We start from the raw sequence: 72,089 nt of genomic DNA, 5'->3' as shown, positions 1-72,089 counted from the left end.
ATTCAGAAGCGCTCACAAAAAGCGAGCGCTCGCTCTGAATCATGGCGGGTTCTGTTTTTTTTAGTTGCGGCCTTCTGGCCGCTCGCATAGCTGTGGGTGACCACCCACAGCTATTGCGATTGGCCAGGATGATGGTCGCGATGGTCAAGACCATCGCGACTATCGGGCTTGCAACGAGACCCCTGTGGTAGGGTCTCGTGGCCGCAAGCCCCAGAGAGCTTCTGAGAGCTGGTGATGTCAGTGGGGCCGCCCACAAACGGCAAGCGTTCGCTTGGGAACGCCTCCGTTTGTGAAGCCACCCCCCGGCCACGCCTACAAAACGGTGCGTGCTCTTGATCAATCAAAAGTTGATGGATAGCTCGCCCCTTTTTGTGGGCCGGGGGGTGGTTATCAAAATGGAGGCGTTCCTTAAGGAACGCCTACCGTTTTGTGGGCGGCCGGTGGTCGCGATGGTGATCCCAACCTTAGGGTCTGGTCGCAAGGCCCGATGGTGATCACCATCGCGACCATCACCCTGGTCGCTAGCTAAGCTGTGGGTGGTAACCCATAGCTTAGCTTGCGACCAGGAGGCCACACCAAAAAACAAGAAGCCCCCACCCTCATTCAGAGAGAGCAATCGCTTCTTGCGACCGCCTCTGAATGAGGTCCACAGTCTTACTGGGTTTGGCTACAGGAATGTGATAGAGGTACCACATTATTACTATAGGGATGTTTTATTAATGCTACATATGAACAAATTCCCAACAAGTTCACTTTTTAGATATTTAGAGGCATCTGTTCTGTGACAACATTTCTACCAGTTTATTTACTGAAGAAACTGACATGAACAGCATACCGCAGGCTTCTTGCTTCCACCCTACAATTCTCAAACTTGGCCTACCCATGTCTAAATTTCTCAGGATTAAAGGATTACCGCCGATCCTTTAAAAGTGGTTGCAGAAATCAAAGAAATGGGCAAACAAATTAATTTGTGGAGGATAATGTATATCTCTTATCAAGTCTGCTATGGAATAAGTTCTTTCAATTTCTTGTGAGATGTTACTCTATCCTCCATCTGAAACCAAATCACAATCTAAACTCCTGTGGTCTCAAGTTTCAATCAAAAGTCCTCTCTGATAAAAATTCCTGCGAAATCCTTGTGGCCAATTCTCTCCTCTGAGATCTCACCCCCAGCAATATACAGCTCTAGATCACTCATGAGTTTTCAACAAGGGCCCAATTCGAAATCAGTTTTGGCGCATTCCTTAAGAGACAAGGCAGAGGGTACTTTCCCATCTCTACTACCCAAGACCAACAAGAAGGGGTGCTTTGAATGCATGAAATGTCTAACTTGCCAATTGATGCTTATGGTGGACTCTTTCACTCATCCAAAACTTCCTTGACCCTTTAGAATCAATTTTGCTTTATCCTGCCAGTCACATATTGGGGTCTGGGTCATCGTGTCTGGCGGTGTCACCTTTCTGCCATCTGTGTTCCCACTTACCGCCTGTGGAATCCCCGAGACATGTGGTCACTCATCTATGAACGTGGCAGGCTTCCCAATCCCGGTGGTTCTCTTTGTTCTTCATCATTGGCACCGCCATCTTGGACATTATCACAATCTTGGACAGTATCACATGATCCACTCTGACAAACCAATCTCCAGTAATTCTATCCACATGATTCATCCAACCTATCAGTGCTAAGGATGCCCTAATTAAACCAGGAACTGCTGACAGCCCATTGCCAGTACAACGTCCCTCCCTGAAGATCAGTATCTTGGCTAGTGGTTCTGTTTTGTATTTCTGCATTCTGTTCCAGTGACCTGCTCAGTATTAGCTTCACAGTACTATGTACCTGTTGCAGTTACCTGCTCAGTGTTTGCTTCACAGCATTCTGTTCCAGTTACCTGCTGTATTTGTTTCACAGAATTATGCACCTGTTACAGCAGGGCCTGCGCAACCTGCTCAGCAGTTCCTGCACTGCAGGAAGGCACCAGGCTGGAGAGGCGCTCTCCCTGCAGCTGCTGCTGAGACACTTGTTACATGCTACCGGCTGTCACTGCACCTGTCACACATTGTGACAGGCAGCGGCAGCCTTCTACTGTTGAAAAAAGTGCATCTGAGCTCTTCACACAGTCCCATCCATGGGAGGGGGGGGGAAGGGTAGGGGGGCGAAGGCAGGGGGCTGATTAACTAAGATGATCAACCTGAACTGAAGCCGCCAGGGTGGACTGGCAACAGAGCTTCTGTTCCTCCTCTCTTTCTTCACTGCTTGCTCCCTGTCTAAAAGATCATCCGTCACCGTGGATAGCAAGCAGGGAGAGTCTGCAAAACATTTGCCACTTTACAAGTGTAATCAAACACTGTTGATTAGACTTGAATAGTGGCTAGTAGTTTGTACACTGTCCCTGCTTGCTCCCAGCATGACATCCTGAGTCCTCCCCAGTGCCTAAACCTAACCCTCCCCCCCTAGTGCCTAAACCTAACCTCCCCCTCCTTGCACCCTAACCCTCCCCCCTAGTGCCTAAACCTAACCTCCCCCTCCTTGCACCCTAACCCTCCCCCCTAGTGCCTTACTCTAACCCTCCCCCTACTGCCTAAACCTAACCTCCCCCTCCTCGCACCCTAAACCTAATTCCAGGTATACACTAGATGATATGTACAGAACGGGAACATCAGCCAGTGTGTACCCGATATCTCATGGACGATGCGTGCTCTCACGCTTCATCAGCGACATTGCCCATCAGACCTACATGCAGGTCTGACGGGGTATATAGCGTGAGCAGGGGCCATGTTGCTGAATGCAGTATGGCCCCTCGCCAGCACTGCCGGCATCAACATTTATTCTAAGTATTTTTATTTGGCAATCTAGACACCATGGGCAACAAACATGTAAATGGTAGGAAAGGCTGTGATGCGGTGGAAACAGGATTACATGACTGAAAGCGCGTGTCACATGATTTGCTTAAATTCTGTCCTAGGATGATGTTCCATTGACATTTGAGCCCTCTACAATTATTTGGATGCAGCTGGGGATCTGGTTTCTTATCAGTACTACTGTGGCATTATGTGTATAAGGGGCACTACTGTGTATCGTAATGTGAATAAGGGGCACTACTACTGTAGCATTATGTGTATAAGGGGCACTACTGTGTAGCATAATGTAAATAAGGGGCACCACTACTGTGGCATTATGTGTATAAGGGGCACTACTGTGTAGTGTAATGTGAATAAGGGGCACTACTACTGTAGCATTATGTGTATAAGGGGCACTACTACTGTGGCATTATGTGTATAAGGGGCACTACTGTGTAGCGTAATGTGAATAAGGGGCACTACTACTGTGGTATTATGTGTATAAGGGGCACTACTGTGTAGCGTAATGTGAATTAAGGGCACTACTACTGTAGCATTATGTGTATTAGGGGCACTACTACTGTAGCATTATGTGTATAAGGGGCACTACTACTGTGGCATTATGTGTATAAGGGGCACTACTGTGTAGCGCAACATGAATAAGGGGCACTACTATTTGTCATAATGTGAATAAGGGGCACTACTTGGTGTAATGTGAATAAGATTGTGCTGCATGTGGCGTAATGTAATTTGGGCGCATGTGGCGTAATGAATGCGTTGTCAAGCTCCTTGTGAGACCACAGCTTTTCGGGGTGCATTGTACCTTTATAGAATATGACTGGGAGGGTGCAAATTTATAGTTTGCAGGGGGGCGCCGAACACCCTAGCACCGGCCCCGCACCGTTCCATTTACCTGTAGTTTTTGCTTCACAGAATTTTGCATCTATTCCAGCTACCTGCTAAGCATTTGCTTCACAGTATTCTGCACCTGTTCCAGTTACCTGCAGTATTAGCTTCACAACATTCTGCACCTGTTACCTGCTCAGTATTTTCTTCACAACATTCTGCACCTGTCCCAGTTATCTGCACCAGTACTGCACCCCACCATTTAGTTCTAAAATTCCTGCAACCTGTATCTATTGTATTATTATAGCAGCTTGTTCAAGACTCTCCAGCAGCCAGCTTTAATTGTACTCCTGCCACCAAGTTCTAAAGTTCCTGAAGTCTATTGTTCTAAAGCGCCCAGTATCTCTAACAGCCTTCCGGTACATGGCTCCAGTGTGTTATTACAGATTGTTCAAGATTTACCAATATACTACTACTACTACTACTACTACTACTACTACTACTGTTACCATCGGCTATCTTGATAGCCTGCACCTAGGGCCTGATTCAGACCCACTCGCGAGCGGCTGTCCGCTCGCAAGTGGGTCGATGGTCTGCACTGCGCATGCGCACGACGGAGGGAGCTCCGTCGTGCGCATGCACGAGACGCGATGAGCGAAGGACTTTCCTTCGCTCGTTGTGTCTGATCAAAGGGGGCGTGCTGTCGATGTTGATTGACAGCACGCCCCCTTTGGTGGGCGTCCCGGGGGCGTGCCTCCCAGACGGGGGCGCTCCCAAGGGAACGCCTACCGTCAGAAGCCGGCCCCACTGACATCACTAGTGATGTCAGTGGGAGTGATTTTGGCTCTGATAGAGCCAAAATCACTCCGGGCCTTGCGGTTGAGAAACTCAACCGCAGGCTTCGGCTCGCAGTGGCGATGGTCGCGATGGTCAAGACCATCGCGACCATCATCCTGCACGCTCGTATATGCTGTGGGTGGTGCCCACAGCAATACGAGCGTCCAGGAGGACGCTCCATAATTATGGAGGTGGGCCCTGATTCAGAGCGAGCGCTCTGGTCAGAGCGTCCGGCTCTGAATCAGGGCCTTAGTCTCAAAATCTGTTCCTTATCATTCTGTTGCATCAGTCTCTGCTACTACCAGTGGTCAGCATGAGGAATAGGGATGTAGTCTGGAAGCCGACGGTCTAAATGCCGACCACTGGCTTACAGACTCTCTAATCCCGGTGTGGTACTAATGACAGGCATTGAAAAGTCGACGCCTGTCATTAAGTATACGCCGGGAGACCGACGCCCGGCATACCAAATGAAGGTAAGACAGGCACCAGCCGTGGACAGCCGCGGGGGAGGGGGAGAGTTGGGTTTAGGGTTCCCGGGGGGGACTCAGGGCTAGGCACCCCCCGGAAGGGTTAGGTTTAGGCTAGGGGAGGGAGGGTTAGGGTTAGGCACCCCCGGGGGGAGGTTAGAGTTAGGCATCCCCCGGGGACTTAGGTTCAGGAACCTAGAGGGGGGATTGGGGTTAGGCACTTAGGGGGGAGGTTAGGGTTAGGCACCTCTAAGGGAGGGTTAGGGTTAGGGGGTAGAATAGGTTAGCAACACTTACCAAAGGGACGATCGGGATCTTCACCCTTGCCGGGCTGCAGCTGCCGGGATTTGAACCGCTGGCCATGCCTATCACACCCGAGGAATAGTATAGTCAGCTTCATTTACTCTCCAGCACATACAGCTAGCTCCAGGACCCGAATCAACAAACTCCCGGTGAAGTGACACTGCCAAAGTACATGTATACATTATCATCTGCCCCTGTGACCTCTTTTTCTTGAAAAAAATCAGAACACAGTGGGCCTGATTCAGAGCCGGACGCTCTGACCAGAGCGCTCGCTCTGAATCAGGGCCCTCCTCCATGAAAATGGAGCGGCCTCCTGGCCGCTCGCATAGCTGTGGGTGACCACCCACAGCATATGCGAGTGGCCATGATGATGGTCGCGATCATCGCGACCATCGGACTTGCGACGGAGACCCTGCGGTAGGGTCTCCCTGCCACAAGCCCTGGAGTGATTTTGGCTCTATCAGAGCCAAAATACTCCCACTGACATCACTAGTGATGTCAGTGGGGCCGGCTTGAGACGGTAGGCGTTCCCATGGGAACACCTCTGTCTGGCAGCCACGCCCCCGGCACGCCCACCAAAGGGGGCATGCTGTCAATCAACATCGACAGCACGCCCCCTTTGGTGCGAGACCCGGAGCGATGGGAAGCCCGTTGCTCCCCCGGTCTCGCGCATGCGCACGACGGAGCTCCCTCCGTCGTGCGCATGCGCAGTGGGGACCATTGACCCACTTGCGAGCGTACTGCCGCTTGCAAGTGGGTCTGAATGACCCCCAGTGTCAGGGAGAGAAGGGCACTGCATTGCTCTGCCATTAAGAACGCATGGTAGGTCGGCATGAGTGACCAACTAGTGGCTGATAATTTTGCCGATGAAAAGCACAACCTAAAAACATTAAGACATACTGTATGGTTATTGACCATGTGCCTGATTCAGAGTTGGAAGCAGAACACATCGCTGCTGCGTCTTTGGACAAAGCAGCAATGTGTAAATAGGCTAATGCTGCAGGAGGTGTCTGTAGGAAAAAGACGCCTCCTGTAGGCATCTGCGATCCGAGTGCTATGTTTGATGACACAGCATCGGATCAACATTGCGACCATCAGCCACCTGAGTAACAGACTAGCCGCCTCCTGCCCACTTGTGAGGCAAGGAAATCTGCTTGCTCCGATGAAGATCCTGGTCTCGGCACTCCCAGGAACCGAGGGAGTTTCCTGCGACACAGGTTGGCACCACCACCTCCCCACCCCCTAATCGCTGCAGCATGTCAATCATGCTTTGGGGCACTGCGTGTGATCACACAGAACCCGTTCTGCACATGTGCAGAGTGGGTCCTGCGCATGCGCTCCACCATCAGAGATGTCTGTAAACTATTGGGTTTATGGACATCTCTGAATCAGTCCCCATGTTCCCATACCAGTGCATGGAGGAAACAGGTCTAACTTACTACTAAGATTTGAGACTAAAGCTGGGTACACATCTGAAAGATACACTATTTGTTGATGTCAGTACGTTGTAGGTCCACAACGTGCAGTGATTACTGCAGACACCCTTTTTGACAGACTGTCTACATGTTCCTGGACAACAGCAGGCGGTATGTTTTACCATTCTGCCTTAAGTACAGTGACCAACTGTGACCATGAAGGTTGCGTTGGCCTAGAATGCACCTGTCACTCCAATTCATCCCAGAATTCTCAAAGGGGTTAAGATCTGGACTCTGAGCTGGCCAGTCCATCTGGGTTACCGAATTTCCTGTATACCAGTCCAAGGTCGCCCTGGAAACATGACAGGTGACATTGTGGTCCTGATACAACATTTGTTGTTTCCGTAGAACTGCAAGTGCATGGGCCTCCCTACGAAGTGTTCTTGTCGAAACCACCACATTAGTGGCCATTTGGAACTCATATGCATGGGACCATTTTGCTTGCGTTGGGGTGTCCAATAACTTTTGTCTATATACTGTATATCTGCAGATTGACTGATCTGCAGATATACCTGCAAATAATGGTTGTTCAAACACACTGAACAAACATCACTGCCATCTGGCCGGGGGTCCCGCTGGCCAGGGGTCTTTTCGCATCCCCCTCCCTGGCGGCCTGTGCAGCAAGTGTGCGGGAGGTCATCTGACCGTCTGTACGCACAGCACGATGTGCCATTGTGTGTGCTGCAGTAAACTTGCTTATTTTAATGATACCTTTATAGCCAGTTGAATCATTGTTACATATCTATATTTAGTATTATGTATTATTTGGCTTACAATTATATTAATGGGTCACAAGCATCATCTCTACATTGTCTGAATACATCCTCATAGTATATCATACAAGTAAATAGGCTGAGCGCAGCACTATCTATATTATATTGTGCGACTAATAAGATAGGGTCAGCTATCTACGTGCAGAAGCCCACCATTAGAAGTAACATACTCTCAGTGCACAGGTCCCCTAACCATTCTTAGCCAATGCAAAATGTCTGTGAATAACATAATTCACAGACATATCATCTGTACACACTGGATGACGCACACATGATATATCAGTCGTTCATTTGAATGGACGATATGTCGGCCAGTCTGTACCCAGCATAAGTGGATTCACAATTGAGTACCATGAGCCCAAAAGAACTAAGTGAACAAATTAATTACTCAGGTTTCCTGTAATACTGTTCAACCGTTCACTACCTTCGCATTTTGAATGGTCTTTAGCCTCTACCTTCCCTACACGTACTTTTAATCTGGGGTGTGGTATATTTTGGTGACATTCATCATGTCGACACTGTTCAATTGTCGACATGATTAGAATGTCGACAAAATGTCCCTGGTGGTCTAGCGGTGACTCACCTGGTATGGTGTGTCTGGCGGCTCAAGCGATGTCTTCGGTCTGATGAAGACTTCCAGCGGATTCAGCCGCACTTGCGGCATTGAGTATGCCTAACCCTAACCATAACCTCCACCCAGGGGCCGGATTAAGGGGGGGGGGGACAGGGGTGGTCACCCCTGGGCCCCCACACACAGAGGGGCCCCCACTAGCAGCGGTGCGCTGTCTGCGCCCCCCACTAGTGTCCCCTCCGCTAGTGTAGTGTAGACCGCGCAGTGAGCGTGGCCACACTACACGGAGACATACACACAGCCGCTGGTGGCAGCTATGTGTATGTTACAGCAGCCGATGAGAGTCAGACAGCCTCTCATTGGCTGCTGCACAACAGAAGGGAGCCGGCTCCACCCCGCAGCTGGTGATGATGGGAGAGACGTCATGATCCTAACGTCTCTCCCAACTGTGCAACAGAAGAGCCGGGACTCGCTTCAGGAGCGGGGATTCAGGTAAGCTTTTTTTTGTGTGTGTGTGTGTGGGGGGCATGGTCACTGCATTGGGGGGGAGCGTTACAGATGTCCCTGTATAGGGGGGCAGCTACAAGGGTCCCTGTATAGGGGGGCAGCTACAATGGTCACTGTATAGGGGGGGCATTTCATGGGGACACTGTATAGTGGGGGTGTTTGCTACTGGGGGCAATGCATACGGGGCTACTACTGGGGCACAGTATAGGTGGGGACTACTACTGGGGGCAGAGCATGGGGGACTACTGGGGCACTGTATGGGGGGACTACAACTGGGGGCAGAGTATGGGGGGGAATTACTACTGGGTGCAGAGCATGGGGGGAATTAATACTGGGGGCAGAGCATGGGGGGGACTACTACTGGGGGCACTATATAAAGGACACTGCATAGGGGGGCCTACTACTGGGGGCACTGTATAGGGGTGGACTACTACTGTGGGCAATGCATAGGGGGAAACTACTACTGAGGTCACTGTATAGTGGGGACCACTACTGTGGGCATTATATAAGGGGCACTGCATAGGGAAGACCAATACTGGGGGCACTGTATAGGGGGCACTACTACAGGGGGCACTGCATAAGGGGGGACTACTACAGGGGGCACTGCATAAGGAGCACTGTATAGGGGGGACCATTACTGGAGACATTGCATAAGGGGCACTTCTACAGTGAGCATTGCATGAGGGGCATTAAGGTGAATAGAAAAAAAAAAATCCTAGGGTGACGAGAAACGGTGGTATATAGGGGCCCCCACAAGTTTGTTGCCCAGGGGCCCCCACAGACCTTAATCCAGCCCTGCCTCCACCCTAGTGCCTAACCCTAGCCTCATCTCCCGCAGCCTAAACCTCTGCTGCTGGTATGTGCAGAATGACGACGTTTCACATGTCTACATTCTGCACACGCCAAAATATTAAATGTCAACATATTAACAATATTGTCATTATGAATGTCAACATTGTAAATGTCGACATTTTGACGACATCCCTGTACCTCTTCTTGCGTGTCCTACTAAATAAAATTTTTGGTTTGCTTATACCCCATCATACCAGCTATTCAGGATTTGCCAACACTATTCAACCCATTTTCATTATAATAGATGCACAGTACTAACTCTCCTGTTTTACGCTTGTCAGACCATTTCTGCAGGATTTACTGGTTCTATAAAACCAAATTTTTTTTCAATTATTCTGGCAATCCTGTAACCCTATTCAGAATATTTATCATGGGTTACTCTAATATTACCTCCTTTATTGCAGGAGCATCTAGAGCCCTTGTGAATCATTCACTATGACTCTCTCCCGTGCACTACATTAACGCCCAGTGGTTGCCTAGCAAAGGCTCTCATTCCAACATTAGACTTCCTCAGCTGTAGACGTGCCTTCAGTCAGGGCAGTTTCTAGGGTTTGAGGCTCCCAGTGCGAGCAGTCAAAATGCGCCCCCCCCCTCGAAGCAGTAATATTGTGGAGTGGGCGTGGTCTCATCATAAGGGGGTGTGGTATCACAGTAAGGGAGTGTGATCTCGAAAGACCACAGAATGACAGCCACTGTGACTACTGAGTACTGGGTTGGCTAACCTGTCAGGGGCAAAGCGCTGAAAAATATATGTAGTTAAACAAAAGACAGACAGCATGCGTGCACCGTAGGCGCGCGCTCAAAAAATGGGGTGTGGCCTAGCTGTCACAAGCCCACGCCGCATTTCTGTGTGCATGCCTTTGGTGTGACATTTGCAGAAGTATGACCTTGCATCACACTCGTTTTTAGTCGCGTTGGGAGCGAACCCAGCACATTGAAAATACAAGCCAGATCCACATATAATACACTGCAACAAACCACTTCCACATAAAATATATTGGAAAAGCCACAAAGAGGCACATAAACTACGTTTTAAAACCACATCCACTTCAAATACATTATTAAATCCAGAACCACATAAAACACATTGAAAAAACAAGATTCACATAATACACACTTCATTCCAGCCCCCTCCCTTGCCATTCCATCTCGACAGGTCTTAGGCTTCCCCCCCCACTGGCTCTCAGGCAAAAGTGCCCATTATGCAGTGCCCCCTGTAGTTGTCCCCATATGCAGTGTCCCCTGTATTTATGCCCCTTATGCAGTGCCCACAGTGGTAGTGCAACTTATGCAGAGGCCACAGTAGTGATGCCCATTATACAGTGCACCCAGTAGTAGTGCCCCCAGGAGTGGTGCCCCCTATGCCATGCCACCATTAGTAGTGCCCCCTGTAGTCATGCCCCCATCAGTAATGCCCCCAATAGTAATGGTCCCTGCTGTAGTGCCCCAGTAGTAGTGTCCCCAGTTGTATTGCCCGAACTAGTAATGCCCCCTGTAATAGTGTCCCCAGTATTAATGCCCCTGTATTAGTCCCCCCAATAGTAATGCTCCCTTTGTACTAGTGCCCAAAGTAGTAAAGCCCCAAGTAGTAGTGCCCCCAGTAGTAGTGCCCCTGTGCCCTGAGTAATGCCCCCAGTAGTGGTACCTCCTAAGCAATGCCCCCAGTAGAAGTGCCCCCCGAGTAATGTCCCCAGTAGTAGTGCCCGGGTGCCCCCAGTAGTGGTGTCTCCCACCGCAGAAGTGCCCCCAGAGTAATGTCCCCTGGCTGCCTGCACATAAAAAAAAAACAGTAACACTTACCTTCAGCCCCGCTGCGGCATCCGCTCCGCTCGGCTGCTCCTCTGCACTATGGGAAATACGTCATGACGTCCTCCCATAGTGCACACTGGGGGAGCCGGGAGCCGTCTCTCCGGCTGCTCTGCTCTGCCGGGCACCCGCTGGTAACTGAATCTCAGCGGGTGCCCGGCAGTTAATATTCTGTTTGTGCTGCAGAGGTCGGAGGCGGCGCGCCCCGTGCGATTGCGCGGGTCGCCTGCCCCTAGAAACGGCCCTGCCTTCAGTGACATAGGGGGCCTATTTATTATTAAACATTTGTGGCATATTCCCCCAAAACAGCCGTTTTTGGGGAATACCCACAAATATTAAGAATCTCCCAGATGTACTATGGAGCGATCACAGCAGATTTCTCCAATATTTGCTGGGGCTTCTATGCGGGTAGCAAACCTGTTAGTTTTACCAAGCTCCGGAATGCTTTGTATTCCGGAGATTGGCCCCCGCTGGTAACGCCATTTGAAGATGGCATTAGCCGCTGTAGCTTATATGCTACACTTGGCACATGTGTGGTCAGTAGACTGCGCGTGTAATACAGTCACTTCACTCCGGGCAGGCTCATCAAGAGCCGTGCCAGGCCCTGGTAAAAAAGGGGCCGTGGACTAATCGTGGGAGGCGTGGTCACGCCCCCGTAGGTAAAAAAAAAAAGTTTTGCAGTGCCGCACGCAAAGCGCTGGTGAGGGGGGGGCACAATGAGCCCCGTCAGCCCGATGCAGCAGTCTCCAGCCTTGAGCAGTGTCCAGGGCAGCCCAGCACACAGCAGCGTGTGCTGGGCTGCTGTGTGATGTAAGAGGGGGGGAAGCGGTGCCAGCCCGGGGCCCCCGCCAGGCCCCTCCAGCAAGCCCGGGTAATTTGCACCTGCTCCCCCGCCCTCTCTGCGCCCCTGACTCCGGGCACATACAAGGGTCAGGCTCCTTTCGGATGCTTTGTCCCTGCATGTGCTATTTAACACATTTGGGCAGAATAATTACATTTTGCAATGCGATTTTGGGTGCTAAGATCGCATCAAGATTGATAAATGGGCCCCATAGACGCTCCCACAACATTGCTCGATGTCAGAACAATTTTTCTTCTTAACTACTGTATATAGCATACTTGCCGACTTCTAAAAGTTCATCCCCGGGAAAAGCCCGGGGAGGAGAAGCAGTTTGATGGCAGGGCCAAACGATCCGCGTCATTAAACCCCGCATATTTGAATAGGGGTGGGGCTAAATGACGCAATGATAAAAGAATCACGTCATTAGGCTCTGCCACCTACTCACGGACCTGCCGATTGCAAAGAGAATTTTCCTCATTCTGCTCACTTCACTAGGAACTGGGTAAAATGCGGGAGAAGAGTCTACTTTCCCGGGGGTGCGGGGGGTTATCTGAAAAACTGGGAGTTCCCAGGAGGGTAGGAAATTTACAGGAGCTACTATGCTGAGTTCCACGGAGTCCATTTGTTTGTTCTCTACTCTTTTAGACATCCCCTGTGCACAGCATTAGCACCACCTGGTTGCCTAGCAACAACACTCACATTTACACTAATGGACCTACTCTTGCTGCTGCTGTTATACTCTACATGCACAGATGTTCCCATACCACGGCTGTGATTTACAATGTTTCTCTGTTCATTCCATAGCTCTGGCCCTATTCTCCATAGGAGTTACAATGCTGTGAGGGCACTACATTGTTTCAATGGTACTATATATTTGCTATTTTATTCTTGATTTGATACTTGGCTTCTCTATGTTGGTCCATGCTATTCTGTTTATTTCCCCTTTCTCCGTTACATATTTTGGTGCTTCTTACTTACTTTCTTTAAATTTTATTTGGAGTTTATTATTGTTTTCCAGTGAGATCATTTTTATGTCACATTGAGGGGTGTGTTTGGTGCCAATTCCTTTATTAAAGTGCGTTATTTTTTCACTTTCTATTTTCCAAGCTTGGTATAGGACCTGCGTGTTTGAAACATTACTGTTGTGTGTAAATAACCTATGCATTTATGCAACATACTGTTAGAGTGCTGTTCCCCTTATCATGCATTTACTAGGTCTGCAGGCAGAAGTTCCAGAAGCAGGGGCATACTGCATGCCGGGGCTTGTAGTTTTGGGCCAGTGCATGCACGAGCCATACACAGTGCTGGTCTCTCTCTCGTCCCTCCTCCCCAGCACTACAGATCCTATTGATTAACTTCCCTGCAGCTTCTGATATCAGAAGAAGCATCAGAGAGTACAAGTATCCACAGCTAGTTTTATTAGCAGCACAAAAATAAACAAAAGTAAATTCTGGCTTGTCCGGCTCTAACTAAACAAAATTATTCCCTCTCTCAGTGTCAGGATCTGCGGTTAAGAAGATCTTATTGTTTGCAGCTTCCAGCCTGATGCATTGCATTAATTACTGCCAGTCTGTGAGCAATGTCAAGTGCACGCTAATTAATTCTCCTGTTTATGCACAGCACAGTTGTATCGTTAAGGGAGGCTTGCTCTGATTGGGGCCTGTTCCTGTTTAAACACAGCCAGTCCTTCATTCCATGCCGGTGATAAAGTTTCTTCGTACTTCCGGTTTCCAGTAACTTGCTTGTCAGTCGAGTTCAGAGTCAGTCTTGCTGTTTTTTTCCGTGTGTGCCGTTTGTTCCATTCAGGCGGCTCCACCTGTATTCTGTCCATGCGTGTTGCTTGTTCCATCTGGGCAGCACGGAGTGCTTCCTACCTCCGAAGTGCCTGTCACCATCCAGCGGCTTGTGTCAACCCAGCGGCGCTAGTTGCAGTTCTGCAGTTCAGGTGCGCCATCTAGCACACCGTCGCCAGTGTCATCCTGGCTACACTGGTAGCAGCTCTGCGTTCCATGTGCACAATCTAGCACACTGTCACCAGTGTCATCCCGGCGGTACTGGTAGCAGCTCTGCGTTCCAGGTGCGCAATCCAGCGCACCGTCGCCAGTGTCATCCCGGCGACACTGGTAGCAACTCAGCATTCCTGGTGCACTATTAAGCACACCGTCACCAGTGTCACCTTGGTGGCACTGGTAGCAGCCCCACATTCTCTGTTGCATACCTCTCCTGAGTCTCGTCATCCCAAAGCTGCAATGGGCCTGGGGTCCCAGGTCACTATCAGCCCTCAAGGCTGTTGCAACAGCCCAAAGGCTGCTTCACTCCATTAGTCCCTTGGCCATGACTATAAAGGGCACAATCAGCCCCCAAGGCTGCTCCAACAGCCCAAAGGCTGCATCACACCATAAGTCCCTTGGCCACATCTATAAAGGCCACAATCAGCCCCCAAGGCTGCTCCAATAGCCCAAAGTATGCGTCACACCATCAGTCCCTTGGCCATGACTATAAAGGGCACAATCAGCCCAAAGGCTGCTCCAACAGCCCACAGGCTGCATCACACCTCCTGCCCTCGGCACAACTAGTCAAAGCAAACCAGCCCCAAGGAGGCATCAACAGCCCAACGGCAGCAACCAAATCCTTAACCCTTGGCCACGACTAGTACTATACACTCCAGCCCTCAAGGCTGTCATCAGTAACTCTACATAACCTTGGTGATTCCCTCCAGGAATCATTACACTCAGAGTGGAGGAACCTAACGCTCCTCTCACAAAACAGAAGTGTTTAGCACAGCACTTACATTTAGTAATCACAGTATCTCTCAACAGGCCTCTGACCTGTTTCCCATGCAGTGAGAGCTTTACATAGACTGACACACACTTTATCAGCCTCTCACTGGTGGTCTGGCAAGAAAGGCTGCTGATCAGCTTCTGTCTGCCAGACAGAAGCTAAACACCTGGGTCATATATATTTCCCCTTGACAACCTTTCCAGGGTTTTTGTCACATATCCATTCCTCCTGTATCTACCTGTGGGGTGGAACACCTGTAAACCCTAAAAAAACATGGCACAAAGCATCTGCATTGGCCAGTTGGCTTTTGGGCCTATTCTCTACTGAAAACTTAAATCTTTGCAATACCAATAACCATTTATTTTCCCACTGGTCTCTTTATTCTCAGCCATCTAAATGTTCGCCTTAAAATGTAGTAGCTTAGTGTTTCTAATACCCACTGTATTGCCAATGCTTCTTTTTCAACAGTAACATAATTTCTCATTTGTATTCAATTTCCTTCTTAAATAATTAAGAGGATGATCTTCACCATCTTTGCTTTGAGACAACACAGCACCTGTCCCTATATCTGATGCATCTGTCTGTATGACAAATTAAGTTTTAAAGTCAGGTGTCATCAAAACTGGTTGGGTGCACAATGCTACCTTCAATGCCTGAAAGCCTTTTCTGCATCGGGATTCCACTTAACCATAACTTACTGTTTACCCTTGATAAGTGACAGCAATTGTGGCAAAATTGGGTATAAATCTTCTTTAATACCCTGTGATTCCTAAGAAAACTCTCACCTGCTTCTTATTTAGGGGTCGTGGCCAATTTTGTATTGCCTCACTTTTATTAAGTTGAGGCTTTATCAACCCATTGCCTATGGTGTATCCAAGATACTTCACCTCTTCCATCCCTAAGCAACACTTTTTTAAGTTGGCTGTCAATCCTGCATCATAGATGAAGTTCAACACTACTTGTACCCTGGGTATGTGAGACTGCTCATCAGAATTTAAATGACAAATGACTACATCATCGAGATAAGCAGTAGCATAATGTCTTTGAGGCATTCAAATTGAATCCATCATCCTCTGAAATGTGGCAGGTGCCCCATATAACCCAAAAGGCAAAAAACCTACGTTGGAACATACCACCTGTGCAGAAAAAGCTGTATGTTCTTTTACCTTGTCATCCAAAGGCACTTGTCAGTACCATTTGGTTGAGTCTAGTGTGGTTAAATAACATTCAGCCTTTCAATAAGTTCATTCACATGAGGCATTGGGTAGGCATCAAACTTAGACACACTATTTAATTTATGGAAATCATTGAAGAAGTTTAAGCTCCAATCGGGTTTTGGAGTGAGTACAATGGGACTTGACCACTCACTATGTGACTCATCAATTATATTTAAGTCCAACATGTTTTACATTGCTTTAGATACTGAGGACCTCATTCAGAGTCTCTCGCTAGATGCGATCACTCTCCCCCTGTGTATGCAAATTTGTCAAAGTGACGCCACGGGAAGTGATCGCTCGCCAAGGCATAAGCATGCCCACCATGTCTTAGCGAGTGGCCAGCGTACACCCAATCGCACAGGCAGAGCCGCCCACTAGCACACGTCATCTCCAAGAAGTGTATTAAAACATTGGTACATCGAGGACAAATGGAAGCGATCGTAGCACTTGTGATTGCCTTACCCTTCCACAAGCACTGCGAGGACTTCAGTGTAAAAAATAGGCATGTGACCTGTACTATGACGCTACGTGTTAATTATGCACGCCTCTAAAATGGTGATGAAACACTCTGGCATGCCTGCGTTCGCACCTCCATTCCCCCATTATTAGTGTCCTGCCCCTGTTACCACCCACAAATGGCCTCTCCTGTCACTCATTCACTGGGCTGTCTTTGCTGGGCGAGCGAGCGGCCTGCGATTGCACAGAGTAGTTCACGTATGCGCAGAACGAAGCATGCGCATGCATGTACGCAAACCATCGGGCCGCTTGCAAGAGACTCTGAATGAGGTCCTGAGTCCCACTGGGCTTCTAGTATTCTATAGTTTTCTATAGGACTTTAGGTTAACCTTAATCCCTAGTTCAGTGATTATGTCATGTTTATTGACTTGTTTTACCAGATACGTCAGAAAACAAATCTCTATTTCTTACGAGAAATTCTTTAGCCTCATGCTATTAAATAGTTGAGTGGTTTTTAGCTATTGCTACTCCAGTGAGCAAAGGTACTGCAGTTATCTGAGGAACTGGGGTGGCTGACAGAGCTACTCTATCTTTCCAAGGCTATATAAGATTTACATGGTAGATCTGTTCTGGGTAGTTTCCCAGGCTGGTACACCTTATAATTAACCTCACCCATTTTTAATGTGTTTTTAAATGGTCTTTGCCACTTGGCCAAGAATTTGCTTTCTCCCATGGCAGACTTTAATAGAGGTCCAACGAAATCCATAGCTATTCTTTCAAATGGGACCTCAATAACGTGCAATGGGACAAGCAGACATTTATGATGTGGCCTGGGAGCATGGTACTAACACTCAGGGCATAATACACAGTAATCAGATACATCTTTATGGTCCCCTGGACATAAAAACCACTGCAACATTTTCTCAGAGGTTTTATCTACACCTAGATATCCCACGTTAGGATCTGAGTGTCACAACCCTGGCTAGTTTTTACCTTTTGCCTTGAGACTTACCTCTGCCAGCTGCTCCATGGATCTGTGTGTGCAATTCACCTGGGAGATCTGCTCTAAATCATACTGGTTGTAACACTTCTGTGTGCATTTGGACTGTGCTCTCCTTTCCACAGTGATTATTCACCTGGGCCCTCCTCTGTCTGGGCACACTGCTAGCCTTGATTGGAGTCGCAGGTGTGGTTCTGACTCTCAGTACTGCAGAGATGATTGCTCCCTCTGCATGTTGTGCCTTCCACCACTCAGAGTGCTACTGCCAGACCACATGACTGGTGGTCTGGCAGTAGCACTCTGGGCCTGAACATCTGGACCTGAACATCTCATTACTTCCCATGGTGTACATATTGTGCTATATCTGTTTCTCTGTGTACTAGTGTATCCCAGGCTCCTGCTGGCAGCAACCCCTGGTGCATCTGGAAAACCTGCTGGTTCTCAGACCAGTCATCCTGCTAACAGCAGTACTTGGCAAATCTAGAAATCCTGCTTACAGCAATACCTGGCAAATCCAGAAATCCTGCTTACAGAAATACCTGGCATATCCAGAAATCCTGCTAACAGCAATACCTGGCATACCCAGAAATCCTGCTAATAGCAATACCTGGCAAATCCAGAAATCCTGCTAACAGCAATACCTGGCATACCCAGAAATCCTGCTAATAGCAATACCTGGCAAATCCAGAAATCCTGCTAACAGCAATACCTGGCATACCCAGAAATCCTGCTAACAGGAATACCTGGCATACCCAGAAAACCTGCGGGTTCCCAGACCAGTTCATCCAGCAGTCCTGCTAATAGCTATACCTGGCGCATTTGGAAATCTTACTGGTTCACACCAGTGTACCGGCCATCCTTACGTGGAGTCCAGTTTACCTGCTGATCCTATTCGGTGATAATCCAGTCATCCTCCATTATACCTGGAGTCCAATTACCCTCCGGTCCTAACCGGAGTTATAGTCATCCTCCATTATATCTGAAGTCCAGTTATCTACCCATTCTTTATACGGCTTCCCAGCTACACCAAGTAGCTCCCGTGCTACCACCATTCTCCATACGGCTTCTCAGCCACATCAAGTAGCTCCCACGCTACCATCATTCTCCAGAAGGAGACAGAAAAACCGGTGACTAGAGCAAAGCTTATGTGAAACACAGGTGCGTCAGGGCGGGTGCCCTGTGGACCCTATGGACCTCATAGAAATAGAGATAATGAGGGTAAGTTCCTACCATATCTCTTATTTTCTACTTCAGGTTCCATAGGAGGTCCACAGGTAACCATGGGGATTTCCCAAAGCAGTTATCTACGGGGGTGGGGTACGCTCATGTACATAAAGGAGAATCCGCCACCCGAGGGGAGCATCCTGAGTGGCAAACTAGATGCCTGAATAAGAAACCACGTGGCTATCCTACCAAGCTGTATGGCTTAAATGTAGCTTAACTGGCCATTCTCTCTTGTGCAAACTAAAAAAGAATAACCAAGGAGTCTGAATTTCAGAGAGAGCACTGATACAATTCCCATGAATCCTGGGGGTACATCCTAAAACAAATGAGTCTGTCACAATAATTTCTGCATTAAAGTGACAACCTTAGAAAGGAACCCAGGGCAAGTTTACAACACTGCCTTGTCCCTGCGGTCAGTAAACCATTTGAAATCCACTAATCCAGTGGTTCAAATGGAGACCCCTAAAGGGCCCTAGTGATCCTGGACACATGAGGTCTACCTCTGGCAGACCCCACCTGTCTGTCCACTTGGAGCTGAAACACTATTCACCTGAATGTATGTTCTGATGGCTGAAGAATGAATTCCACCCCAATTTCCTGGTGGATGATCCTATGTCAGATTGCAAGACACCTCTGACATTGCAACTAGACTTTGGGTTACTAGCTAAATAAGCCACTGTTGTGGTGTTTTCTGTCTATGACTTTACAAACCCTCCATGAAGTATCAGCCTCTTAAGTCTTTATACAAAGAATATGATTAGGAAACCATATTTATGGAAAGAAAGAGCATTCCCCAGAGGAACTACCTCTCTCACCCAGGCATGCATCATAGCCCAGGGTGAACTGAAAAGGTCAGCCTCCAACCCTGGGAACCCTCAGGATGAGGCCAGACCCATCAGGTGGAGGGCTTGTCATCAGGCTTAGGAGCTGGATGCCTGGTACTCCAAGGCTACCTACCAGGCCCGGCCACCCTTCTGGTATTAGATGGCCTGGGATAGGTCTGAGGCCTGGCTCTGTCCAAAGTCCGAAAGTTTCTAACAGACGGAGTCCAAGTCCATGAAGTGGTTGGAGCTGAAGGCAAACAAGCAATTCTGGCTGTAGCCAAGTTACTGACAATTTTGTCTAACTCAGAGCCAAACAAGAGCTTCCCATCATAAGGTAAACCCTCCAATCCCTTCTTGGATTCAGCATCTGTTGTACAAGAACAGAGCCACAGGGATCGTCGAGCTGCTATGGCTGCTGTAGAAACCCTGGCCTGTAGCATACTAATGTCTAAGGCTGCCTTATTTATATATTTAGTGAAATCTTGAAGATTCCCCACTAAATCCAGCTGTTCCCTTTACTAAGCGTGTAATATGCGAATCCACAATGGTGGAGTTTTCTAATTGGAGAAATAATTGTCAGCAAATGGGTAAGTTGAGGCCAGATACCTGTGCGCTTCCATGGCATCTTCCATGCATTCTCTAAGTGATTCACTAGTTGATCAGACAACGGGAATACATGTTCAACCATCTTTTCTTCCATAAAATATGCATGTCTAGATTTAGGTGCGGGAGGCTCATCGTCCTCACTAATCAGGACTGCTTTAACAGCCTGTATTAGCCCAGTAATATTTAAACTTGACTTGACCTCCACTTCCTGAGGAGCAGACTCAATGTCGGACTCATCAGGGAGTAGACCCTCAACTGATGTTACATCCTCATATAGATTGGCCTGTGAGGGCCACCTGACCCTTTTCCTAGTGCTAGGTGCGTTAACCTGCCGCACCTCATCGTACCTTGTAATACCACAGGAACTATATTAATCCACTGTGGGTGTAGTACCTGTGTGGGTACATATATCTGTGGCAAACGTGGGCTGGCAAAAGACGTTCTGCCATCTTTGTCAGTACCCCTGAAACATAGTCCCCTGGTAGCGGCTGTTTTGCGGCAAGAGTCGCAGAGGAAGCTGGAGGGGTATAACATTGAATACATAACTGTTCAGAAGCTATGTCTCCTATTCGAAAAACTGCTGTACATTTCTTGCAATGCAGTCTATTAGTTGTCTGTCCCCCTGAAACATAGGGCCTGATTCAGAGCCGAACGCTCTGACCAGAGCGCTCGCTCTGAATCAGTGCCCTCCTCCATGAAAATGGAGTGGCCTCCTGGCCGCTCGCATAGCTGTGGGTGACCACCCACAGCATATGCGAGCGTCCATGATGATGGTCGCGATGGTCTTGACCATCGCGACCATCGGGCTTGCGATGGAGACCCTGCGGTAGGGTCTCGCTGCCGCAAGCCCTGGAGTGATTTTGGCTCTATCAGAGCCAAAATCACTCCCACTGACATCACTAGTGATGTCAGTGGTGCCGGCTTCAGACGGTAGGCGTTCCCTCCGTCTGGCAGGCACGCCCCCAGCATGCTCACCAAAGGGGGCATGCTGTCAATCAACATCGACAGCACACCCCCTTTGGTGTGAGACCCGGAGCGATGGAGAGCCCGTCGCTCGCCGGGTCTCACGCATGCGCACGACGGTGCTCCCTCCATCATGCGCATGCGCAGTGGGGGAACATCGACCTGCTTGCGAGCGTCCTGCGCTCGCGAGCGGGTCTGAATGACCCCCATAGTTTCCTGGCTGCCACTGCTGTGCGTCAGAGGCCGCAGACAAAACCGGGGGTGCATAACAACGCAGACATACCTCCTCAGAGATTCTGTCTCCTGTCTTTAAAACAGCTGTACATTTCCTGCAGAGCAGTCTATTAGGAAGTCAAATTGATATATCACTCTCACTACCATACATAGAGAAGAGGCTACCACTCAATAGCTGTGATTGAAAAAGGGCCACACCCTTGTGATTTTAACCACACCCGCACAACACCAGTGCTTATGGCTCAAAATAGGACAAAGTACAGGGATAGCAGAAAAATCACTGACAGTTGAAAGGAGAAATTTCAGACAGAGCTAGCATACAGTCACAGGCAAATGCAGAATACATAACAATAGCTGCATTTAAATGGCACTTACTGGTCAACTATAAAGACTTCTTTTATGCGTCTAATAGGACAAAAGTGCTACATACACTAACCACAGGAGGAGAGGTATGTAAGGGGACCCGTGCTCCACACTGCCCTCTGAAATCTGCAACACGAGGAGAAGCACTCGTTGGGGGTGGGGCCGGAAGGGAGAAAGCTGTCACATTTTTAGGCAGACAACAATGGAAAGACTTTCTGTACAGTGGGGAGGAGCAGCCTGTAAGACAGGGAAAGCAAGCTCCCCTGGCCAGCGTATAACCCCCAGGATGCTGGAGTATAACTGCAAACTCCAGCCCGCTGTCCGAGCAGCTTAGTGTGGATGCATTTCTCAGTGTCTGGCAACACTTACTGTCAACCCCAAGGAGTCCCCAGTCCTGGAGGAAAAAGACTGCACATCGCCACGCACCACCGCGGCATGTGTCGCTTACCTGCATCCCCATTGTCCAGCCGCAGTCTAGGGAACCTCCAAGGTCTCTGCCAGCTAAAACTTCAGAGGCCTGCTGTGAAGCACGGATCAGTACTGGCGACCCAGCACCGGAGGGGTGAAGACGCAGTAGTGCGAACTTCCACTAGACTGACTGCACTACTGCCTATAAAGAACTTCAGGGCTGTTTGCACCAAACAGCCCCACTGCATGTTCAGTGACCGACTCTGGCTGGCCACCTAACAAAACTGAGGAGCTCCCAGCCTGGGGGCGGGGTATAGGGGAAGGCCCTGGTGCACTGGTGGGAGAAGAATTTAACTGCGTGGTGGCCAGGAGACCTTGCATCACCTATACCCCCAAGGTTACCTGTGGACCTCCTGTGGAACCCGAAGTAGAAAGTTGCAGTTTTTAAACTATTACCTCAAGATTGCGCCATTACAGAGATAGGAAGATTCAATTCATTGCGCAGCCTCAGTAGAAGCCTCCAGCAGGTGTACTTATTGTGGCTTCACCTGGGTGCACCAATATGGCTGCCTTTAGTGGGTGCTAGTGGTGGAGTGACCCGGCAATGGCAGCGGGGACACGTTGGCAGTGCGGACATCAGCGGCAGCGGTGCGGACATCAGCAGCAGTGGGGCGGGTGTCAGTGTCAGCACGAGTGTGAGCGGCAGCGGTGCGGGTGTCAGTGAGACCCAGCAGCGGTGGGGGAACTGATGGGGGTGTGTGTTCATTGGCAGCATTTTTGCATCCAAGAGGATCCAGTCCTTGCCTGCCATTCTGCAGAGTTTGGCCTCAGCGCCATTTTTAAAATTCAGAGATGGCCACCGCGAGCCAATCACAGCTCATGACGTCATCGCCCTTTCCCCTTGGCTGGCTTATATAAGCCAGCGCGAGGAGGTGGCATGGCAGTCCAACAGCCAGGAAGGAGCAAAGAAGAGCTCCTGAAGAAGGAAAATGCCAATAGTCCTAGTGGGCAGCGGCCATGAAAAAGAGCTGACACAGTTCCAGCATGTAGAGGAGGCTTGCTGGGACCTGTGGTTCACCTGCAAAGGAAAATAACATTACATTATACATAATCAACCCAGAACCCACCACCCAGGGTTGCCGGGGATAGCCCCGGGCTTTCAGCCTAGGCCTGAGGTGCCCTGGAGAGAGGGACCCCTTTTTTGGGGGATCACCATCTCCCCAGGGATCCCTGACCTGGGCTGACTAGCAGTCAGGGTTAATGATTTGGCTGGGGGGGCCTGGTGAAAGGGCTCCCCTGACTGTGGCATTAGCCCTCCCACTAGAAAACGTCAGGTGCTGGTTCTGGATAAGACCTTACTCATTTTTCCCCCCTGTATTTCCAGAACCAGGACTGGATCAGAGCCCAGTGCTGGTTGCGCAAAGTACGGTGGACCCCTACTTAATTTGTCTCTCACATTTTGGCAATCAGGGTTGGTTCTGACTAGCCCGATGCTGGTTGTGCTTAAGTACGGGGGACCCCTATGTCATTTGTTCCCTGTATAAGCACAACCAGGCCTGGCCATGAAAAGCCTGGGGCTGGTTTGTGCTTTAGAGGGATGGGGGGGGTCACTTCACACAATCAAACCCGCACGCCTCCAGCCCGCCCCTGCAGCCATCTCTCACTCTGCACCTCCCAAACCACCTCCTGTGTGCCGGCCACTCTTCCACTAGTGTATCATCTTGTTGTCCTTCTCCCCTGCAGGTGGCCCAGTTTGCTCATCCTGACCCTGACAGTTAATACATTTTTAAAAAGCAATGAAATTCCATAGACAAAAAACCTTATGGTTTCACATGTCCCATTAAGGCTTCTTAGACATGATCTGAAATTTCACAAAACCTATTGAATTTCTGACACTCAAGCTTCAAAATGCAATGAAATTAGGATCATTAAGGCTGACGCCTTAATGGACATGTTCCTTGCGTAATACAGATATGGTATGCCATGACACAATGTGGTTAACTGCAGATTCAGCACTCTCACAGAGTGAGATTGCTGTCACTCACAAAATGGAGGAACTGCTAATTCACAGAACTGTGTGCTCATTGGAATACACACATGCGGTCAATGCAACTGAGGTCTGAGCAGAACATAGAGCTACGCAGATGGGATAAGAGTATGGTGGATGGGGGAAGAAGACAGAGAGGTGTGGATGGGGCAGACAAAAAGGCATGGAGAGGGTAAGATTAAGCAATACAGATGGGGTAAGCCAAATTGATGCAGATTGGTGGAAAATAGTGGTGCACATTGGGGGGACAGACTAGCACAATGGGAGAACACACAACAGTAGGGATTGGGGAAGACATATTGGTGTGGATGGGTGGGAAGACAGAGTGGTGCAGGTGGGAGGAGAAAGACCGAGTGGCATGGTTGGGGGGGACAGAGTGGTGAAGATGGAGGAAGAGTGGCAGAGATGAGGGGAAGACAGAGTGACGTGGTTGGGGGCAAAGCAGTGGTGCAGATAGAAGGAAACACAGTGGCACGGATGCAGGAAGACAGGTGCAGTACACATGGGAAAAACATATTGGTGTGGATGAGGGCATGCAGATTAACACAGTTGGGAGACCACACAGCTATAGGGATTGGGGAAGTTATAGCAGCATGGAGGCAAAATAGTGTAGATGCATAGACAGAGTATGATAGTTTTAGCAATTAAGGAGCTGAATATGTATAATGAATGAGATGGATGTATTGAGTGAGAAGGATGTTGGAACCCAGTGGGATTATTGTGGTGACTGAATGGGAAGATTGTGGGCACTGAATGAAATCAGGCTTGCCTACCCTCCTGATTTGGCCGGGAGCCTCACGAATATTGGGTGCTCATCCTTTATCTTTTATCAAGTAAGTAAAAGGTTGTCTAATCCATTACTATAATGACCCTACATAAATAGTGTGCAGTCTCTATTATTGTTATACATGTACACTATTGCACATGTCAATACAAACTAGTTGTTTTTTGTATATATCTACCTGCTTGGAGAAAATAAGCACAAATATGAGACCAGCCAATGTTTTTATAATATCTCTTTTGCTTTACTTATGCACAGTTTCACGGGTGCCGGGCATCTGGTTGCCTGGGCGACGTGACAACACCCGTGATGTCATTGGCAATTGCTGGGCACTGAGTGGGAGCCGGAAGCAGAGCCGTCAGGTGGCAGACCCCCTAGGGGAGACATGGGTTATATAAGGTAAGATTTTAGTAACACTTTTGTATGTCCTGATGATGAGTTTGTGAAATAAACTCAAAACATTGGCAAATGTGACGAGACTGTCACCTTGATTTACCAAGTCCGGAGAGTGACACTAACCTGCTTCGTTGTTAACCCTCTTGATTGTGCACCATGGCAATTATTTAAACTGGATTGGGAGTGCCTGCACCACAAAACTGTATATACATATATATATGGTGATATCTTGGGGGTAATTAGCTCGGTAGATTGGTGTCAGTGGTGCAGTGATTAGGTGCAGAATTAGAGTCCACACATGACATTCCAGTAAAAGTAAATGAAGATGGTGCTTTACTTCCAGCATGGAAATCAGGAAACAGAAAATAGCCCCTATTTAGGGCATCTAACTTACTTCTTGAACCCTCTCTATCGTGGTGCAGCTAGTCTGCCAACACAGTCTCTGCCTGCTTCTCTGCAGGTCTATCGCCAACTCCAGCCTGGCTTGGTTTGGCTGCCACGGCTACACCAACATTCAGTTTTGGTGTCCTTCCCTGTATCCTACAGATATAGGCCCTGGCTTCCTCAGCCTGCAGCTTCACTGCTTTATTGTCACACAGTCTGAGAGTTTTGTGGTCCCCCCTGCCTCCTGCAGGTACAGACCCAGGCCTGCTGGCTCCCAATAGCTTGCTCAGCTTCACTGGGCTCTCTGGCTGCCACAGTCCCACATAGACTGTCTTCAACAGCAGCCTGACTTGTCTGCCTCCTCATCAGCCCACACCTGAGCTCTCTCCACAAGGCAGCCCTTAAACATCTTCCCAGAACCCTTTTCTTCTCTGTGTGGGTTGATCTCTCCTGCCCCTCACAGAATCTGTTGCTCAACAGTGCCATCTCTGGTGATACTGCCACAATATATATATTATAAGGGCAGAGTCATGCCCTTATATTAAGGCTGCATCTAAAAAAGTGGATTTCTCGATAGAGAATTCCTGAGGGTGGCCATGGTGTTTAAGGGGCTACACCTCAAAAGCTATAGAAGGTAATGGGCTAAAATTTGGCATGGATGGGTAGAACTGTTGCTCGGTGCTGCATGCCAAATCATGGTGAAAACATAAAAAATAAGGATTTGGGAGTAATCTAAAGCTCCAACTGTCACTTTCTTCTGACATTCTCAATTAGGACAACTTTTCTGCTGTTCTCTGTTTTTTTTTAGGAAGGCATAACTCAGGGTAGGGGGCAAATTTAGACTTGGGGTTTGTTTTATTAGGTAGCTATTGTGCCAGGGTACGTGCTTTTGAGGTTCAGGTAAATTAGAAAGTTACAGTTTTGAAACTATTACCTCAAGAATGCACAATTGAATAGATAGGAAATTTTAACTTGTTGTGCAGCCACATTAGGAGCCTCCAGCAGGTGTATTCACTGTGGCTTCACTTGGGTGCAGCAAGATGGCTGCCTTTTGTGGGCGGTAGTGGGGGCTGGGTCCGGTGGGAAGAAATCCGGCATTTGCTGTGGCCAGGATGCGGGGGAGAGGGGGTAGGGGTTAGCGGGCAATAGCTGCAGCCGGGAACCAGGAACAGTAGTGGGCATTAGCGGCTGTGGTGCAGAGGCAGTGTGGGCTGTAGTGTAGCAGGCGTTAGGACATGGGGGAGGTAGCAGCACACAGATACAGGCTTTGGAATATCCATAATACCTGCATAATACCTGCATCTGTGTTTAAGAAAAACAAACACAGAAGCAGGGATGGGTCAGTGAGACCCATCTGTGCTTCTGTGTTTAATTGAAAAAAAACCTGTATAAAAAAAATAAAAAAATGGCGTGGCCCACTCCCTAAAAACAACAACCAGCACCAGGCTGTGTAAAGCCAGTACTGGTTGTGCTAAATACAGGGGAAAAATTACATAGGGGTCCCCGTATGAAGCACAACGAGCACCAGGCTTTTCAGAACCAGTCCTGGTTGCCAAAATATGGTGGACAAATGATGTAGGGGTCCCCCGTATTCAGCTCATCCAGCACTGGGCTCTGAGCCAGACCTGGTTCTGGAAATACAGGTTGAAAAAATGCATAGGGTACCCTTGTATTTACCAGAACTAGCACTGGACTCTTTCAAGCGGGGGGTGATGCCACAGCCAGGGGATCCATTTCACTGGGCCCCCAGCCACAGCATCACCTCTGGCCACTAGTCAGCCCAGTCCAGGGATCCCTGGGGAGCTGGGGATCCCCCCCAAAAAGGGTTCCCCCTCTCCAGGGCATCCCAGGCCCAGGCTGATAGCCCGGAGCTATCCCCGGCACCCCTGGATGGTGGGTGCTGGGTTGATTGTGCAGTGTTGTGCAAGTAAAGTTAAAATTTTGTCTTTTTCTGTAAAAATACAGTTCTCAGGAAGTGTCCCCCGCATGCTGGTACTTGGAGAACCACAAGTAGCATGCAGGGCATTACAAACCTGCTGGTACCTGTAGTTCCACAGCAAAAGCAATATTAAAAAATCACACAACACACACACCATAGAAAAGTATAATTTTATTAAAACATACATGCACACACACATGTACTCACATATGCACACACTATCTCACATTCTCACCTAGTATCCCTGAAGCCAATCTGTCCTCTTCTCCAGTAGACAATCCAATGGAGTACCTGTAATAAAAATTATATACTCACCTCCTCCTATGCATGGATCTGTCCTCTTCAGACAATCCTGGGTCTTGGGAAAGAAAAAAAAAACAAAATACCCGGACCCACGAACATTACTACATGAACACACTACTACCTGAATGACAGCTCCACCCAGCATTTCAGTTTAGAAATCCTGGTGCGGAGCACTCATTGGCTGAGGGAGGCGAGCCTTCCACCTCTCAGCCAATGAGCTGTTCTCACCATTGACTTCAATGGTGAGAACCGAGTGTGCTCTTTTCAAAATGGCACCTCAGTGCCATTTTTGAAATTCAAAGATGGCCGCCACAAGCCAATCACAGCTTGCGACGTCATCACCCCGCCCCCTCGGCTGGCTTAAATAAAGCCAGCGCGAGGCGCCGTCCACTCAGTCATCGGCCGGGGAGCTAGAGAGAAGACCAGCTGAAGCAAGAAGACGCCGCGGAAGCCCTGGATGGCGGCGGCTGGGAAAAAGAGCTTGAAGGTTGCCGCCTTCCAGCTGAAGATTCCGTAGAAGTCCTGGGGGAGTGGCAGCCATGAAAAAGAGCTTAAGGGCTGCTGCCCCCCAGGTGAAGGTCCGGTTAAATAAAATATTTTAAAAAACGATCATTTTTTTATTTTTATATTTATTTTTTTGGGGTACGGGGGTGCCCTATACATTTTTCCTCCTGTATTTCCAGAACCAGGGCCAGCTCAGAACCCAGTTGCATTGAATATGGGGGACCCCTGCATCATTTGTCCCCCGTATTTTGGAAACTAGGTCTGGTTCTAAAAAGCCTGGTGCTGGTTGTGCTTAATATGTGGGACCCCTACGTCATTTGTCACCTGTATTTAGCACAACCAGTACTGGGTCTTCAAAGCCCAGCACTGGATGTTGTTTTTGGGGGGTGTGGCATGATTTTTTTTTTCATATTTACAGGTGCTCCATTGGACAGATTGGCTACAGGGATACATAGGTGAGTATGTGAGACAGTGTGTTCATGTGTGAGTACATGTGTGTGCGTGCATATATGTTTTAATTTTTTTTTTACTTTTCTACGGTGTGTGTTGTGTGTTTTTTTAATATTGCTTCTGCTGTGGAACTACAGCTACCAGCAGGCCCGTAATACCCCACCTGCTGGTACTTTTGGTTCTCCAAGAACCAGCATGCGGGGGAGACTTGCTGGAAACTAGTTCCACAGCAAAAGACAATATTCAAACTTTACTTGCACCACACTTTATATAATCAACCTGGCACCCACCGCCCAGGGTTGCCAGGGATAGCCCCTGGCTTTCAGCCTGGGCCTGCGGTGCCCTGGAGAAGGGGACCCCTTTTTTTGGGGGGTCCCCAGCTCTCCAGGGATCCCTGGCCTGGGCTGACTAGTGATCAGGGGTGATGCTTCAGCTGGGGGGCCCGATGAAAGGGCTCTTCTGACTGTGGCATCACCCCCCACTAGAAAGAGTCAGATGCTGGTTCTTGTAAATACGGGTGGACCCTACGCATTTTTCCCCCTGTATTTCCAAAACCAGGGCCAGCTCAGAGCCCATTGCTGGTTGCGCTGAATATGGGGTACCCCTACAACATTTGTCCCCCATATTTTGGCAACCAGGGCTGGTTCTGATTAGCCCGGTGCTGGTTGTGCCTAAGTACAGGGGACCCCTATGTAATTTTTCCCCTGTATTTAAACACAACCAGGACTGGCTGTTAAAGCCCAGTGCTGGTTGTGTTTTGGGGGGGGGCACCTTTTTTTTTTTTTTACACATTCAATTTTTAACATAGATGCGTAGATGGATCTCACTGCTGCATTCATGCATTTGTGACTTATTGCTTTATTTTCTGAGGTGCATGCACACTACCAGTGAGCCCTCTGTTCCCAATGAGCACACAATTCTGTGAATTAGCAGCTCCACCATTTTGTGAGTGACAGCAATCTCACTCTGTGAGAGTTCTGAATCTGCAGTTAACCACATGGTGTCATGGCATACCATATCTGTATTACGCAAGGAACATGTCCATTAAGGCATCAGCCTTAATGATCCTAATTTCATTGTATTTTGAAATTTGAGTGTCAGAAATTCAATAGGTTTTGTGAAACTTCAGATCATGTCTAAGAAGCCTTAATGGGACATGTGAAACCATAAGGTTGTTTGTCTATGGAATTTCATTGCTTTTTAAAAATGTATTAACTATCAGGGTCAGGATGAGCAAACTGGGCCACCTGCAGGGAGAAGGACAACAAGATGATACACTAGTGCAGGTGGAAGAGTGGTTTGGGAGGTGCAGAGTGAGAGATGGCTGCAGGGGCGGGCTGGAGGCATGCGAGGTTGATTGTGTGAAGTGACCCCCAATCCCTCTAAAGCACAAACCAGCCACGGGCCACGGGCTTTTCACAGCCAGGCCTGGTTGTGCTTAAATACAGGGGACAAGTGACGTAGGGGTACCCCGTACTTAAGCACAACCAGCATCGAGCTAGTCAGAACCAGCAACCAGGAAAAAGAGAGAGACCAGCACTGTCCACAGCCCACATATACCCTGGGCCAAAACCACAGGCCCCAGCATGCAGTGCACCCAAGTCTCTGGAACTTCCACCTGCAAACATGGGATGAATAGTGAGGAATGTTGGTGAACAATGGGTAAGTCATTGACCAATCTGCAAAGGGGTTGCTAGAAAAGATATTGGAATGGGGTAAGAATGGGGTGGAGCCATCATGTAGCCATAGAGATGGAGAGAGTCGCCCTTCAAAAAGAAGCACCTCAGAGATTTTCCCCACAGAGAGACCCCAGAGAGGAGCTACAGTTAGTGACAAATCTGTTGGAGTAGTGATGGAGAAAGCAGATATAGGATGCAAAGAGGTAATTAAGTGTCTATACAGCTGTGTGGGAGAGACTGCATCCTGTCAGAGCAGCTCAGTGTAAAAATCCCCTCAATCCCCTAACTCAGAGCTGAGGGAAACTGAAAGACCAATTTCCAGAGAGTATCCAGAAGGGAAAATGCTGTGCCACAAGTTACCCTTTGGGCAGGAGTGGAGAAAATCTGCAGGGTCTGCTGTAGGTGCTTGCCAGACCCTGACTACCAATTGGAGAACTTTCAGTAGTAACCTGGCTTTGCTGTCCTCCTACTTTTTAGAAATATAATAAGGGTAAAGAAGGTTTGGTCTGTGTATATGCCTAATAGGGTGAACAGGGAGGTTACATTTGGGGACAGAGGGCCTGATTCAGACCCGCTCGCGAGCACTGAGCGCTCGCAAGCAGGTCGATGTTGGCAAAGTGCGCATGCGCATGAGGGAGTCGGCTCCGTCGTGGCATGCGCGAGACCCGCATAGCGAAGGGCACGCCCCCAGCATGCCCACCAAAGGGCTCGTCGCAAGCCCGATGGTCGCGATGGTCTTGACCATCGCGACCATCTTTTTGGCCGCTCGCCATAGCTGTGGGTGGTCACCCACAGCTATGCGAGCGGCCAGGAGGCCGCTCTAAAAAAAGAGAGGGAGGGCCTTGATTCAGAGCGAGCGCTCTGAAAGAGCGTCTGGCTCTGAATCAGGCCCAGAGACTCCTGTGGAAAAAGTATTGGATTATACAGTTCCTCCATTTACATTCATTTGGTCGTGCAACTACAAGTACCAGGAGCAATGGTTAATGCATAGAGTAAGCCAGTCTAAAGGTTTTTTTGCTAGAACAGTGTCTGACATTTAATGGGACATTTTAGGGCTTATTCTGAGTCAGACATAGTGGCGATGTGGAGCAATGTCCTTTGTTTGCCCATGCATCCGAGTTGCACTATGAATGAATCCTGATGTTCCACGTTCAGAATAACAGTTCATATTTGGACACACGGTAGCAGACCCTCCAACATGACCCATTCCATTAGGTACAAAATGCTCTGCTCCTGAACTTCCCTCTTAATTTATGATTGCAGCCACCTGTTGAAACACCTTTCTCATCAGTTAACTAGTTTAGCACAGGTGACTGCAATCATACATTAGGTGGGAAGTCCAGGAGCAGAGCATTTTGTACCTGATGGGAGGGGTCATGTTGGAGGGTAGGCGGTAGTAGAAATAAGAGTGGCATTACTGGATGGTGACTCGGCGGTAATAGTGGGTTGGTTGAATCTGGGTCTGTTGGTGTAGCCCTGATTAGGGACTGGAGTAACTATAGTTCTAATAAAAATATATATGTGACAAATCCTGAGGATGACAGGTACTTTATATGTACATATTTCATGGTTTGCACATTCCTTAGGTAATATGTGGTACTTTATGTAGCTATTTTGTTTGTTGAGATAGGTTGTGTGTAAATGAATGCACATTTATATAACTTGTATGCAAAATATGTATTAATAACCTCCTGAGGTAAAATTGTACCCCAGTGTGTGGGATACACATGTACTGTGGAGGAAGGGGCGGAGTGATAAAAGTAGGAGTGATTTGGTTCCTGCCAGGGAAAATGGTTCCAGTTTTGAGAGAGGCATATAATAGCTGTCAGCAGCAGCTGACAGGTAGTCTGGAGATCACTTCCTTGAGTGGTAATTCACGGTTAACCGAAGTGCTACACCTAAAGGGAAAGGGGGGAGGGGTCTGGTTCTTATAAAGAGAATAAAGATATGTTTATATAGGTGTGTCCAATGATTCTAGTATAACTGGTCATACATGTTAAATATTCTTTACTGTAAATGAAATACATATAAATACATTGTAGAAGATGTACTGTACATACAAAACATCAAATAAGAAACGTCATATACAGAGCGCTGCTTTATGAGGACTGACAGCAGTGAAATTGCCTATGTTAGGATATGTCCAGCCAAACGTTGTCAGATTGACCACTTACACCAATCCACCGTCAACTGGTGTATTCCTACATGGAAAGATATTTCAGAGTTGTGCACATATGTTGTCAATATGAGTCACTATCCAGGAGTAGATGATAGCTAATGCGGTGCGTTTTGAGTAGAAGAAAACCGGTGTCTGATAGTAATGCTGTGAAAGTCACAAAAGACCTGCGACTTCCTTGAGTGCTCACCCCCCTGTGTCTTGTGTGGCAGCTGATCTATGGACGGGCTGCCAGGCTCAGGGGGGTGGAGGCGGAGATAGGGAGCTTGTCACAGCAGGGGATGTGAAGCTGATGGGTAGCCGAGTTACTCACCCTGCCAGAGAGGTGGAAGCAGTGGTCAGGTTGCTGGTGCCAGTAGTGGCAGTGGAGTCAATAAGGTGGTCGGCTCCTAAGTTGGCTGTCAGCGGAGAACGGTGATCGGTAGTGTGGAGCCAGTGTGAGGTTTTGAGGTCATGACAGTTTCTCATAGGCAGCCATGATACTAGCTCCCGCCCAGAGGCAGAGTCAGTCACAGAGCAGGGAGTGATAGGGAGACACTGCACAGCTGACAAGAGGCGGATGCTGCTGCATGGTGGTCGTTCTGCCTGATATCACAGCGTCAGCACAGTGGTGAGCACTGTTAAAGTAAAACTCTTAATAACACCATACCAGTTACTAAGTCTAAGTGCCAGCCGTTTGGGAGGAATATGGATTCATTCAGAGTCGGTCGAAGCCGCCGCACGGTCGTACGCCACCGATGTTTGCTATACTGCGCATGTGTAAGGTTTGCAATGCGCGTGTACAAACTAGCCGCTACGATCAGAAATTTCTCTCTCCTTGAACACAGCCAGGTCGGTAGTTTGAGTGACAGATGGAGGCGTTTGTGGGTGGTAACAGGGGAAGGTGCTTGAAAACGGGGTAGTGGAGATCCAGACGCAGGCGTGCCTAATTATGCGAACGGCGTTTTATGGGAGTGCATACGGTTTATGGGAGTGCATAATTAACAAAGTAGAGTCATGACACATGTTTTTACACTGACATGATCGTAGAGCTTAAGAGAGGGTATGGTCAACCTTAAGCTCTACGACCAGTTCCGATGGTCTCGATTAATCTTTATATGCCTGGAGATGACGTGTAATGCATACGAGAAGGGGGCGTATTTTTTTTGTCTTCTGGCCGCTTCCTCCCCTTGGTCGGCCAGCAGCCAATCCGAACTTAGGGACGCAACTTGCGAGTGAATCATGTGCATATCCGGCCCCTTTTCCCGTATGACCGTGCGGCCACTTTGACTGACTCTGAATGAGGTCCTATGTATCTATATAACTGGGTTACAGTTAATTGATAAAACTCAGGGTGTAGTTATAAACCATACTGCCAATGCAGAACTATGGACAATGAGGAATCTTCATCTATAACTAATAGACTATAAAGTAGCCATTGTAACCTAAACACTGGTACTGACATAGACACTGTTGCAAGGTATGCAGTTAAATAGGGACTTAGACACAGGTGCTGTAAAAGCTACATGCTAAGCTGTAAAGTGTCATGCAGACGGCAGGGAAAGGATAATTACACTAAAAGTGCTAAGAAGTAACAAGATCTGAGCCTTAGGCAGCACCACAGTCATCATTATACTGTACATAGAAGATTAACAGTATAACCGATCATATTCCTCAGGAAAGCATCTATATATTTATGGACTTTGGAAAATTAAGTTTAGTGAAGAGGACAATACTAAAGGTAGATGACAAATAATCTACTTACCTAACCAAGGAGATACAACAGGACTTGACATGGACACTAAGGTTTAATATGTATATTCATTGTTGTCATTGGTGTATAGTATTGTTCTTGTGTTCAATTAAAACATGAATGCATATTTATGTACAAACAGTGCATGCTATTGTATGACGTGTACCTGAAAGTTATGTTGCTATTTCTAAAGAAAATGCTAATATAAAACTTTGGAATGTATTATTTGCCTAAAGGATTCTAGAACACTTGAAGAATCTCTGTAAATGAAGAACAGGTTTACTTAATTTTTACACTGTAATATCCTGTGTCATAGTATATGGGTTGCATAGCTCCCTAATAAAAAAAAATAGACGTTAGTTGTAACTTTTAAGTGGGTTTTCCCAAGTAGGCCCATAATGACTATTAATACTTGGGTGGAGGCACTGATGTAGAAAAGTACACCACTAAATGGGAGGTTAAAGGTAGGTAAATATTAGACAGTAAGGGGGTTAGCAACCTGGTGACCCTTTATAGAGGGTAAAAGGGGGTTACATTGCGGAAAGCAGTTCCATACAAAGACGCTGAACCCCTCACATTAGAGGCCATAGTTGGTGAAGAAACTACTCCTGCCACATGGCTAGTGCAAGTTTTGAAAGTAAAAATGATGGAGCGTCTAAAGATGCACCAAGCAGTATTTCTATACCTACAGATGCGGATAGTTTCACTTCTTACATATTCAGATTCACAGATCTCCACCAGGGAAGAACTTTGTAGCAGCATTAGCATAAAGACGCAGATGCAACTGCTGCAAAAGGCACAGAATCAGCAACATTGTGCGCTCATTTTCATTCATACAGATGTGCCCAGCTAGTTTGTTGCTCCATACGCTATGTAGCACGCCATGCATGGCGTGCCACACACCATGCCATGGGTCGTGCCGCACAGAAAGTTTCATAATGTAGCGTAGCGCTGGAAAGAATTCATAACGTGTAATACAACTTTTTCGCCACCAGGTGTCACTTATCCTAAACTACACAGCGCATGCGTCTGATTTCCAATGCATGTTCTGTATCACCGCCCGATGATTGGCTGACAGAAGCGGTGATTCGGTAGACTATACAGTAGTAGAGTATTTTCCACATGGAATCAGGAATGTATAAGAAAGCTATAGAAGAATGTATAATAAAGTTTGAAATCATTAAGTGTGTGAGTCCTCTACTATATAAAAATATTTCACATGCACGCACAGCTCTGTATTACATACTGACTGTGCGGTTGAAGTTGAACAGTTGCGATAATGTAAGTACTGTCGGCACTGTCCCAGACTTAGACATCGTTGTGATTTCATGACTTTAGGAACTACTGTAGTATCGGGTTGAGGCTTATGGGCTAGGGGGCTAATGCCTAGCCTCGCTGCTTCTACCAACTTGTTGTCCAGCGGGTTTGAGACCTTGAAAATATATATATATATATATATATATATATATATTACGCAAATAATAAATGAATTCGGCGCCAGAACCTTAAACCAATATATAAACTGCTGGTGTATTATGCAAATGCAGGTAAAAGCCAAGACTTAGACCTAGGGCGTCTGCTCCTATGTCAATAGTTTGTAGTGTTGGTGAATACACTACCAATCAAATTAAGAAAGGGAGTTATTGACTGTGGGCGACCAACCTGCTAGTGTTCCATAGTGATATAAATAAATATATACAAAGTGCTAAGTGCAAACGTGCTTAAAAATCAACCTGAGCAAAGAATTAAAATCAAAAAGTGCTTTGTGCTTCAAGCAGCCTAAACAAATGAAGTGCTTAGTGCAATATAATTGATTTTAGCAGCATAAACAAATACAGTGATAAGAGAAGGCTAATAGCATAAAAAATATATTTAATAGAATTTGACAAAAATAAAATGTACACAATAAAAATAGACACTGTGGTTCCTAATCAGGAGTGACCACCAGAGGCAATAAATAAGCGATAAAAAATAAAATCAATTTCAGAGGTAAAAGAAGAGTTTTAGCTTATCTGAAAAAATGGATTTGAGAGGGTCTGGATGTAAGTCTCAAGGGCAAGTAGTAAAGTCCCAACGCGTTTCGTCCGTTAACTTCTTCCTGGGGATGACTATATATATATATATATTAAATCTTCACTAAATCAGTATTCAATACATTATCCACAACTTCCCACCTCCTGGCATTTCTATGCTACTTTATGCCACTATGTGCTCAAGAAAGAGGTGTATGGCGCTCCAATACAGTACCCATGTAGCACCTTGCTAGTCACGCTACATTATGGCATTTCGAGTCTATTTCTACTGCGCATGCCCAGTGTTTTGGGAGTCACACACTGCATCCCAGACTACTGTATAGTGATTTCATGACTTTAGAAATTAGTAGTACTGTAGGCTGTTTAAAAGTGGGTCTCTATATTACAAACTGTGCGTTTGAAGTACAAACTTGCATCAATGTCAGCACGTCGGCGCTGTGGTGGCTGTCAGCTCTGAGGGGTTACAATGGGATCTCTGGTGCATGCCCAGTGGAGGGGTTGCAATGGGATTTCTGGTGCATGCCCAGTGGAGGGTTTGCAATGGGATCTCTTGTACATGCCCAGAGGAGCCACTCCATATGCCATTTAGTGCTATGCCATGGTGTATGGAAGATCACAGCACTGCGCATGCACAGTGGGTCGGAAGTCAAAATCAGCGAAAGTGGGATGTCTGTATTACAGTACATACTGACTGTATGTTTAAAGCGCAAACTTGCATCAATGTCGGGGCTGTCCCAGACTTGATTTCTCATGATCAGTAACTGGTAGTGGGCTCTGTGAGAGAGAGGTCTCTGTATTACAAACTGATTATGCATTTAAAGTGCAAACTTGTGTCAATGTCAGCACGTCAGCGCTGTGGTGACTTATAGCTCTGAGAGGTTACAATGGTATCTCTGACACATGCCCAGTGGAGGGGTTGCAATGGGATTTCTGGTGCATGCCCAGTGGAGGGGTTGCAATGGGATTTCTGGTGCATGCCCAGTGGAGCCGCCCCATACGCCATGTAGCGCTATGCTATGGTGTATGGAAGATCTCTCCGCTGCTCATGCCAAGTGGGTCAGGAGTCAAACACAGTGAAAGTGGGATGTCTGTATTACAGTACATACTGACTGTGCAGTTGAATTTGCACACTTGCACCACTGTCAGCGCTGTCCCAGACTTGGACACTATAGTGATTTCTTATGACTTCAGTAACTGGTAGTGAGCTCTGTTTGAGAGAGAGGTCTCTGTATTATAAACTGATTGTGCGTTTAAAGTGAAAACTTGCGTCAATGTCAGCACATCGGCGCTGTGGTGGCTGTCAGTTCTGGGGGGTTACAACTGGGATCTCTGGCGCATGCCCAGTGGAGGGGTTACAATGGGATCTCTGGCACATGGGTTGCAATGGGGTCTAGCACTGTGCATGCCCAGTGTGTCGGGAGTCTCACACAATGGAGCAACTCCATATGCCAGTCGAGCTACAAGGAGGCACACAGTACACATAAGTTGCAGACATCATATCACATAAATGCCAGATGCAGTTCTTGCTAGGACAGGCTTGCGAGCAAGGGGTTAGGTGATCCACCTTCATACACTTCCTGTCCTGCCTGTTGGAGTCCTTGATAATTTTTTTTTTATAAATCTTCACTAGTTCATTATTGTTATCCACCCCTTACTAAACTCAATACATTATATATACTAGATGTGCCCAGCTACTGTAGTTTGTTGCTCCATATGCCATGTAGTGCCCTGCTAGTCGCGCTACACTGTGGCATATTAAGTCTAATAGTACTGCGCATGTCTAGTGGAGCTGATCTGGATTGACAGTGCAATTAGCACTACACTGATGCACTGCTAACTGTATACAACAGGTGCGACTGTAGGTTGGAGGTTTAGTGATCGGCTTGCAAGAGTGACCATCACGGGTTTGAGACCTGGTAAGGGTCACTTTTTTAAAAATAAATCTTCACTACAAGACTTAGTGGTGTGTGAGTTGTGTCATTTATAAAGGTACAGACCGTGCAATTGAAGTTCAGTATTTTTATCAAAGCCAACTGAACTCAATACATTGTTTACTGTACAACTTCATACCACCTGGCATTTATATTCTACTTTATGCCTATGTACTGCTGATGCACTGTGTGCTCAAGAAAGTGGTGTACGGTGCTCCATACAGTACCCACATAGCACCCTGTGAGTTACGCTATGGCGTTTAGAGTCTCATAGTATTATGCTGCCAAAACTCTGCCATGCCATTGGATGACAAGGAAGTGCATTTTTCAAATACACCATTCAGTGGGCAGAGTTTCAGCTGCAAGGAATTTTTTTGTCTCTGGTAGTATAATTGAGCATCTCAGACCAGAGTAGCGATCCACACTGTGAATCTGTTACTTAACCGTATGGACTTGCTGCTTGGATCATCTCTTCCGCACGTATCACCAGTACGAACCCTTGAGATACTACTATCTGCAACATTGCCTGACTTCTAAGTTGCTGTTGTTGCTGCTCAATTATAGTGATCTATTTCTGCAACTCTGCCTGACTTCCGAGTCACCTTTGTTGCTGTACCCAGAGCTTCTACAGCTGTTTCCTACAGTATCATCCCGCTGGTGATGTAAGTAGCTTGCTGTGGTTCATGGTCACTTTGCTATGTTTGCTGAGTTAGACGCATATTTGTGTATCTGGTCTCTATCACACACCGTATACTGCTGATCATTTCATAGCCTCCTGCCAGTCACAATATTGCTGTTTTAAACTGACCCAATAACTCTGTGCAGCTATGTCCCATCCACAGTCCCTAGACGCATGTTTGCGTATCGAGTTTCTAACACACACTGTATACCGCTGATCGTTTCCTAGCCTCCTGCTGCCCCTTTTAGCCTCTCATGGCCGTATTCTCCTCATGGCCATCTTGTGTATGCTCAGCGGCCATCTTGTTTTTAGTCGCAATATTGCTATGTCTAATGTCCCGCTGCCTAGCTGCCAGTTGCAATATTGCTGTTTTAAACAGACCCAATAACTGTTAAGCTATGACCTGTCCATCACACACCATATACCACTGATCATTTCATAGCCTCTCGCTGCCTCACAGCCACTGAAAATATTGGTGTCTCATACTGACCGAGTAACTATGTGCTGCTACTGTGTGTCTCCTCTGTAGATGCATATTTGCGTATCGAGTTTAAATCTATCTCACATAAGTACTTAGCTTCCTGTGGCCGTCTTTCTCATGGCCATCTTATGTATGCTCAGTGGCCATCTTGTTTTTAGTCGCAATATTGCTATGTCTAATGTGCTGGTATAATGTCTCCTTCGTAGACGCATCTTTGCGTATTAAGGGGCATATGTATCAAAGCTTGATGTGAGATAAAATTGTGAAATATATATCACCAACCAATCAGCTCCAAACTATCATTTATTAACCGCACAGCCTGCAAAATATAAGTTACAAGTTGATTGGTTGGTGATATATATCTCACAATTTTATCTCACATCAAGCTTTGATACATACTGTATGCCCCTTAGCTTCCATCGAGCAGGCCACATTTCACATTATCTGCTGGTGTAAATGTGAGGAAATGTAATGTGTAAAACTTTTTAGCCTTTACTGTATAGTATGTTTAGCCCTGGTCCATACAGTATGCCTGTGCCTGGCTTATAATATATATATATATATATATATATATATATATATATATATATATATATTAGAGATGTGCAGGCTCGGATAGGATCGAATTTGCATGCCGAGTTCGGATTTTTCCCTCCAAAAAACGGGACTCAAAAAGAGGCAAAACGTCATCTTGCATGGACAAACATCATCATTTCAGGACTTTTGTCTAGGAATGATGATGTTTGTCCATGCAAGATGATGTTTTGCATCTTTCTGAGTCCCGTTTTTTGGAGGGACAAATCCGAACTCGGCGTGCAACTTCGAACCTATCCGAACCTGCACATCCCTAATATATATATATATATATATATTTATATATTGCGGCAGTATCACCAGAGGTGGCACTGGTGAGCAGCAGATTCTGTGTGGGGCAAGGGAGATCCGCCCACACAGACTAGAAAAGCATTGTGGGAAGATGTGTAATGGCTGCCTTGTGGATAGAGCTCAGGTGTGGTCTGTTGAGAAGGCAGACCAGTCAGAGAGCCCAGTGAAGCTAAGCAAGCCATTGGGGGCCAGGAGGCTTGTGTCTGGACCTTGCAGCGGGCAAGGGGGACCACAAACTCTCAGACTGTGTGACAAGAAAGCAGTGAAGCTGCAGGCAGCCAGGGCCTAAATCTGTAGGATACAGGGGAGGCCACCCAAACTGTATTTGTGTAGCTGTGGCAGCCAAGGAAATCCAGGATGGAGCCGGCAATAGACCTGCATAAAGCAGGCAGAGACTTTGTTGGCAGACTAGCTGCACCATGATATAGCAATCTCAAGAAGTGAGTTAGACACCCTAAACAGGGGCTAGGTTGTTTATTATTTTCTATTCCTTTGTGTTGTACCTGTTTTTCCCTGCTGGAAGTAAAGCACCATCTCAATTATTTGACTGGAAAGCTATGTATGGACCCTCATTAAGCACCTAAACACTGCACCAATCCACCCTCTGCTGAGCTAATTCCCCCAAGATATCACTATATATATATATATATATATATATTGTATATACTGTATATATACACATACACATACACTAAGCAGTATTAGGAGACAGTGAAAAGAGATAAGGTACCAACCAATCAGCTCCCAACTGTAATTTTTCAAGGTTGTGTTTGAAAAATTACAGTTGGGAGCTGATTGGTTGGTACCTTATCTCTTTTCACTGTCTCCTAACACTGCTTCGTAAATTGACCCCTGAGTTTCTATCTAGCAGGCCACATTTCACATACCCTGTATACAGCTGAATGTTGCATAGCCCCCCACTGCCTCGCGCCCATCTTGTGTATGCTTGGCGCCCATCTTGTGAGTTGCAATATTGCTGTTTAATACTGCCCCATTAACTCTACAGTATATGCTGCTACAATGTCCCCGGCCCTAGATGCATATTTGTGTATCCAGTTGTATACAGTACTGTACATTGTACTTCTCAAAATACAGTACTATATATTTGGTTAAAAAAAAAATTTGTCTGGCCAGAACATTTGAGTTGCTCTGAGGGTGCCCTTACCCATAATTATCATATGTTACGGATGATGTAAGAATGTAACATCCCCCTGTGTACTAAAATACAGTATGTTATACAGTATAATATATTTTTTTAAGATACTGAACATTAAATTCTGTATACTCAGTCTGTATACTCAGTAACAGTATTTCTCTTATTCTCTCCACAGTTTTTGTCGTAAAACATGCCGGCAAAAATCAGCAAATACATGAGCAAGATAATTGCAAACATGAAAAAAGAACACAAAACAACACGACAGATGTAGGCCTGGCTGAAAGAGAGTGGTGTTGTTGTTAGTTTACAGACTGTGTGCTATCATGCATTTGAGAGAATGCGGCCCAATTATAGATTTCCTTCTAAATACACATGGTAGGTACATTATAGCAACCTTTTTTTTATAATACAGTACTGTATGTTGCTAGATTGCTACTGTACTGTGTTCCAATTTAAACACTGACTGTGCAATGATTTCTATATGTTCTGTATGTGTTCTACCATAGAAGTGTCAAAAAGATTGTGCACAAATTAACTTGTGAGGATGATGAGCGTACAGCTTTACAAATAAAACGTATTCTACAAACAGAATATGACCTGGACATCTCCTGTTCCAGCATCAAATGGATGCGTAAGGATCTGGGATGGATTTTTGGCCCTACAAGGTACGTAAAATACTATAGTGTACAAAATTGCACAAATGCACTCTACAGTGCACTATTTTATTCAGTAAACTGTCCTTAATAATGCAATGATTTACATGACTGTAAACTAATACTTGTTTTTATTCCACAGGATACATCTCATGATAAGGGATGTTAATAAAGAAAAGAGAGTTGAACAAGCACGATGGTGGATAGAGAGTGGAGAGAATTTTATTGATGTCATTTTCACAGATGAAACTTCGCTTTCTCTCCAGAGGTTCTCAAGACTGTCCTTCCGGAACCGTGCACATCTCTCACTTAAACCACGTCCTAAGCATCCATTAAAGGTCCATGTATGGGGAGGTATATCTCGTTGGGGTGCAGAACCAATCTTAATTTTTGAAGGTACAGTACAGTAATGTTTGTTGAAAAAATTATTTACAGTCCTGTACAGTGTGCACTTGTTACTGACAATAATTTCTCATCTCTTTAGGCATCATGGATAAGACCTACTTCTAAGAACAAATAGTAGATGGTTGTATGGTGCCACTTGTGAGAAGATGCTTTCCATCAAGACATCGATTATTCCAGGATAATGATCCAAAACACTCGGCTTCAGGGAAATTTATGGAAGAGAGAGGTATAAATTGGCAATGCACACTACCAGAGTGAGTATTGTCCTACTGTATTAACTGTTTATTGTACAATTAAGTATGTACCGTGCAGTAATTATTCTAGTATGCTTTTTATTAAAGTACTGTGACTGAATAATTTTATTTATTTTTTTTACTTTTCTGTAGGTCACTTGACATGAATCCCATTGAATTGGTCTGGGCCCAGTTGAAGAGGTTCATCAGGTCTGATGTGAAACCAAAAACTAAACAGGAACTTTTGGATGGGATAATGAAGTTTTGGAAAACCGTATTGACATGTGCCCAGTGTAGCAATTATATTGATCATCTGTATAGTCTTACCATTTGTCATTGAAAGAAATGGTCAAGCAACTGCTATGTAGCTTGTACAGCACTGTATTGTATGTTATATAATTAGTTATGTGGAGGAGGGGTTTAACTTCCTCTTTCCAGCTTGTGATCCGAACTGTTAAGTACACTGTCTCCATACTGTATGTATTGTGGTTGTGCTTTTTGTCCCTATACTGTATATTCTCCTAATTCCCCCCTATCCTCATGTTTCTGCTGTCACACACCTCTGTTCATATTTACCCCTATTCCCCAGCCAAGCCCCATCCCCACCCCAGTGCTTCCCCTCCCCGCCACCTGGTCAAAGCTGTGAGACCTCTAACGGTCATTGTAACCACAATTCACATTTATTAATCAGCAGTTTTCCACCCCCTCCTTTCCTCATGGCCCAGGACAAATCTTGCAGCATTACATCACTGCACCTACACTGTTTAACCCTTATGCACAGCAGGTTGAATATGTCCCTAGTCAGTGTGCAAGCTGGTTCAACCCCCCGTTCCACTGGCTCCTCCACCTACATTGCCCCCTGTTCCAAGGCACGCATTGCCACCACAGCCATCTGCAACGGCATCATCACAGGTTATACATACTATAATGTCAGGTTGAGCATGATTACAGATGGTTGATGAGCCTGCACTGAACGACTGCTCATTCAGTGCAGGCTCATCACAGACTGACAAACAACTGCATGATTACAATGTCGTAATTGTGCAGTCATTTTCAGATCTTTAAGTGGATGGACACCTTTAGAGTGCTGTATTTTATAAAATTGTAGAATTAAGCTTGTGCAGTTGTACTATGGAGATTGGTTGCTATAGTATAATACCCCCAAAAAATTAAACATGAACAAGACATATTTGTAAAGTAAAAGTGCTAGAGTGTGGTATTGAATAATATCCCTCTGTATGTATAAATTGAGATTAATGGTGTACTCTCACATATTTTATTTATGCAATTAATCAAAATGTACTGTATCTACAGTATACAGTAATCTTAAAATATAAACAATGTTACACTGTAACTACTTTGATGCTACAGTATTTACAATAGATGTACTGTATCTGTTTCTCTGTTGGAACATTGCAGGATCAATAGAGTATCTCATTGTTTATATTTTAAGATGATTATACTGTAGATACAGTACATTATCTTAATGAATTTTATAAATAAAATATGAGTACACCATTAATCTGAGTGACATTATTCAATACTGTACCATTCTCCAGTGCTGCTATTGTAACAAATACTGTACTGACACATGAAAATCATGCCATCTTTAAAATCCCAACACTGTTTAAATACAGTACACACAATGGAAAATTATAGTAGGAACTACAGAAAACTCTAGCAATAAGAATTACTGTACCTCTCCACTACTGTTGTCCCTGCCAATCACCGGTTATTTGTACAGTAGGAGCTTATATAATATGCAGTGAGATATACAGTAGGCTGTGTTGTAAAACAACCTGGCTTGGCCTTGTACATCACATGATTGGGGATTTAAAATGTGACTATATACATTATTTGCTGATACTCCAGTACTGCCTGCATCTCGCTAGAGTACAGTATATCAAAAGCACCTTATTCTGTTTTGGAAAAACTATTTTCATTGCAGTAATACGGTGATGTACAGTGCATTATTTACTGCTCAGTATTTACCTTCAATTGGCATCAGCGGCAGCTCCTCCTCGTCCTCGTCCTCCTTGTCCAATAGCTCTTCCTCTAAAGGTAAAAAGAAACTGCATTGGCTCTACTGTACATTGAAGATACTGTAAGTGTGAAAGTCTGAAGGGGGAACATGATGGGAACTATCAACTACTCTATACAGTGCTTTATCAAGGTTTCAATAAGGTACAGTACAGGAGGGAGAAATACACACTGAAAAGGAGCATACAGTAAGTACTATTGGTAGAACAATCTGCTGTACAATACAGTACTTATGGCTCGGGGGATGGCTGCTGTCAATTAGGATGCAGTCTGTTTGTCAAAGAAAAACAAATGTTGTCAATTCCAAAAATGACAATAAATACACTACTGTACTGTACTGTACTGTACTAACAGTACTAATAATTACAACTATCCTCTGACTCCTGGGCCTGGGAGTGCTGGACCCCTTCAGTTTCAGGAATTATAGGAAAAAAACATTTTTTTTGTCTCAAAGCAATGTGGAAAAAAAATGTTCCTGTTACACAAGTAGATAAAGAATTAGTGTGTAAGGTGAAGAGGTTGGAGATTGGTCTTTGGAGTACAGGAGGGAGAGAGAGAAAAGACAATGTACTGTAATGTACAGTACTTACATGGCCCTGAAAGATGTCTGGGCCTGGCTGCAGGGACCTGGGCAGGGGGGGAGGGCTGAGGCCCTTCAGTTTGTGGAACTGTGGGGGGGGGGGAAACAAAATGTAATTTTGTCTTAAAACAATGTGAAAAAAGGTCAATAAATTCAACCAGACAGTGTTACTATTATTACAGTACACTTTATTAACAGTATCCACTTACTGTACAGTATGGCTCATGGACGCTAGACTAGATACAAAGATGAGAGGGTGGGATGGTAGGCCATGCTGCATTCGCCAGCATGGAATTATTAACAATATCCACAGATTGGGCTTCATGTACTGTACAGCCCACTGGCGATATCATTGGTCACTCGAGGGAGTGAGTGAGTGCGCACATCATTGGTGATTTACTGCATACACACTAGATGATATGAACAATATATCATTGAACCATATTGTTATCATTCATGCAAATTGTCTGGTGTGTAAGCCCCTTAATACAGGTCACCGAAACATACTGTACAGTACTGGAAAATAAAAAAAACATAAGGACAGAAAGAATTAGGGTGTGAGGAGAAGAGGTTGGAGATGTGGGTTAGGAGTACAGGAAAGAGAGAGAGACACTGACAAGGGAAAAAAAGGAAAGAGAGAGAAAACGATGTAGTGTACAGTACTGTATTTACACGGCCTGGCAAGGCGACTGGCCCAGGTGGGAAGGGCTGAGGACCTTCAATTTGTGATACTGTGGGGAAATAAAAGTAATTTTGCCTCAAAACAATGTGGAAAAATGGCAATAAATTCAGCCTGACAGTACTAGTACTACAGTATTATTACACTTGACAGTATCCACTTACTGTACAGTATGGCCCATGGACAGTAGACCAGGTGTGTACAGTATGAGCTGATATTGTTTGTCATGGGCCCAGCAATGGTGCCAGCATTGTCAAGTGTACTCTATGCACACCTGCTGTTGCCGACAGCAAGGAAAGATGAGGGGGTGTGTGGGGGGGGTACAGTAGGCCATGCTACGTACACCAGCATGGCCTTGTTAACAATATCCTCAGATTGGGCTGCATGTACAGCCCACTAGGGATATTGTTAATGCTTCAGGGGAGCGTGTGCATGCATCCTTGGTGATTTACTGCATTCACACTAGACAATATGAACAATACTGTATAATGTATCATTGAACGATATTGTTAGCATTCATACAAATCATCTAGCATGTAAGTCCCTTAAGACAGGTCACCAAAACATAGTGTACTGTACAGTACTGAAAAAAAATACACAGGTAAAGAAAGAATTAGTGTGTAAGGAGATGAGGTTGGAGATGGGTCTTTGGAGTACACGAAGGAGAGAGAGACACTGTGAAAAGGAACAAAAGGAGAGAGATACAGTACAGTTGAAGACAATGTAGTGTGCAGTACTTATGAAACCTAAATGAGCTGCTGGGGCTGGCTGCGTCCTCCTGGGCAGGGGGGGCTGGTGCCCTTGGGTTGGTGTTACTGTTACACAAGTACAGAAAGGAGAGAGACACTGTTAAAAGGAAAAAAGTAGAGTGATAGAAGAAAATGTAGCATACAGTACTTACTAAAACAGCAAGAGCAGCGGTGGTTTGGAGGCTCCTCCTCCTCATCAATGAATAGTGCATCTGTGTGTATAAGAAAAAAAAAATAAAAAAAAAACACAGTAGCAGTGCACTAGTGTGTCCATAACTGTATTAATCATTACCACTACCAAGTTGGAACTGTGGAAAAAGAACACTGTACCATCAGTTTCCCTCAAAACAATTTGGAAACAAATAAAGCCCTACTGTACAATTATTGACCAGAGAATCCATAACACCAAAAACAAACACACTGTACTGAAAGAGTCTACATACTGTACAGTACTGTAGTGCACACAGGAGAAGTGAATAGGACAGTAATACAGTACAATTAAAGACTGCAAACTCTCAAACTTTTTAAACTGGCCTATTTTAGTCCGAGAACATGCACACTCCCATGTTTTTACAGGCAAAAAACTCTCATGATGTAAACTTTCATCCAAATGTTTTCCTATTTTGAAGATAAAACTCAGCCAATGTGAGAGTTTACAGCTAAACTCTCACCATATTACATTTGGCCTGATGACTTCAAGTGAGTTCCAGTACAGTAAAAGGCAAAGAAGAAAGGCAACAAAGCAATGAGAAAGAAAATGACTGTGAGATGCTTTAACGGTATCTGCTGAAGTACAGTACTGTACATAATAAATCTATGAAGCAAGGGAGTAATTGTAACAGCATGTACTAAGGATATTGTTGATGACCTGAGAGAGCAAGCATGGATCGTTGGTCATTTACTGCATACTGTACAATACACACTAGATGATATGAACAATAGTGTATACTGTATCATTGAACCATATTTTTATCATTCATCAAAATCGTCTAGTACGTAAGCCCCTTAAGACAGGTCACCAAAATATACTGTACAGTACTGGCAAATAAAAAAAACACAAGGACGGAAAGAATTAGTGTGTAAGGAGAAGAGGTTGGAGATGCATGTTAGGAGTACAGGAGAGAGAGAGACTGACAAGGGAAAAAAAGGAGAGAGAGAAAACAATGTAGTGTACAGTATTGTACTTACACAGCCTCACAAGGCGATTGGGCCCAAGTGGGGAGGGCTGAGGACCTTCAATTTGTGGTACTTTGGAGGAAAAAAAAAAGTAATTTTGCCTCAAAACAATGTGGAAAAATGGCACAGAAGAAGAGGTTGGAGATGCGTCTTTGAAGTACAGGAGAGAGAGAAAGAGAGACACTGAAAAGGAAAAAAAGGAGAGAGATAGAAAACAATGTAGTGTACAGTACTGTACTTACGTGGCCTGGCAAGGCCACTGGGCCTGGGCTGGGAGGGCTGAGGCACTTCAATTTGTTGTACTGTGGAAAAAAAGCAATACAAAAAAAAACTATGTCATTTTGCCTCAAAGCAATGTGGAAAAATGTCAATAAATTCAGCCTCACAGTACTATTACTACAGTGTTATTACACTTTACTGACAGAATGCACTTAGGGCCCAATTCAGAGCCACTCGCAAGCGATGGTAATGCCCTGCGCATGCACCGTGTCCGGCGTGCACATGTGTGAGCCCTGCTGAGCGACTGAAGTTCAGTCTGAAGTTCAGTTGCTGTGGGGCTCGCAACAAGATGGGGCGGCTGTTGATGTTGATTTACAGCTCGCCCCATTTTGTGGGCGGGTAGGGGGGTTCCCTTAGAAACATCTGGTGTTTGTTGGGAGAAGTTACTAACATCACTAGTGATGTCAGTAGTGGACCTCCTGCTCTATCATCCACAGGTAAGCGGCAGCTAGACCCTACCATAGGGTCTCGTCACAAGCCCGAAGGTCGCGATAATCGCGAGGGTCTCCAGCCTGCTCACACAAGCTGTGAATGGTCACCCACAGCTTTGCGAGCGGCCGGAGTAAAAAATAAAAAAAAATGCCCAGATTCAGAGTGAGCGACCGCCAGCAGCGAGCAGCTCTGAATCAGGGCGCTACTGTACAGTATTGCCCATGGGCACTAGACCAGGTGTGTATGAGCCGATATTGTTCAGCACAGTGCCGGCATCATCAAGTGTACTCTATGCACATTTGCTTATGCCAGCAGCGAGGAAAGATGAGGGGGTGGGAGGGTTAACAATATTCCTTGATTTTGCTGAATGTACAGCCCACTGGGGATATCGTTGATGCCTCGGGGGAGCATGTGCGTTCATGCATTCTTGGTGATTTACTGCATACACACTAGAAGATGATATGAACAATACAGTATATCATTGAACCATATTGTTATCGTTCATGCATATCACCTGGTGCATAAGCCTCCTAAGACAGGTCACCAAAATATACAGTACTGGAAAATAAAAGAATGCAGAAGGAGAAGAGGTTGGAGATGTGTCTTTAGTGTACAGGAGAGACAGAGAGAGACAGAGAGAGAGAGAGAGAAGGAGATAGAGAGATAGATACAATGTACTGTAGTGTACACTACTGTACTTATGTGGCCTGGCAAGGCCACTGGGCCAAGGCTGGGAGGGCTGAGGCCGTTCAATTTGTTGTACTGTGGAAAAAAACAAAACAAAAAAACCCATGTCATTTTGCCTCAAAATAATGTGGAAAATTATCAATAAATTCAGCCTCACAGTACTATTATTACAGTATAATTACACTTTACTGACTGTCGAAGCTGGATAATTGGCTGAGACAAGATCAGCTTAAAATTAGATCGTAAAGAAGCCATCTTGCGACTGGCTGCAAGACGCCATTTTAGAAAATTAGATCGCAAGACGCCATTTTGCGAATGGCCGCCTAAGCGCCATTGTAGGTAAACTCACACTTAAGTACATATGGCGATATTACTATTAGCATCATGCGATTGCATCTTTCACCATTTCTCATACACACATTAATACACACAATTGCGCTGTTAACTAGTCGCATATTAGCGAATGCATAAGATCCTGTATGAAAACGCTGTTTATTAGCTTCTTGCGCACGCATCTGCCCCAAGTTAACTAGCATCTTTATATCAAACCCCTTAGATCATAGCGTGTAACTGACTGTACTTTTACTTGAAATATCACTTTGTGCTTTGGAACCACAGGTTCAAGGTCTGGAGTCTTTATTTACTATATGACTATGTACGCAAAATAGCGTCATCCTTAGAGGTTTATAGGCAGGATATTAGAAGATATAGGCAGGATATTAGAAGGTATAGAGGTTCTAATTCAATATCCTTACTGACAGTATGCACTTACTGTACATTATGGCCCATGGGCACTAGACCAGGTGTGTATAAGCTGATATTGTTCACCATGGTGCCGGCATCGTCAAGTGCACTGTATACACACTTGCTGATGCCAGCAGCGAGGAAAGACAAGGGGGTGGGAGGGTTAACAATATCCCCAGATTGGGCTGCATGTACAGCCCACTGGGGATATTGTTGACACCCCGGGGGAGCACGTGCAGAGAGAGAGAGAAACTGAAAAGAAAAAAAAGGAGAGAGAGATTTTCATGGACGAGAATTTGCGGTTTCACCAGAGCTGGGAGACACGTCACAAAAAGGTAGGAACAAATTGTCCTATACTGTATCTTACACCATCTGTGGTGATACACCAAGTTCTGTACTTTATGAATTGAGAAGATGCAGAGAAAGAATTCGGGAAAAGGTCAAATAAATTGGATACAGTAGTCTGCATAGATACTGTATTTTCTGTATTTTAAAATAACTTTCTGCCTCAGAGTTACATTGCCATATCATTTAAACCTTAAGCAAAATTGTATACAGTAGCTCACTGTTTCAGGCTATATCATTTATTGTTCCTGGGCAGACTTGCTAGACAAGTTAATTTAGCATATGAAAACATTGAGCCAGGACACAGACAATAGAAGCTTTGGCCTTCTAACAGACTGAAACTGGAATCATACTGTAGTTTAGTTTTATCTTAGTCAACATACCTGTATGTTTTAAATAGAAATTATTTTAAATTAAAGGTACTGCCCCAGAATTAATTTTTATCAGCACAAGGGTGGAGGCATCTTTACAGGTAAGAATGTAAATTGTTCTTTAAACCAGAAAACCAAATTCCTACAAAAGTCCTGTTGCGATTTTTTTTAATTTTTTTATTATGTAAACAGATTGTGTACTTAAAGTGGTGGTTATGTTCAAGCATAAGCGACTGAGTGACTGTATCAGTCATCAAAAGGGTGAGTTAGGGACCATGCTGGAAAGCACCTTGAGGTTTGCTGGGTTTGCTCCCAGTTGTGTAGAGTGGAGGACACGTCTCTAAAAGGAACGTGAGTTCGTGGACACACACTGCGGTCTGTTTGCATAAGGCAGGAATAATATTTTCTGCTATGGGAGCGAAGCAGAGGTGGCAGGAGCAAATTGTGACAGATGTGCAGGTCGAATTTGGACCAGTAGGGTCGGCAAGGTATATTATGCACAAAAAGTATGGTGTGAAGGCTGTATTGTGATAAGTGGATGAAACTAACTACAAAATGTGAGAAACTATTTCCTAGTGTTGGTACAAGCTTTGACCCAGAAATATTGAGCACTATTAAAGATAAGATTTCTACATTAAGATCGCTGAAGTGGCACCTTAAACATAATACATGTTTGAATTTGGGGTATAAACAATTGGTTATACAAGTCGATAATGGCTTAAGTATCGCTGATAATAAAGTAAAATGTAATTTGCATCCAGGGTTGGAAAAAGAAAATATGATGATTGTAATGAAAACAATGAACCTGCTTTAAATTCTGCTGTTTCTCATATCATCTACAAGTTACAGGAGGGCCCAATGGAGGGGAGGGGTAGTTTCTGCTTCAGTGGCCATTGTTGAGGAACAGGAGGTGCTATCAGATGTTAATAATGTAAGCCCAGGAGCATTTGTGCTCTTGAAACAATAGTCTCTGCAATCACAATAAGTAGTGAACATGCAGAACTACACCCTATACGGACAATACTGTAACTGTTCCTAATACAGTAGTAACCTGATAAGGATAGTATGATCCCATTTACAAATGTAGCTACTGTAAGCACTGTCCTTGGAGTAGATCTGAATTAAGGTCAATTATTACTGAATTACCAGATCCTACAGTAGGAAAGATTTAACCAATTGTCAAAAAATGTATTAAGGATTTGGGTTATGCCCATGAACCCACATATAAAGATTGGAGAATAGTATTAAGGGCATGTCTTCCTCCCACAAGTGATGTGCAGATTTTTTTTTTTATTAAGGATAGTCAACTGGAGGAAGACAAACCTTTAACTGATGAGAATAATCAGGCGAACCTTATTAACATTAACACCCAGTTAAAAATGTACTTCCCTGTAGTTGTTGATTGGCATAAGATTTTCTCCATAAAGCAAAAAGATAATGAAAATGCTTTAGAATATATCCATAGAGCTTTGTTGGAAATGGCCAAGTATACAGGAATATCTGACATAAAAGACAATGTGAATCACAGGGAAGTGGCTGTTTCAGTTCTTCTGGATGGCCTTAAGGAGAATTTGAAAACAAGAGTTCAGACCTCTATTCCAAATTGGAGAGAGATTATGGTAGATGGCCTTAGGGAATCTGCTATTGACCATGATACAAATCTAACCAAGAGAAAGGAAATGCAAAGAGAGAAATTAATGATTGTGAGTATACAGGCCCTACAGGAACAACATCCACAGCAGCAAAGGTACAGTGGACAGTATGGTAAGGAAAGACAGCCACAGTCAGGTATAGTAAGTGTTACACATGTGGACATAAAGGACATACAGTACTGTCACAGTATGGCCAGGAAATGTAGATTGGGACAGTACAAGAAGGAAAATAGAGACTCCGGTTATTCTCAGGAACATGGGAGAAATTACCTTATACATACACAGGAACAGGGTAAGTTGTCCTAGAAGGCATCAAGGATTAGAAAGAGGCCCACCACATGGGAATTATTTAGACAATACCCAAATACCTAATGCTACATACCTATAAAGATTAATGTTACTGAGACAATGATGTTTGAAGTTTTAAGTGTACAGAAACAAATTGAAATGCAAGATTTGTATTCCCAGAAAGAAAAGGGCAATTAAGAGAGGGGTGGTACACTATTTATTTATTTGTGCAAATAAATCCTTTGGACTTTGGAACTCCATGTGAGCTGAACAGACTTCAACATTATTTATCTTTAATAACAGAAAGAATTAGTGTGTAAGGAGAAGAGGTTGAAGATGCATCTTTGGAGTACAGGAGCAAGAGAGAGAGAGAGACACTGACAAGGGAAAAAAAGGAGAGAGATAGAAAACAATGTAGTGTACACTACTGTACTTACGCGGCCTGGCTAGGCGGCTGGGCCCAGGATGGGAGGGCTGACGCCCTTAAAAAAAAAAGAAACATGTAATTTTGCCTTGTAAACTATTGGACTACTGTATACTATACCAAAAAGCCTACTGTAGGACAAGTCTCTACCGAAATAACAACACAAACCAATACAGTATACTGTAGTACACAAACTATTGTAGTACAAAAACTTCTATAGTCTGTGAAGCTGGCATTGGGCCCAACATGGCGCAGTATGGTAGAAAAATATACAGTACAGTATATACTACATAACTACAGAAGGTACAATATGCCCAAGTGGTGCCACGTCACACAGAGGCTCTGTGGGTGGCACTGTCGCCATCCCACGAGCTATGCTTTTGCCTTGCAGGGTACCAGGATCAGCACCCTGCTGCCAGAATTGCTGCCCTTTGCATACTTTGGATACTATAGGCACACCCTGGTGTTTAAAATCTTTAAGACTCTCTGGACAGTGCAATACTGTAGTGTAGTTTAGAGGGAATGCGAACACTTAATCTGTCTGTGATGTTATAATGTCAGACTTAAAGGGGGCAGGGCCAGCACAGATAAACAGTGTCTAGGTCAACATAGATTTGGTCAATAGGCATTAGGTTGACCAAAAATGGTTGACTGTGACTCATGATCACACACAGTATTTGCCAATATGGCAATAGATAACAATGGATGAAATGTTGCCAAAATATTTTTGACAACCAAATATAGTATGGTGTGTCAACTTGTCTTTTGTTACTGTAGGTTTACTGTACAAACAAGCCATGTCGACCAATAGTGTGTCGCCCTTTAGTCCATGTAGATCTAATGACCCTGTCAATCAAATCTCTGCCAGTCATGTGAGTGTGTGGTAACAACTGTCAGTCATTGTCAGATATCCAACACCCTACAGTGCAGTGTACTGTATGTCACAGTAGTGCATTGTATTTGTTATTGTAACGTACAGTATACTGTAATTCATGTAATTGTACAGCATTACTGTATTTACTGTATAGTAGGTGCCTCCTGATGCGCTTGAGCCGAGGCACATCCCTGCACAACAAATCTGACCACCGCCTTTGGAGAGACCTGATAGTCCGGCAGCACCCATATCGGGCAAATATTGCCCTGCTCGCTTTCCTATCGGTGAGCTCTTTCTCTTGGTTGGTGGAGAATTGTTGGTCTCTCCACTTTACCAAGAGAAAAAGCTCACCTGGAGAAAATCTCCTGGCTCATGTAGATGCCATCTTAACCACAATAAGATGTACAGTATGATGCACTCAAGACGCTCAATGCTCATTCATTAAACAGAGGTGCATCACTCGTTATGGCAGGCGTCTGTGTTGTACTGGTTAGAAAAGGCTACAATATTTAATTTTTTTTTATTATTTTTATTTTTGTTTAAATCTTTACTACAGGACTACACAGAAATAACTTGGTGGTGTGTGAATTCTGTCATTTATACCAACACATACAGGTATCGATGCACACACAGCATTGCATAAATATAGAGCAATTGAAGTTCAATATTATTAAGTAAGTTTACTCCAGTACAGTAGACGGGAAGCAGTCGGGAAGCCGATGGATGGAATCCAGATTGTCTGCTTCCCGACTGTCTAATCCCGGCAAGGGCTAAATGACAGGCATTGAAATCCTGACGCCTGTCATTTTACCTATGCCTGGAGCCCAACACCCGGCTTACAGATTGAAGGTAAGCCAGGTGCCGGGCACAGACAGCCATGGGGGGGAGGGTTAGGTTTAGGGTTCCCAGGGGACTCTTAGGGTTAGGCACCCCCCAGGAGTTTAAGGTTAGGCTAGGGGAAGAGAGGGTTAGGGTTAGGCACCTCCGGGGGGAGGTTAGGGTTAAGCACTCCCCCCGGGGGACTTAGGTTTAGGTGGCAGGGAAGGGGGGGTTAGGTTTAGGCATTTAGAGGGGGGGATTAGGGTTAGGCACTTGTGGGGGAGGTTAGAGTTAGGCACTCCTAAGGGAGGGTTAGGGTTAGGGGGGAGGATAGGTTTGTCAATACTTACATGTCGATGATCAGGATTTTCACTGCTGCCGGGATGCCACTGAATCCCAGTAGACTCTCCTCAACTTCCCACTACCTGCCATTTCTATGCTACTCTATGCCACCCAGCTGTATTTTACATGAAACCACAATGCACAAGACATTGTATTGTTTGTATTGTACAAAATACAGCGACATACAGGTAATGGTAATGGTCACCATTCATCGCCTTTTCAGGACACTGGGGCAGACCTTGGGCTGACTGCTTACAGTAAATGGATTAACAGAGTGTCCTTTATTATGGCAATGAAAGGCTTTTCCTTGCTTTGGGGAGGGGACCTGATGCACTGTGTGTGACTCCCGACTCACTGGGCATGTGCAGTACTACTGTATGTGCCTCCTTACACCACAGCTTTGGAGTGGCTCCACTGGGCATGCACCAGAAATCCCATAGCAACCCCTTCACTGGGCATGCACCAGAAATCCCATAGCAACCCCTTCACTGGGCATGTACCAGAAATCCCATTGTAACCCCTTGGAGCTGACAGCCACCACAGCGCCGACGTGCTGATATTGATGCAAGTTTGCGCTTTAAATGCACAATCTGTTTGTAATACAGAGACCTCCCTTTTAAACAGAGCACACTAGCAGGTACTGGTCATGAGAAATCACTAGAGAGTCCAAGTCTGGGACAGCACCAACACTGATGCAAGTTTGCTTTTTAAATGCACAGTCAGTATGTACTGTAATACAGACATTCCACTTTTGCTGTGTTTGACTTCTGACCCGCTGGACATGTGCAGTGCTGTGATCTTCCATACACCATGGCATAGCGCTACATGGTGTATGGAGTGGCTCCACTGGGCATACACCAGAAATCCCATTGCAAACCCTCCACTGGACATGTGCCAGAAATCCCATTGCAACCCCTCCACTGGGCATGCACCAGAGATCCCATTGTAACCCCTCAGATCTGACAGCCACCACAGCACCAATGTGCTGATAATGATGCAAGTTTGCGATTTAAACACACAATCAGTTTGTAATATAGAGACCTCTCTCTCAAACACAGCCCAATACCAGTTTCTGAAGTCATGAGAAATCACTATAGTGTCCAAGTCTGGGACAGCACTGACAGTGGCGCAAGTTTGTAAATTCAACTGCACAGTCAGTATGTACTGTAATACAGACATCCCACTTTTGCTGTGTTTGACTCCTGACCCACTTGGCATGTGCAGTACTACTGTATGAGCCCCCTTACGCCACAACTATGGAGTGGCTCCGCTGGGCATGTGCAAGAGATCCCATTGCAACCCCTCCACTGGGCATGTGCCAGAGATCCCATTGTAACCACTCGGAGCTGACAGCCATCAGAGCGCTGACATGCCAACATTGATGCAAGTTTGCAGTTTCTAAATGCACAATCAGTTTGTAATGCCTTACTTTTAAACAGCCCACTACTAGTTTCACTATAGTGTCCAGAGCTGACAGTGCCAATTTTATTTTTATATTTTCCAGGGCTCGAACCTGGGGCAAGCATTGTTGCAAAGTGATCACCTAACCACTGGCCTACAAGCCAGCTATATTAAGAACTGCACACAGCGGGCTCATACTTGTGCATTCCACCCACCCGCTGCTGTTGTTAATAATAAAAAAAATTGTCTTCCTTTCCAAATATTATACAGTGCTAGTACATATATACACAGTACCCCACCATTAGAGAATAATTCATTCCATCTCATTGAAAACTGTGTATGCATCTAATTAATCTACAGTATCGGTTATACCATGATAACAACTCGGGCAACTACACTACTGTACAGTTATGTACAGTGGGCCTGATTCAGAGCCGGATGCTCTGACAGAGCGCTCGCTCTTAATCAGGGCCATCCTTCTGTTTTTTTAGAGCGGCCTCCTGGCCACTCACATAGCTGTGGGTGACCACCCACAGCTATAGCGAGTGGCCAGGAAGATGGTCGTGATGGTCAAGACCCCTTGTGGTAGGGTCTCGTTGCCGCAAGCCCAAGAGTGCTTTCGGCTCTAACAGAGCTGAAAGCAGTCCCACTGACATCACTTGTGATGTCAGTGGGGCCAGCCCTAGATGGTAGGTGTTCCCATGGGAATGCCTCCGTCTGGGCAGACACGCCCCCGGCCCGCCCATCAAAGCGACGGTTTGCCTGGAGCTATCCGGGTGTCGCACATGCGCATGACGGAGCCGACTCCGTCATGCGCATGTGCACTGGGCCACCATCGACCTGCTTGTGAGTGCTCAGCACTCGCGAGTGGGTCTGAATCAGGCCCAGTATGTGTACTGATTTGAGTCCTATTCTAAGAGTTTACTGTATGTATGTGATATTAAAAATATTGGTTGTGTGAACATGAAAATACTGTACAGTGTGTGAATGTGATATCCATCCAATTTAACAGTATGGTATTCAGTACAAATTACAACAGTTGAGCACTAGCCACCCAGCGGTTAAGCGCTGTATTACATGCCGTAGCATATCCTTCATTGAAGAATACCATGGTACACCACAAGTCCAGCCATCACGTAACGTTCCATGGCGTAACACAGAGGCCTGAATGGCGCTCCATAAATAACAAACTAGCTGGGCACATCTGTACCTCTGCTAAGTGGCTGATTTATTATGAGCTGGATTAACTTGGATCTCCTGTAACTAATGAGCTCCAACTGTACACGAAGACCAGGAAGGACTTTTCCATGTTAAAACTTACTTTAGCAGGTTTGTTCATGTCCACTCTGCAGTCTGGCTGGACCAAAATGCAATATATACAACATATCCTTGTGTATCAATGCCTATTGCCCTATAGATTGTAAGCTTGCGAGCAGGGCCTTCCTACCTATATATCTGTCTGTTATTACCCAGTTTTGTATTGTTAATGTTCCAATTGTAAAGCTCAATGGAATATGCTGCGCTATATAAGAAACTGTTAATAAATAATAAATAAATATGCCTCTGAATAGGGGACTGTAGTTACTGTGAAATATTGTGTTAGTAATGGGTATACAGATATTGTATACTGTGTGTCAAGTTTTTATATAAACGAGCCATTAATGCCAGTGGTATCACAATAAATCTATATGATGAAGACCTCCTTGCTGCAAGGTTAATGAAAGAGAATACTGTCGAAGCTGGATAATTGGCTGAGACAGAATCTGTTGCAATTAAAATCTGCATGATGCCATTTTGCGAATGGCAACAAGATACCATTTTGCGAGTGGCCGCCCAACGCCATTTTAGCGAATCCCACAATATCAGTACATACGGCGATGCTATTATTTAGCGTCGTGCGATTCCCACAAAATAGAACACTATCAAAAGTCCTCATTATATAAATACATACATTTACTAAAACATATAATATGAACAACCCTGCAAAACACATACCACGGTGTACTTCACAAACACGTAGACGCACAACGCTAACTACCGTCTTTTCTTAATATCCTTATACTTACACACACCACACTTACATATAAAGGTTCCCCTGTATTAAGATTAATATTCAAGGTTTTATTCATCATTAATTATGTAATAAAGCGACTGCATTTAAGATCTCAGGTTTAGTACATGATAAACAGACCGTGTTTGGTGCTATTCTAAACCACTGTTTATTTGCAGACTTCCGGTTCCATCGGCAAGGAAATCGCAACATACGTCTGGGAATTATGGATCATAGAGAGATAGCCATTGAAATGTACTCTGTTAATGTAATTTTATTAGCCAGTTTAGACTTGTTTGTTTTCCTTCGTTGAAAAAGGTTTGTTTTAAAAAGGGGAAGTCGCACAATAGCGTACACATATTTCCTGTATTGCTGCCACGTGTTCAATGGTCATTGTATGTATAGCATGATTGTTTGTTAAACCTCGGTATTATACTGCTATATTAAGGGAAAAAGGTTTTATTTTCTGTACAGAAAAGGTGTGTGTAATTGAAACGTATGAGTGTAGAGCAGAGGCTACTATCTGTAAAGCCTGAGTATAAAGCAGAGGCTACTGTCTGTTAAGCCTAGGTGGAGGTTACTGTCTGTTAAGCCTCAAGTGGAAGCTCGGTAGGTGCCCGACAGGGCCATACAGACTACAGGACCAGTGTACAAAGCAGGTACATTGTGTCATGGCTAGGGTATTTCAGCATGGCGCTAGGCGGGTGTTACCTGTGAGGTCATTGTGGTGCAGACTGTCTGGTGGCGGAGCTGGTGTCTGGCGGGAGGCTTTGGCTGCGCGCGTTGTTGTGCTGGCCTGTTGTCACTCTGCGCTGGTAAGGCCTGGCGGCATCTCCGTTCCATTTGGCATGGGTGCCGCCATTTTGCCTTCTGGCCATGTGATGCGGCTGGCCAATCCTGGTGAGTCACATGTTCCCTCCGGCCAGTAACAGTACAGCATGGGGTATTTAGGAAGGTTCAGTGCCTTCCTTCTTGGCCAGTGCAACGTGTATCTCAGCCTAGCTGAGAGGGAGTTCTCTGTGCTTATCCTGTTCCTGTGAAATTCGCTGTCTGCCAGTCTGCCTTTCTCCTAGCTTCTGCTGGACTACCCCGCTTCCTCCACCACCCTTGCCCATACCTGAGTGCCTGAGCCTGCTGACATCCTGCTCATTTGCCTTAGTTCACTACCTGCATACCTGGCTTATTATTTTCCTGCATCACTACCTGCATACCTGGATGATTATTCCAGTCTCACTACCTGCACACCTGGACAGTTCTAATTGTTTCTACTTGGACATTAACCCATTACTCCCACCACAGAACTCTAGTGCACGTTTATATATACCTGGAATTTTATTTACTGCCATATTTTATGTCTACTCAAGCACCTATTAAAAATCCTAGTTTTATATTCAAACCCGCTTCTGTGATCGCTCCAGCTACCACCCCGGGTCCACAAACAACCCAGAACATAACACATTGTGGTATTATCGAGAGACAAGGGTTTTTCTTGGTCCGAACACCCATTAATCGCAAAGTCCAGTGATCAGTTAGGTTCTTTGGGCGAAGTGATCGGACTGCATGATTATTTAAATTGTGATTGTGAACTGCTGGCAAGGTTAGGGGTTATTGGAACTTCTAGATGCTACCAGTCAGGGCCGGATTAATAATGGGGCTGATGGAACTACAGCTCCAGGCCCTCGATCAGAATAGGCCCACACAGAAAGATCTGTGCTGTGTGCTAGCCAGGATTTTTTTCCCCGTTCCACAGTCTGCCAGTGGCAGTCCGAGGCCCCGCCCCCCAGCCGCGCACGACACCCCCCCTTTCCCCCACCCGCGGCACCGATGGCTCAAAAGCCGAAAGCAAAAACATGATTGTGGTGAATGGGGGATTTTAGTTGCCCTCCAAGCGCCACTAGCTCACAGTTACTCGGCGCCGGTGCCGCCACCTCCGCACCACGTGACGCACTGCGTGTAACATCACATTGATGCCACCCACCACCACTGCACCAAAAGCCTGAAGCAGCCCGGCTCTATCTATGAGTATGTCCAACAGGCACAAGCACGAGCAGACTCAGCAGCTGGCAGCAGCAGTCCTGAGGTAAGCTGCAAGTCGGTCCTGCTGCTGAGCAGTGAGCAGAGGGCTTCATTCAGAGCCGCTCGTAAGCGGCCGCTTGTTCGTTCGAGCGATGTTCGCACATCTGCGCATGCGTACGGATTGTAATACGCATGCGCGAACCAGTCAGTGCGGCTGAAAATCGTGTGCTCGCTAAATAGCGAATGCCTGCTAATTTGAGTGACAGGAGGAGGCGTATGTGGGTGGTAACAGGGGAAGGTGCTTGAAAACGGGGAGTGGAGATCAGAACGCAGGCGTGCCTAAAGGTCAAAACGGGCGTTTTAAGGGTGTGCATAATTAATAGAGCAGCGTCATTGACCACGTCACTGGGTTATTTTATAGTCAGAACTGCTCGCAAGATTGCGGTAGGAAAAACCAACCACAAGAATAGCGAGCAGTTCAGGCGCCGGTCGATGTACTCTATTAATCTAATAAATAGCGGACATGATGTATGATGCGAGCGGCCAGGGGGCGCTTTTTCCAAAATTCCAACTGCAAGTTTTGTTCCCTCGTTCAGACATGGAGGCATCAACAGACCGCAAACAGCGAACGGTTAATTTGAATAGCCACCCCCTTTTTCTGAACGAGCGAACGCAAATAGCGTCCGGCTCTGAATCAGGCCCAGAGTTTGTTACAAAGTTTAATTATATATAAATACATATTTTGAGTATACTGCAAACATTTAAAATATATACACACACACATTTATATTTCATGTATGTATATAAGCTGTATGTGTGTATATATAATATAAACACTGTATATAAATACTGTGCACATATATATATATATATATATATATACATATATAGGCTGTGTATGTATATATAAATATACTGTGTGTGTGTTAATATATATATATATATTTGTAGTATATATGTATTTCTACTTCAGGGTCCATAGGGTATCCACAGGATACCTTGGGGTATAGGTGTGACGTCAGTCGCAGGGCACCAAAGAGTTAAGCTTTTAGCCTCCCAGGATGCACTAGGTCCCCCTCCTATACCCCGCCCCCGGGCCAAGGCACCTCAGTTTAGTTTGGTGCCCGGCCGGCGTCGGGTGCACCTGTCGGAGTGGGGGCTAGAAGAGCCCCTGAAGCTTTCTTCAGTGCAGCTGTGGCTGCACATCTGGATGTACAGCATGGACAGTCAGTCCTGACGTCCATGCTGTCTTCCCTACACCCCCGCCGGTACCAGAACGCCGGTACCGATCCGGGGATGCTGGTGAGCATCTGGGGTCACAGCTAGCGGTGACCCCAGATGTTCCGGACCATGGCCGGATCCAAGGGGGACAAAGGTAAGCAGTGGGGTCCTGCGGTGGGTCCCCGCTGGTCACATGGTCCTAAGTCCCCAGGCAGGGGGCTCCCTGGGGACTGGCTGCAGCGTGGAGCCAGGTACTGAACCTGCGCTTTCCACTACCCCCTGGGACAGCGGACCGCAGCAGAGCGGTAGCGCTGCGGCGTCCCAGGGGTTAAATGCATGCCAGGGGAGCGCGCCTTCCCTGTCTCACAGCCGGCGCCTCCCCCGCTGCACACAGCCCTCTCTGCACTGTGCTGACTGGTCCTGTGTCAGCGCTCCTCCCCCAGGCCAGCTTCTCTCTGCTCCTCGGCGGCCATCTTCTCTGCAACACATGGTGAACGCTGCTGGAAGCATGGAAGGAAGCATCATGGTCTGGGTCCCCCCGCATACCTCTCCTCCGCTGTGGCTCAGGTCTGTGTATGCAGCGCTGTGTCCTACCAGGCCCTGTGTCTGTGTAGTTGAGTGATCAGCGCTGTTACTGCAGGAATTGTTATTTCTCTGCATTGTATGTGACTGTGCTAGCGCTGCTGCCTGTAACTTTATCTTCTCAAAACTGTCAGCTTTATTACTGTCCCTGTTCTTTCTGCTAAAGCCCTTGCAGTGCGGTGCTGCAGGGTGGTCTCTCACCTATTTAATACTTAATTGGTGAGAGAGGTCACATACGTGGTGCCATCATGTCTGAAAGTGATTTTCCCCTCCGGCTACAGTGTACCACGTGCAAAGTACCGTTAGCGGAGGGGGAGGGTAGCGCGGAGGGCCTTTGCCGCCAGTGTTTGTCCTTGGTGCGGCCTATTACAGTTACAGCACCGGTACAGGAGCCGCCCTGGGCTTGTTTCGCTCAGGCGTTAACAGCTTTAGTGGGCCAGTTAGCTCCGCAGCCCGCGTTTACTCCGATGGGTTTGTCCCAGCAGTCTGTGGTGTCGTCACCCATGCAGGGGTTCCCACGACAATTGGTGGTACCCCACAGTCTCCCTATTTCCCCGCTCCCGGGTTCTCAGGAGCCAGCGTGGGTTAACTCCCTGACGAGTTCTGTACAGCACTTGTCGGATGTGTTGCAAGGGGAGTCTGTGATGCGGCCTCATAAAAGGCCGGTGGCGTCTCTGTCCGCTCCTTATGAGGATGACGAAGGGACGTCTGATGATGGGGAGATTCTGGATCCTTACGATCAGGAACCTCTCCATACTAAGGACGCTGATGCTAAGTCCAAAGTATATATTCCTGGACTTATTCGGGCGGTCCGCACAGCCTTGGTGATTGAGGACGAAGTTCCCCCAGCGGCTAAATCTAAGTATGCCTTTTTCAAAGATGTGAAGGGCGATGCCACAGTCTTTCCTCTTTCGGGTCAGTTGGTGGACCATTTAGAGGAGGCATGGAAACAACCTGGCAAAAGATACCAGCCACAGAGACGCCTGGCGGTGGCTTATCCATTCGCGGATAATTATTTTGCTAAGTGGGAATCCCCTCCACAGGTGGATTCTCACGTGACCTGTCTTGTCCGTAGTGCCACATTGCCGATGCCATCCATGTCCTCCCTTAAGGATGCTACGGACCGCAAGGTAGAAATCTGCCTGAAGTCCGCTTATTCCCTTGCAGGGGGGGCAGCACGGCCGGCTATGGCCATTTGCTGGGTTGCCAGAACGATGGAGCGCTGGCCGGATTCATTAGAGGCTTCTTTTGAATCCGACTGTCCGGCCGAACAGGCGGAGTTGATTGGCAATCTCCATGATTCGGCCACCTACATCAACGAGGCGGCTCTAGACATTAGTACTCTGGTGTCTAGAATTTCTTCAGCAGCGGTAGCTGCTCGTCGCACCTTGTGGCTGCGATCCTGGAAGGCGGACGCAGATTCCAAGAAAGGTCTGGAAGCGTTGCCGTTTACCGGAGAAGTTCTCTTCGGTCCAGATCTGGATAAGATTGTGGCCACGCTGGCGGCAGCCAAATCTGCTTGTCTCCCGTCGGCCGCTGCTCCTTCTGGTTCTGGACCATCGTCCTTTCGGTCATCTAGGGCCCAGGGCAGGCCCAAACCACAGTCGTTTCCTCGACAGGCTGGCCCTAAGAAATCGGTCAAGCCCCGGAAACAGGCATGGAGTACCAGACGTCCGGCCCCCAAGCCAGATGACAAGCCAGCGGCCTGCCGGTCCGGGCCTCCCTTTGGGGGATCCCAGGGTGGGAGGCCGTCTGCTGCAGTTCTCCCAGTGTTGGTCGTTCACTACGACAGACACTTGGGTTCTGGAGGTGGTCTCCCACGGGTACGCCCTCTCCTTCCGGCACAGACCCCCGGCTCGATTCTTCACCACGGGTCTACCATCAGACCGGAACAAGGCTACGGAGCTGCTGAAGGTATTGCACACTATGCTCCAGGCTGGAGTTATAGTGCCTGTTCCATTCTCCCAGAGGGGCCAGGGTTTCTATTCAAATCTATTTTTGGTACAGAAACCCAATGGGTCATATCGTCCGATTCTCAACCTCAGAGCACTCAACAAGTCTTTGCGGGTCCCGAAGTTTCGGATGGAGACCCTACGGTCCATCATTCTGGCGCTGGAACCTGGGGACTACATGGTGTCATTGGACATACAGGACGCTTACCTGCATGTCCCTATTCTTTTGCGCCATCAAGAGTTCCTTCGGTTTGCAATCCGCAGCGACCACTTCCAGTTTCGGGCATTACCTTTTGGCCTGGCGACAGCACCACGTGTTTTCACCAAGGTGATGGCGGTCATGGCGGCTTCTCTGCGGCTGCAAGGAGTCCGCATGTTGCCGTACTTGGACGACCTGTTATTGGTGGCAGGATCTCCAGAGCTCCTGTTACACCACTTGGACCTGACCATTGCACTGCTGCAACGGCACGGCTGGCTAATCAACTGGCAGAAGTCCACTCTAATCCCGTCTCGGAGGATTCTGCATCTTGGAGCCTTATTGGACTCGGGACAGCAAAGGATCTTCGTGACGGAGGACAAGATCTCTGCTTTACAGTCAAGGGTGCGCAGTTGTCTGCACAGCCGCCGGGTGTCCTTACACTCGGCGATGAGGTTACTGGGCTCCATGGTGTCGGTGTTCGACATGGTGGAATACGCCCAGTTTCACTCCAGACCTCTGCAGCACCTGGTCCTGTCCAAGTGGAACGGGCTGCCTCAGTCTCTGAAGTTCCAGACGATTGTGCTCACCCCGGAGGTTCGCCTGTCCCTTGCGTGGTAGTTAAAGACGACCCACCTCAACAAGGGACGTCCATTCTGGGTTCCAAATTGGGTCCTGTTGACAACGGACGCCAGTCTTCGGGGCTGGGGAGCAGTTTTGGGTCCACACTTGTTCCAGGGCAGGTGGACGCCGACAGAAGCGGAGCTTCCAATAAATATCTTGGAACTCCGTGCGGTCTTCAATGCTCTCCTGCAGGCACAGCGGTTTCTCCAGGGTCACCCGGTGCAGGTCCAGTCGGACAACGCTACCACCGTGGCCTACATAAACAGGCAAGGAGGAACTCGCAGTCGGGCGGCTCTCGTAGAGGTCTCTCGGATCCTGGTTTGGGCAGAGCACAATCTTCCGGCCATATCAGCGGTCTTCATCCCGGGAGTGCTAAATTGGGAGGAGGAATTTCTAAGTCGCCAGGACGTTTATCCAGGGGAATGGTCCCTGCAGCCGGACGTTTTTCAACTACTGGTGGACAGGTGGGGTCTTCCAGAAATCGACCTCATGGCGTCCCGGCACAACAACAAGTTGCTGGTGTACGGGTCTCGCACAAGAGATGAAGGGGCATCTCTGGTGGATGCTCTGTCCGTCCGGTGGACGTTCCGGTTCGCATACCTGTTCCCTCCGGTCTCCCTTCTTCCACGGGTAATCCGGAAATTCAAACAGGAAGGAGGGACGCTCCTGTTGATAGCTCCCGCGTGGCCCAGACGGCACTGGTTCTCAGACCTTCAGGGTCTGTCCATGGACAGTCCTCTGCGGTTGCCGCTACAACCGGACCTTCTGTCTCAGGGTCCTTGCCTTCACCCGGACCTGACTCGGCTGTCTTTGACGGCGTGGCTGTTGAGACGGCCATGCTGAGGTCCCGGGGGTTTTCCAGCTCTGTGGTGCGTACCATGTTACGAGCTCGGAAACCGTCTTCCGCGAGGATATACCATCGCGTATGGCATACGTTCTTCCAGTGGTGTCGACCGAGAGGTTATGCACCGCGGGAGTTTCGTCTGTCTCGGATTCTCGCCTTCCTGCAAGCGGGACTAGATCATGGGCTTCGCCTTGCTTCTTTGAAGGTACAGGTTTCGGCCCTATCTGTCTGGTTTCACCGTAGGATTGCTACAATCCCGGATGTGCGCACCTTTATGCAAGGTGTTCTCCGTATTCAGCCGCCCTTTGTTCCACCTGTGGCGCCTTGGGATTTGGCTGTGGTCCTGAGGGCTCTCCAAGGACCGCCGTTTGAACCACTGGGCTCAGTGGATATTAAATGGCTAACAGCTAAGACTGTTTTCCTTCTGGCCATTGCTTCGGCCAGATGTGTTTCTGAGTTAGGGGCTCTTTCTTGTAGACCCCCTTTCTTGGTTTTTCATGGGAACAGGGCAGTGCTCCGCACTCGGCCCGAGTTTCTTCCCAAAGTTGTTTCCCAGTTTCATGTTAACGAGGAAATAGTTGTTCCGGCCTTTAACTCACCGGGTCTTTCCGTGGGTGAGGCCTCTTTGGATGTTGTGCGGGCCTTAAGGACTTATGTTGACCGCACTTCTTCGTTTAGGAAGTCGGACGCTTTGTTTGTCCTCTATGGCTTCCGTAAAAAGGGTTGGCCTGCTTCAAAGCAAACTTTGGCAGCCTGGATCCGTATGGCTATTTCTGAAGCTTATCTTCATGTAGGCTTACCGGTCCCTCCTTCTCTGAAGGCTCATTCCACTAGGTCTGTGGGTCCTTCGTGGGCAGCTCGATGTGGTGCCTCGGCAGTTCAGATCTGCAAGGCTGCTACGTGGTCTTCTGTCCATACCTTCGTGAGGTATTACAGGTTTGACACCTTCGCCTCTCAGGATGCTTCCTTCGGGCGGCGGATTCTCCTTTCTGCACAGGAGCGTCTCCACCCTTAAAGGATACTGCTTTGGGACATCCCCAAGGTATCCTGTGGATACCCTATGGACCCTGAAGTAGAAAATATGAGATATGGTAAGAACTTACCCTTGTTATCTCTATTTCTACGAAGTCCATAGGGTTCCACAGGACTCCCGCCCTGTCGCACCTGTGCTGCAGATGGGCTTTGCTCTGGTCACCGGTTTTCCGTCTCCCTCTGGTGAGAATGTGATTCTTGTATGTGTCCAGATCTTTGTTCTCTCTCTTCCTTCTCCTCCTCCGGCCTATGGCTGGGTAACTAACTGAGGTGCCTTGGCCCGGGGGCGGGGTATAGGAGGGGGACCTAGTGCATCCTGGGAGGCTGAAAGCTTAACTCTTTGGTGCCCTGCGACTGACATCACACCTATACCCCAAGGTATCCTGTGGAACCCTATGGACTTCGTAGAAATAGAGATAACAAGGGTAAGTTCTTACCATATCTCATATTTTTTATGTATATAGATAATAAAAATGTGTTATGTATTTATAAATATATATAATATATATGTGTATATATTATAAATATATATATAGAGAGAGCATGTTTGATTTTTGCATGTGTGAAACAATGGAAAATAAAAGTGCAATATTTGAATGAGATAGGAAGGGGTAGGTGCAAGATTAACATTTTGTCAGGTTGCATACAAACAGGGCCTGATTCATTATCGATCACAACTATGCAATAGGGCAATTGTTGTGTTCTGCACATGTGTATGCATCACAGTGCGGAAAGAGGCCACTGCGATCGGGACTGCGATCTCAGAGACTTTGCAGATCCATCGCAGAGTGATTGACAGGAAGTGCCATTTGTGGGTGGTGGCGCGGGGGGGATGGTTGGGGAAACGCAGGCGTGCCGACGCGTTCACACGCCACAGTGTGAAGTCTCATAGCGTGCATGGCTGTTAGCAATTTCTGAGTAAGGTCAGGGCTTGTGCATCTGTGTGAGGCTGTGATGGTACTCAGTTGTACCGATTGGTTTCGCTATTCTGCTATGTATTACAGATGTGCGTATGGTAAAGTGGGCGTCCTTATGTAGTGCTGAGTTTGCATTGTGGGCCTGATTCAGGTCTCCGGGTCTCGTACAAAAGGGGGCGTGCTGTCGATGTTGAGTGACAGCTCACCCCCTTTGGTGGGCGGGCCAGGGGCGTGGCAGCCCAGATGGAGGCGTTCCCATGGGAACGCCTACCATCTGGGGCCAGCCCCACTGACATCCCAAGTGATGTCAGTGGGAGTGCTTTCAGCTCTGTTAGAGCTGAAAGCACTCTTGGGCTTGCGGCAACGAGACCCTACCACAAGGGTCTCGTCGCAAGCCCGATGGTCGCGATGGTCTATGCGAGTGGCCAGGAGGCCGCTCAAAAAAACCAGAGGGCCGGCCCTGATTCAGAGTGAGCGCTCTGTCAGAGCGTCCGGCTCTGAATCAGGCCCTGTGATCGCAGTGGTTTGGCTCATAGGCGTATCTCTAATGGGTGCAGGGTGTACGGGGAACACACTGCACCCATAATATTACTTACCTCTCCGAAGTCCCACGTCAGCATGGGGGTACTGTGCTGTAAAATGACTGGAAAATGGCTGTGGCAGCCGTCGTTTGCGCATGCGCAGTACAGGGAAAATAGCCGCCGCGGCCATTTTCCTGGTGATCTGTGCATACACTATAGACTCTGGGCACCGTCTAGTACCCAGAGTCTATAACTCCAGCGCTGGCCGCACACAGCTCAGTGGCTGCCGGCCACCGCGTCGGAGACTGCTCACGGGCCCCCTCCTCTATAGAAACGCCCCTGGTTTGGCAGTTGAAACACTGACACGGGGCCAACAATTGTGAGGCAGGATCCCAATCACACTCTTTGTTTACAGCTCATTTGCAGTGTGGATGCTCTGTGTCGCCTGAATCTCGTGAAACCTTTGACGCCATCAATGCGCGATGAAGTAGCACCATGGTAGGTCCGATGTGGGTATTAAGTATTATGTCTGTATGCATCCTGCTGAAAATGTGGATCTTGCAACTGTATCTATCTATCTCTGACCCCTATGTAGCAAATTCCAAAGAGCGTACCTTTTTACAATTTGGCCCCTGACTTATGGAGCAATTTTTTGCAGTCACAGTTAACATATTTCATTTAATATTTATTAATATTCAGATCATATATTTTAGCTTTATTTAATATTTATTTAGTTTATTTATGTTTTCATGTTCTGCATCTTTTACTTTGTTCAACTGTAAATATTGAAAAACTAGCAATTTTCAGGTATGTTTCTGTTAAAGCACGTTATTAATAATATTTGTTGCATTTTATTAATAAACCGAAGTTTGTATTTTTTTTTTTAAGAACAGGTGGTGTATGCTTCATATAATCAAAGAGGGGAGGGAGATTGAGATGGTTGAATGTAGGCGGGTAGCTATGCTTCATGGTGCTAGCCACACCCCATGGCACAGACCACACCCCCACATCACTGGTCACACCCCCATATCAGTAATCACACCCCCTGCAGCAGCACACAATAGGCCCTTCAGAAATTTCAGCTCCAGGCCCAAGAGGGCCTTAATCTGGCACTGCTACCAGTGGGAGTAAACTCGAAGTAGGAAGCCTGTGGTAAAGCTTGAGTCTATTTACTATGGGTAAAGAAATTCGCTAAGCAGTTATTTTACTCCTCTTGAAGCACACGGTCCCTAAGGGCGGGAAATTGGTGCTAAAAGGGAAAGAGTGTGTGAACGTTAACTCTAGAAAAAAATAATCGTTCACCAATCTAAATTCTCTAGAGATTGTTAATTGTTTTCACAGATGGGTGTGAAACAATCTCTAGTAATGGTCGATGATGTGCTGCAGATGGAAGGGCCGTTAAGGTCGGCCAGGTATGTTATGTTTAAAAAGTATGGTGCATACGCTACAGTGTATTGCGACATATGGGTCAAAATGACCACGAAATGTAGAACACCTTTTCCTAAGAGTGGTAGCTTTGATTCGGAGGTTCTGAACAATCTCAGAGACAGTATATGTTTAGTGAAGACTCTGAAGAAAAGAGTAAAGTTTAATGATTGCTTGAAGTTGTGGCAGCACGAGGAAGATATGTGGCTTAGCGGTGTGCACATGATGCAAACTAGCATCTCGTGCACGATGCAAGGGAGCGCATACGCAAATAGCATTGCGTGTGCACCTCAAAGTAGCACACATGCACAGCAAGGTAGCGTTGCGGAAGGTATTGTCAGTAGTTCACGCGCACCACCACCGCCCTATGCAGATGGGGGTGAAGGTACAGTTGATGTAAAAACTCATAAAAATTTAACAAGTAATGTGTACCCTCTTCTAAGTTACTATAAGGAACATATTGATGATGTAGATGACGAACCTGTTGTGATGTCTGCTCTTTCTGTCACAAGAGGCTGTGTTCCCGGACTGGGCCCTGGACCTGTACTACTTGGCGCAGATGCTCGCTGGAGGAGACTTGGCTTAATAAAGTTCCTCCACATGAGAGGGAGCAGTGAACTGATGGGGAGTTTGAGTAATGTAGAAGTAGCGTGGTAGCTTGGAAGCCACTTGGAAACACTGGATAGCCTAGAGTGGACGTTAGGAGCTGGGAAGCTACGTGGAGTGGCTGGATAGCTGTGGGTAGACGTTGCTAGCTGGGTGGCTACGTGGAGTGGATGGATAGCTGTGGGTAGACGTTGGTAGCTGGGTGACTATGTGGAATGGCTAGATAGCCGTGGGTAGACGTTGGTAGCTGAGTGGCTATGTGGAGCAGCTGGATAGTCGTGGGTAGATGTTGGTAGCTGAGTGGCTATGTGGAGTGGCTGGATAGCTGTGGGTAGACGTTGGTAGCTGGGTGGCTACGTGGAGCGGCTGGATAGCCGTGGGTAGATGTTGGTAGCTGAGTGGCTATGCGGAGCGGCTGGATAGCCATGGGTAAACGTTGGTAGCTGAGTGGCTATGCGGAGTGGCTGGATAGCCATGGGTAGATATTGGTAGTTGGGTGGCTACATGGAGTGGCTGGGTAGCCGTGTGGAGATGTTGGTAGCTGGGATGCTACGTGGAGTGGCTGGGTAGCCATGTGGAGACGTTGGTAGCTGAGACGCTACGTGGAGTGGCTGGGTAGCCGTGTGGAGATGTTGGTAGCTGGGACGCTACGTGGAGCGGCTGGGTAGCCATGTGGAGACGTTGGTAGCTGGAACGCTACGTGGAGCAGCTGGGTAGCCATGTGGAGACGTTGGTAGCTGGGACACTACGTGGAGCAGCTGGGTAGCCATGTGGAGACATTGGTAGCTGGGACGCTATGTGGATTGGCTGGGTAGCCGTGTGGAGACATTGGTAGCTGGGATGCTATGTGGAGCGGCTGGGTAGCCGTGTGGAGACGTTGGTAGCTGGGATGCTACATGGAGTGGCTGGATAGCTGTAAGGTGAATACTAATCTGGATAGCAGGAAGCACCTTTGGAGCACAGTGGAAAGGCTCACTTAGCAAAACTAAGAAACTAGTTTCACTGGCAACTTGTGTCAGCATTGGGGATCCTTGTATAGTAGACGCTGAAAGCTGACAGGCTGAGAGAGAAGGAGAAGATTCCTCATTGGTGGTAGTGGAGTCACATGGGCAATCCAAGATGGCCGCGCCCATGGACCGGAGGACAGCGATTCTTGGAAGTAACCAGCGGGGACCAGCAATCA

At 46.7% G+C, this 72,089-nt stretch overlaps 1 pseudogene; it reads left to right on the top strand.

Annotated features, from left to right (window-relative positions):
• Positions 1–30,847: 30,847 nt before the first annotated feature.
• On the top strand, positions 30,848–42,810 carry LOC148525400 (uncharacterized; annotated as a pseudogene).
• The last annotated feature ends 29,279 nt before the right edge of the window (positions 42,811–72,089 follow it).

The sequence above is a fragment of the Taudactylus pleione genome, unplaced genomic scaffold (genome assembly GCF_031769625.1).
Source record: "Taudactylus pleione unplaced genomic scaffold, aTauple2 ptg000109l, whole genome shotgun sequence".
In the NCBI taxonomy this organism is placed as follows: Eukaryota; Metazoa; Chordata; class Amphibia; order Anura; family Myobatrachidae; genus Taudactylus; species Taudactylus pleione.
The sequence above is the reverse complement of the archived record's forward strand: the minus strand, read 5'-3'. Positions and strand labels throughout refer to the sequence as shown.